Here is a 72,089-nt window from a genome sequence, read left to right on the forward strand (position 1 = left end):
GTTATATAAGACAGAACTGTTAAATTGACCATTTAAATTAAAACTCCTACTTTTTCAAAAGATAGATTAAGAGAAAATACAAAGTAGAAACTGGTAAACGATATTGGCAATAATTTAACTGACAAGGTAATAGGATAAAGGGTACATAAAAAAGGAAAGAAAGTCTTCTAAAAATCAATAAGAAAAACAGACAACATAGAAAAATAGGCAAAACACATGAACATGCATTTCAGAGCAGACAAACACAGATGACCAGGAAGAATATAAAGAAATGCTCAATCTCTTGTTGTTAGGGAAATGCAAATCTACGCCACAATGAAACTATTTCATATACATTTGATTGACAACTATTAGGATCTATAATAATATTTTATGCTACAGTGATTATCTTTGGCATTACCAATCAGAATTTAACTAAAATGACTAGAAAATAATTTGGCAATATTATTTAAAGTTATCATTCTCATATCCTACTAGTCAACATTTTCACTTCTAGATATATATCCAAGAATCTCCCTCATACATGTACACTTGGATGCATATGCATGAATATTACCAGCAAGGCTATTTATGAGAGGGGATACTAGAAATAAACACAATTGAAGAAAAGAATGAAAAATTAAATTATAGTATATCATTTTAATATAATCTTATAACTGTGAAACTGAACAAATACACCTATAACAGTGAAAATGAACAGGTAAAAGGTTATTTGCAGCAATTTGAAATAAAATTCAATACGATGTTGGCATTAGGGAAAAGGAAATGAGCAAATCCTAGAAGTCTGATACCCTTTTTATAAAAGGAAAGTTCTAAGCAGTAAAAGCTATACACACACGTGCACAAACACACACACACTGTATATGGCTGCATATACAGAGAAACATACACATGTGTGTATGTATGTGTATATATGTTTATATGTATGTATTTCATATAAGAATATATAGGTAGATATTGGCTGCTGTCATTGTGTTAGTTCTTGGTTTGGTTGGTGAGTTCAAGAGCATATAATGTATTTGAGATGATAGATATAAATAGATGATAATGATGAATGACAGATGATAGATAACCCCATGAGAGCAATTATAAATAGATATGATGACTGATTATTTCATTTCTGTGATTCTGAAAGCCACTATCTTAATCAGTTTGGGCTGATATAACAGAATACCATTGACTAGGTGACTTATAAACAGAAATTTATTTCTCACAGTTCTGGAGGCTGGGTAGTCTAAGATTAAGGTGCATATCCATTGCTGAAAGCCCATTTCCTAGTTCATAGACTACCATCTTCTCACTGTGTTTTCATATAGTAGAAGGTGCTAGGGAGTTATCTAGTATTTTATAAGGGTACTGAGGCCTTGCCCTCATGATGTGGTCACCTTCCAAAGGTCCCGCCTCCTAATACCATAACATTGGGAATTGGATTTTAATGAGCATATGAATTTTAGGGGGATACAAAATTTTAGTTATAGGAGCCATTAAGTTAAAAAGTGAAAGAATATATACTATTTGGTTACAGAGCAATTCTCAAATTTTTATTGCCAGCATCACGTTTTATAAAAATTCAGGTAATTGGGCTCCTACCTCTAGAGATTTTATGTAGTGGATATGAGCCAAAAAATAGCATTCTCAGTTATTTTTATGTGATACATAGATCACAGTATTAGAAAAACTGCTTTATAGGAAATGCTATTATTGGTTCTATCATAATTTTAAAAATTAATTTTTATTATTTTTATTAATATATAATGTATTATTTGCCCCAGGAATACAGATCTGTGAATTGTCAGGCTTACACATTTAAAAAATTAATATTCTTTATGATGTTATCACTGTGGCTTGAATTTCCTCCTGCCCTTAAATGGCACTCCATTGTTTCAACCATATAGTTTATATTAAGGCAAACCACATACCAAATTTTAAAATTTTTAAATCTGTAGCAAGAATAACTAAAATAATATGTACTTAGAGCTATATACTCAATCTATTTCAACTATGTAATGTCATGGGATGAATTGTGTCCTCTCTGAAATTCATATGTTGAAGTCATAACCCCCAGAATATGACTGTATTTGGGGATGGGCTCTACAGAGATGACTAAGTTAAAGATAATTTTTTAAATGGGCCTTTTCCAGTATGAATGGTATCCTTATAGAAATAGGAAATTTGGGCACAAATCAGAGATAGGAAAGACCGTGTGAGGACACAGAGAGCAGACAGCCATGTATGATCCAAAGAGAAGGTTTCATAAGAAAGTGACCCTGACAATACCTTGATTTCAGAATTCTGGTTTCCAAAACTTTGAGGAAATAAATTTCCATGATTAATGCCACCCAGTCTAATATGTTATTATAGTAGCTGTAGCAAACTAATACACCTGATAAAAGCTGACTTAAATAGAGAGTTCAGAGAGAACTGGCAATACTATATCACAAAAAATCATTTAAGCCTCAACTAAATTCTGGTATTAAATACGGAGGAACAAATTGGATGAAAAACTGGTTTGTCTGTATCGTTCCATGTCCAGCTCAAGCACAGATAGCAAATGTATCTCTCTTATCAACCTTTGCCAGAAACACAGGCTTAATAATGAGAGGAACTGATAGTTTTCATCCAATAATTTCTTAAATTTTGATACAAATGCAGATCTATTTTCAAGATTTTATAATGTTCAACCACTAAATGAAATAGATTTTTGTTGCAATTTTTGACTTGCTTATCATCTGGTTTCCACCTCACTTTTTAAACTGTGCCTTAATTTCAAACTCTGGTGGCACTTGGCCAATCAGATGAGCATGTATGAGGCACTCTTACCAAGAAATAAACCCCCTCCAGTGACAACAAAGTCTCATTGATTGTCATTCGTCTAAGAACCATTGTTTTTATGCTCTTTTTTATTTAAAAAAATTATTCTATTTTATAACTATATAAACATAAATATTACCTGGCTGGAATGTTTTTTGTTTTTGTTTTTGTTTTTAAGATTTTATTTATTTGTTTGACAGAGAGAGACACAGAAAGAAAGAGAACACAAGCAGGGGGAGTGGGAGAGGGAGAGGTAGGCTTCCCATTGAGCAGGGAGCCTGATGCGGGGCTCGATCCCAGGGTTCTGGGATCATGAACTGAGTCAAAGGCAGACACTTGACAACTGAACCACCCAGGCATCCTTTTTTTTTTTTTTTAATTTTAAAATAAACTAAAATATATTTTGTGGGCACCCAATAGCTCTGTGCCTAGTGAAAAAGTCAGTACCAAGAAGAAGTCTAGAGATAGGAGGATTTCCCTCATCACAATGAAGTGCTCAGGGAAATTTCCTTACCTTGACCTTTACCAGAGTTCCCACTATTTAGCCTTACAGAGTTTTTTGTGGGGTTTTTGTTTGTTTGTTTGTTTGTTTCTAATGACTTTTCAACTCAGAATAATATATTAGTTCATTTATTTTGATTTTTAAAGGTGGAATTAAGCCTCGACAGTCTATGTGTCCTGAACAACAAGTTTGTGGCAAAGAAATCTCCTGTATGGCACAAATCAGTATATTAAGCACCAGAGATATTTCAGGCTTTAGGGGAGTCTATATGACTTTCAAAAAACACACCAAGTAAGTGAAATTTCACCTTGCTTTAAAAAACATTTTATCTTTATCAAATGTTTTCTTTAGTTTCCGGAAAGAAAAATCAGGGAAAAACAGATATGCAAATACAAATTTTCTGAAAAATCTATGCTGAACTAATCACATTATAAGTCAAGACATACAGCATCCAAATATCCCAACTTGTGAGAAACTCAAATAAGAACAGTAAAAGGTGAACAATAGCAATTTGGTTTTTTGTGAGTAAGATTTTCTAATGCTAACCATTAATATATTAGCCTCATTTCAAAAGCAAGTGTGCTTTCACATTACGTGGTAGTCTAACAATAGTGCAAATAGAGTCAAAGGACTGAGACCCAGGTGAAGAGAGTAAGTTAAGGACTCCCTTAAAGTTTGTACAATAGGCCCCTCCTATCTTTTTCCCAGACCTCATATGCCAGCATATTAATGTACAGAGCTTTAGAGACTGTCAGAGTTACATCCTAATAAACCCATCCTAAGCTGAAAATATCATAGGTTGAAAATGCCTTTAATATATCTAACTTATTGAACATCATAGATTAGCCTCACCCCACTTAAACAGGCTCAGAACATTTACATTAGCCAACAGTTGGATAAAATCATCTAACACAAAGACTGTTTTATAATAAAGTGTTCAATACCCCCAAGTAATGTATTGAATACCATACTGAAAGTGAAAAACAGAATGTTGTATGAGTACAGAATTGTTGTAAGTGTAATGTGTTTATCCTCAGGATCACGTGGCTGACTGGAAGTTAGCATTGCCCAGTGTCAGGAGAGGGGAACCTATGGTGTATCACCAGCTCAAGAAAAGATTGAAATTCAGGTTGGAAGTAGTGGTTTATAGTGAATGCATAGGTATCACTTTCACACGATTGTAAAGCCTAAAAATCGTTGTCAACCATTGTTAAGTTGGGAATTATCAGTATTCACAAAGGAAAGCCAAAAAGCAGTGCTTGATTTGGTTATGATCAAAGTCTGTTTTAAAATTAATTCCTCATTCTCTAGAACATGAAAATGAAGCAAGGGTAATGACCAATCACTCCTTTGCAAAGTTTCTTCTAATGTAGTACAATAAAGAGGTATTGGTTACATATCCTTACTTATTCATTTCTTTCAAGTCTTCACTACTTTTAGTGTTTTGTTCTGTGCAATCTTTTCAGATGTTGCATTGGTTAAGTGAGTAGTTAATACTGCTAAATTATAGATGAAGAAAATCACTAAATTATAAAAGGTCCAAATGAATATACAACATGTACTGCAGGTATGCCCCTCAGTCCACAAAATCAGAGCTTAAGACATAGCACTTTTCTCATTTTTCTATAATGAAAATTAATTTGAGTCTATGCATCCATTCTTTGTATCTAATGAAAAAAGTATTTTTTTCATGCTTTAATAGCTCTCTTCACCTACCCCAGGATAATTCCATAATTCTAGGATCTTAAATAGTGACACGCATTGGGATAGAGATTGGGAGGCACTCTGAAGAGAGGTCTCAACCAGAGTCCACAGAGTTTATCCAACCTCAACTTTTAAGGACAATTCAATAATTCGTTTGGTTATAATATAAATAAAATACAATAAAATCATGTTTCTTGAAAGGCTTTGGTACAAGGTCACACTTGGGGAAAAAATGTTTGATAAAGAAAATTCATTATAAACCAATAAGGAATGTGAAAAAGGAATTAATAAGGAAGAGCAGGCAACAGCTAACTGAAACACTAAGCAAAGGTCAATCATGGAAAATGACTAATTTTCCTGAGTATTGCTAAAACAAAAGCTCTATTTTCTCTACACCAGGGCAGTGCTAATTAATTTTCATGTTAGGAGGAGAACTTAGGTGACTATGCCTTTTTAATTCATAACTTAGTTCCATTGAATCAGAGTGGTCCTCAGTTCAAAATGGTGGAATAATTTCTCCATTAAGAAACAGCCTGAGTTGGGGCGCCTGGGTGGCTCAGTGGGTTAAGCCACTGCTTTCGGCTCAGGTCATGATCTCAGGGTCCTGGGATCGAGTCCCGCATCGGGCTCTCTGCTCGGCAGGGAGCCTGCTTCCCTCTCTCTCTCTCTCTCTGCCTGCCTCTCCATTTACTTGTGATTTCTCTCTGTCAAATAAATAAATAAAATCTTTTAAAAAAAAGAAACGGCCTGAGGGTTTAATTCAGTTTCCTGCTTTTCAGAGCAAGGGCACTAATGAAAGATTGAAGAAAAAGCAAGTAAAGTTAGGCTCCGTCTCTTGCTGCCAATCCTGTAGTCTAATTTTATATTACCTCTTTCCTCCTCAATTCCCAGCCTTTTTCTAAGTGTAGGGAACTTTGCCTGTTGATTTACAAATACGTTTCCTAAATTTGCTTTTGTTATCACATGGTTCTACCAGTTTGAATGGATGATAGTGAATACTCTTGTTTGTTCATAGTTTGAAGAAGAACTACTTTAGAAATAACTTCATAATCAGTGGGAAAACAGTGAAGAAGGCATCAGGAATAGTTGAGGTGAATCAAACATAATGCAAGCCAAAGACATGAGTATCTTCTGAGTTACTTTTAAGAACACATTTCCATCTCTCTTCACTTATTATAAATCATAGAACTGAAGAATCAGTAAAATGGCAGTTTCATTTAGTTCAAATTAGTCACTACTACAAAGTAGTGAAAAATGACATGTGGTTTTAAAATCATGATGTGATGTGGCTTTAGAAATATTTATAACTGGCATGGTGTGGTTTTAGAAATATTTATAACTGGCTTTGGTGTAAGTGTATGAAATCAGAAAGACACATTTCAAAAGTAATTTAATATAGGCTATAAATAAAATTTTAAACAACAATTAGCAACATCTCAGAAACTCAGAAACACTATTTTTTATTATAATAAGTAATTTATATGGAATTTATATGTATACTTAAATAAATATATACATACAAACATGCACAGGCATATTACTGTAACAGGTGGACTTTTTCTTTTCTTCCACTACAAACAACACATTTTGCGGGTTTTTGTTATTTGCAATATGATCTCATGAATACAACTTTAAAAAAAAACTACTTAAAGTTAAAAATAAAAATACTATTTAGAAAGGAAAAATAATACTTTCTATATACATACTAGTTATTAGTATAAATAAGAGAAGCATTTAGAAAGAATGGTATAGAAAGAATTTACTCATTAAATTATCTGCTCATGTACTTATATTGAAAAAAAATCTAATTATAAGGTGAGGGGGGAAAATAATATATTTTCTTCCATGGACTTACCCAAATCTAATGTCAGTGTACCAGGGTAGGTGTATGACATTGGAGTGGTTTCTTGGGTTTTAGTGTTTGTTTAAAACCATTTATGTCACTCATATGATTAAAAATCCATCTCCACTTCAGAATTATAAAATCATCTTTTGAAGTTTGGCTTAGAAATTTGCATTTTTAACAATGAAATTTGAGTGTTTCTTATGCAAAGTTGAAGAATGATTTATCACTAGGTTATTCTTTCTTTTAATGTAAGCTTTGCATCACTTGACTTAAATACAACTAGGTTCAGAAACACTACTAAAGCAATACCTATGTCAGTGGTGGGCAGAGCAGAGAGAAGTAGTCACAGTTAGAAGTCATGCTTTATCAAAACTATCACTACCAATTTAAGAATATCTAAAATAAATAAGGCATGTTTCAAATTTATGTATTGTTTTGTGACAGCACACTTCAGAGAACGAATTTCTCTGGAGACCATTGGTTTTGTGTGGACACCATTCATTTCCTCTATGCCTCCCGTTGACATTGGGATTAGACATTACTTAACCAAGTGTTAGCTCTTCGAACTTGAAGGTTAACTAAATTCAGATTAAAAAAAAAAAAGAAGCAGCATCATAGAGATAAAATAATATGACAAAGAAATTGATCAAGTCAGTGAAAGACCTAGTGCATTCTGTGTCATTACCTCATGACCATAGGAAAACAACATACTGTGAAAACAATCAGAATTTGTGGAGACGGTATTTTTTTTTTCAATCTCTATATGATCTTCCAACTCTCGAGATTGACACTTTTAATGTTTCCCCAAGGGTATTCTACCATAAAGAATCATTGCCATAGTGAATATACATCATAAATTCTTTTCCTCATTTGTTTATTGTAGTAAAGTATGCATAACACAAACTTTATCATTTTAACCATTTTTAAGTTTACAGTTTAGAGGCAGTAAGTACATTTACATTGTTGTGCACAGACATTATGAAGTTTTAAAAATACAAATGTTTTAGCCCCACATCCATTTTCTTATAGTAGGTCATTATTTAGAAGTAGATATCCACCTTCAAAAAAATTGTTTTAAAGGTGACTCTGATGAATAACCACAGTTTACAACCACTAATTTGATTTAATTCCCTCATTTAATTCAGTTACTCATTCACTTAATCTCTTGATTATTTATTGGAACACCTGGAATTTGTCAAAGCTGAGCTGAGTATTAAGTATACTGAAATTATAATTAGCAGTATCCTTGTCATTTTATCTATCATTTGTTAAGTTTATATAATATGCCAGTTGCTTTTCTGAGGGAAATATATTTATTTCCCAAATTGCTTTTTTAATGTATTTGATTTAATAGTATAACCAGTAGAAAGGATTTTTTAGAATTATTACATTTCTAGAAATTATAGAACATAGAAATTGGTCTAATTATATCATATAACTTTTGAAAGGCATATATTTACCTTTTCACAACAAAGGAAAGTTTTATGCAATGCCAGAAATGGAAATATATAAGCATTGGTAACAAGGGGTAATAGTGCTGATAAAAGCAGAACCTGTAAATTTTTAAATTTTTCTTCTCTGTGACGAATTAATGAGAAGTAAATACCAGTCCAGTGAAAATAATTCTGAATATAAAAGGTAAAAATTAGACCTTAACTAATAAAAGGAGCTGCACGTGTGTACATCAAGAAAAAAAGCCATTCTACTCTCAGTGCAATTCTACTGCAAGGCCATAACATAATTGTAAAAGCAGCAAAAAAGTCTGTAATTGCTTACCTGAAACTGGTGCATGTGCTCGCTAATGACATACATGCATGTTCCTTCCTACTCAGGAATTATTATCCCATTTCTAAGATGGCAAAGCAACTTGACCAAGGTCAAAGAAGCAGTACCAAGGAATATAAGCTTTTTCATTATCATAATGGATGTTCTTTCTATTGTGTTACAAAGACTGTATAATAAGACATGTATAGTGCTCGCAGTCCATTAGTTTATGAGATGTGACAAAATAACCATTATGCGAAATGAAAGGAGCATAAAGAGAGAAAACAAGAATTTGCGTAATTCAGGGAATATTTTTTAAGGAATTTTTAATGTGGGAGCTGTGGGATTCATAAAAAATATCTAAGGACTGATGACATAAAGAGTACTTAAAACAGATGGACAGATCTATGGAAAATGGTGGAGTACTGAAATGATGATTGAGAAACAGTAAGTAGTTGAGAATGACTACAACTAAAGTATAGGAAGACAATCAGGAAGTAGCAATAGATGCAACTAGGTTTTAGAGGTATAGATGATACTTTTGGCAATGAGAAACTGCTGACATTTCTACTCGTAGGGCAAACATGAAAATAGCATGCATTTCAGAAAGATAATTTGGGTACCTGTATGGAGAACTGTTGGTGGAAGAAAGCCTGGAGTGTTGGAAGGTCACATAACAGAGTACTTAAGTGCCATGCTACACAGAGAAGAAAAAAGATTTAAGATGTGTAAAGGGACATGAATGAGGAAAGTAAGGTACATGAAGATTAAATGTTTTGAATAAGGTCACATGCCTAGTTAGTTCCAGATATCAGGGCTTATTCCAACTTCCAAAATAATTTCATTACTAATATATTTATTCTTCAGAATTCAGAATATAGCTTAATTAAAACAACAGAAAAAAAGTATCAAATGTGACTACTGCCTTGAAATTTTTCTCCACAAAACTAATCTTTTTTTTTTCCTGACCTAATGTAGAGAATAATAGAGTTCCACCAGTAGATTAATCCTCTTAACTCAGTATAATAATCCTAAGAATAAAGACACAAAGAATACATTTGTTATACCAGGAGAGAATTGTATAATTGCTGAATGGGCAGTGTGTTTTGCCAGCTACCTAGAGAATTACATCATGCACATAGGAAAAAGTAAGGTTTATTTTTTTAACACCATAAGAAAAATATGGCTATATGGTTTTTGATATCCTGTTTACCAAAACTAAGATCACAAACTTTATAGGAATTTTTCTTTGGTGAGTAAATAAGGAATTTAAAAATGTGTATTTTTCATAGTCTATACATCATATTCTTTTTCTCAAATACATTGTGTTTTCAAATTGTACATAAGGTAAGTGATGGATTTATTTATTTATTTATTACATTTTTTTAAAGATTTTATTTTTTCATTTGATAGAGATTATGAGTAGTCAGAGAGGCAGGGAGGGAGAGAGGAGGAAGCAGGCTCCCCACTGAGCAAAGAGCATGATGTGGGGCTCCATCCCAGGACCCTGAGATCATGACCTGAGCCAAAGACAGAGGCTTTAACCCACTGAGCTACCCAGGTGCCCCTAATGGGTTTATTTATATGAAAATAGATGCAGGGACTCAAGATTCCAAAATGTATTCCACTTAATTCATTGAGGGCTTTCTTTAAAGGACATCCATAATAAGTTTTGGCTTGTTATGTTTGTTTTGGTACCTAAATTTCATCAAAAATAACTAAAAAAAAAAAAAAAGTGAAGGTAATAAAACTCACATAATGAAGGGATCCTTGTACTTTTAGCCACAGACATGGATTTGAGCTTGGAAATTTGGATAGTGTGGCAAGTATATCACTTTGTAAGTGATCATTTTTATTATATCCTCATAATAATACAGAGATAGGGAGAAGGAATCCATCCTGATTAATTTCATCCTGATTACCTTAAAGTAGTAGCCACAAAATGACAGGAACTAAACAGTGATCTAACATGTAAATTGTGTCCAAGTTTAAGCCTGGAGAACTGGAAAGGATAACTCTCACCCACCCTCATCTCATGCATACAGACCCAATTAGCATTAAGAAGGCATTGAACTCACTCTCTAGACCACATACCTATACATACATAATTATGATATAGATAAGTTTCCAGACCAGACCAGTTGGACCTGGTCTAATTAGATTAGTCTAATTGAGTATCTAGTTAGTTTCTAAAAATGTGGGGTACAAATTATAAAAGAAAAGGTATTTTCTAAGCAATATATTTGGACCAAAGAATATAGTATAGGAACTATCTACAAAATATGTCCAGCTATTTAAATTCTAGAATATATCAAATAAATAAAAATTAAAAATCAAAAAATCAAAAGCCTGCCATTAATTTTATCCCATGGTAGCTGAATTTCCCATTATACAACTGGTTTTATTTTGTGTTCACATCTTCCTAATTTTACATATTTTTCTTTGTAAACAAAAACAGATAAGTTTCTTGAATCATGATATATTTTATCAGAATGTATCACAAGAAAAAACAGATATGGGTGAAAATGTGGAAAGAGGGGAACTCTCTTACACTGTTGGTGAGAATGCAAACTGGTGCAGCCACTCTGAAAGTAGTAGGGAGGTTCATCAAAAAGCTAAAAGTAGAACTACCCTATGATCCAGTGATTGTACTACTAGATATTTACACAAAGGATAGAAAAAAACTAATTCGAAGGGATACATGTACCTCCATTTAAAGCAGCCTTGTCTACAATAGCCAAATTATGGAAAGTTCAAATGTCTGATTAACTGATGAATGGATAAAGAAGATGTGGTATATACATACCATGGACTATATTACTCAGTCACAAAAAAGAATGAAAACTTGCCACTTGCAATGACATGGATGGAGATAGAGAGTATTATGCTAAGCAAGATAAGTGAGTCAGAAAAAGACAAATACCTTGTGATTTCACTCATATATGGAATTTAAGAAACAGCCAAAAAAAATGAACATGGAGGAGAGGTAAATGAAGAAACAGACTCTTAACTATAGGAACAAACTGATGGTTATCAGAGGAGACATGGTAGGGAATGGATTAAACAGGTGATGGGGATTAAGGACAGCACTTGTGAGGAGCACCGGGTATTGTATGTCAGTGTTGACTCACGAAATCGTACACCTGAAAGTAATATTACACAGTATGTTAACTAACTGTAATTTAAATAAAAACTTGACAAAATTAAAATGAAAATTGTGCCAAATAATTTAAAGTTGCATTCTAATATTTTTATACTTCTAAGCATAGTGACTATAACTAGCCTACAGAGTTGATTAAGATAAATTTATATTCTTGATGTGTTTCATCTTATGTCAGAGGATAAAATGTGAAAACTACAACTAAAGTGTTGAATAATCATGAAATACCTGTCTCAAGCACAAGAACTTGCAGGGAGCACTTGTGACCCCAACAAACTTGGTTATATAATAATTTGTTCAGTAACTTTTACATGCTTGAGTAATAAAAAGATATACATAAACATTTATCTAAATGAATCTTTCTAGGTCCCTCTGAAAAGCAGATGCAGAGATAAATATAGTAGCTTTGAGATGGGAGGGAGAGGGAATGGCTGTGTATAAAAGGGGTAAAACAGAATTGGGCTAATCCGAAAAACTTTCAACCAACCCAGTAAGGACCTCTGTGCTGCCCTGTGCCACCCAGCTGGGGTCTTCTTGTGCCTTGGCAAGAATGTCAAAAGGATCCCAAACATGGCTGGAAAATGTCAGCCAGTGTCACTGCACATAGTTAAAATGCAAGTGCTTTATTCTCACACCAAATAATAAAACATTTCTGTATTAGTAAAGTGTATTTTGGAGATGTTATAATACTTACGTAGTGTGAATTTTCAGAAAGGATGTTTGCATTACAATTATGAGATCTAGAATACTAATGTGTTCCCCAAAGCATTTATATCACTTGTCCGGTCTAGTTAATCACAGAAACCACTTATATAAATAAAATATCACAAAAAACTCCCATGCTGTTAAAAAAAAAAAAAGAAAGTAAGAATTACTTTATTAGTATAAATTTATTCCATAAAATCAAATTTATATGTATTTACTGTAAATTTAATCAATGAGAACCATGAGACTGTTTTAGTGAAAACAGACATTTAGAATTACAAGTTATGAATGACAGTGATAGTCTTATAACTACTCCAACATCAATTATAATTTTGAGATTTTTCTCATTGTAAAGAATCTAGGAAATCTGATGATCAGTTGAAACTTAAAACTGAATTACTTTCTAAAAATTGAGAACATTGTTCAAAAGGTAAGAACGGAAAGACACAATTTTCCATGCAGATAAAACAATATATCAATAGTTTTTAAATTGTAAATATTTGAGAATACATGTTACTTTTATCATAATTTTTAATAACTACAGTATATATAAAATTAAAACTGGGTTAAAAGTATGCAGAATCTCTGATGTACACAGCTCTAAAGAAAATAGTTTGTAAATTGTTCTTGATGATAGTAGGAGATCCATGGCAATACTTTCCTTTAACTCATAGGTGTTCAAAAGGCTTGTATACCCCTGAATAGCAATTTACATGCCGAGGAAAATGATAAAATTGTGGTCAATAAATTTTCCAGCTTCTGTTAGCTTGACCACCTTTTAAGTATTGCATCCACCTTTGGCTCTAATCATGATCTCAGGGTCCTGAGGCCAAGCTATGTGTATGGCTCCCTGGTCAGTGGGGAGTCTGCTTCTTCCTCTCCCTCTGCCCTGCCAGGATCTCCCTCAAATAAATGAATGAAATCTTTAAAAAAATTAAAAATAAATAAATTTACACAAAAAAATAGCAAATAAGGTACATTTTTTGGTTTGATGCCTCTAGAGATTTAAAAACAGTGCTATACTGCTTTACTTCTCTTTAAAATGTTTCAAGGTCATTTGCTGTAATTAGAAAAATTATTACTTTCTACATTTGGAGAATCCCTACCATACATTTTCTACCAATAAATCTCTGTTCACTAACAGCAAAGGGTCATAAACTCATCTATAACTATACAAGATATGAATCTCAGCAGCTTTTCTTACCTGCAGACTTTATTAACAAATGAATAGAAAAAGAAATATAAGCCTGTTAATGTGTTACCTAAGTAACTAGGGGCTCCTATTTCTTTGCTTTCAACTTCACAGGGTAGATTAGTATACTCTCTACAGATTTGCCCCTGGGGCAGGGGGTGGTCTTAACATTATTATCTACTGAAACTAAATTTAGACAGTAGTGGTAGGTCACAACAGAAATGAATTTCTATGAACCTGAATTCACCCAGTCCCATTGTAAGCCCAAGCATGCCAGGGTCTCTCTCACACACACATGAACAATTTTCTTACCAAATTTACTTTTGTCATTTTATTCTACTTATTTCCTGAACCATGTTTCAAAGAGGAACTTCTCAATAAATTTCAAGTATGTTGAACTATTAATCCCTTGATACACTTGAAATGGTGGCAGGGCCTGGGGCAGCCCTGGCAAATGAAGCTTTACTCAGCCATGCCTTCAGGGTTCTACCCGATGAGTACATCTCCTTCAGTGTACCACAGTGTACCATAGAAACATTCCCATTCTCCAGTTCTGTGTTAACTTGAGAAATCTTGAGAAATGTTGAAGAGCATCAACTTAATTGTGCAACTCACCTGCTTCAGTGTTTATTTCTTCTTTTTACTTCAAACTGTGCACATCACATTAGTAACAGGTAAGTTAATATAAGCAGAAGTCGTTATGTGCATATTTCCTCAGTGTTATTGCATAAGTCATAAAGATCAGACTTAGAATGATTCATTTCTTAAATGCTTTCTGGAAATTAATCTAAATGCTAGTTTATTGGCAAGCAAAAATTAGATGTTAACTATCATTTTTATGATTTCCTTAATATAAGAAAAGTATAACATTATAAAACTTTTTAAAAATAGGAAGTACAGTAAGATCTCCATTAACTCATTATTCTCTTAATTCATCACTATTATTATTTTTCCATAGTACATTTTTATTTTTCTAAACATTAGAATATTAACTTGGAGTATGAATTGACATTCTCAATTCTAAAGAGCATTTCTTTGGTTTTGTGCTTAAACTTGTTCATCCGTGTGTCTTTTCTTTTTATTCAAGTATAATTAACACACAGTGTTATTTTAGTTTTAGGACACAATGAAATGATTCAGCAATTCTATATATTACTCATTATTCATCATGGTAAATACACTTAATCCCCTTCATCTATTCATCAGTGTTATTTTGCTTGCTACTAACATTCCTTTTATTTAAATACCTACATTTTTTCATACAATTTAAACCATTGTATACCTGCTATCTCTATATTGCTTTTGTCAAAGTAGCATTGCTCTCTAAGCATTTTCTGTGTTTCTATTCATTCTGCCTACTCCATCAAATTGATATACCATGTTTTCATTAACCATTGAACAAATATTCCTGACTCAAAGTATATTTACTTAACTTCAATTTTCCCAGTATGTGGCACCAATGTATTTGGATCTGTGTAGACAGCATTTTATACATACCAAAGTACATGAACATACATATGGATGTTGGTAACTCTTGTCAAAACACTTTGCAAAGGGTTGTAGTGAATATTACTCCACTGGTGATATCTGAGCATCATATTTTAGTGGAGCTCATGTCATCAACGAGTCTTTGCTACTAACTTTTGAACCACATTTGGGTTTAAAAAAATTGGAGGTAAACAGAAATCTTATTCTCCTTCTTTTCTCATACCTCATGCTGAGTTTCTTCATCAGCCTTTCTCTCTGACCCTTCATCATAACAAGAGCAGCAAGAGCGACTGGTCCTCTGTGCCAACCCTTTCATTTCCTTATGATAAAATTGGTTTTTTCCCCCTTTTTGACTCATTTGAGAAGCCAAACTACTGTCAACTGGATCCTGGTGCTGCTGAGAAGCAACAAGAAGACACCAGGAAAGCCCAGGAAGTGTGCACCGCAATGCCTGACTCTGCAATGGTAAGTTTCTTCTCCTTCAGGATTTGTCAATTTTGATTTTACAGCTCAGTCAGCAATGCCATGTGCTGTTTGCCTCCTGTCTAAGTTACAAAATAAAGAGTTATTTTCTCTTCCAAGGTGACAAGCTTGAAAAAATAGAAATAAAAACCTCCATCTCTCCCTATCTATTATATTTTCTACCTGGATGACATGAACTTTTGAAACATGTGAACCACAAAAAACTGAAGAAAAGGTAGTAGCTGAGCATGTTATATCACTTTTCCTGCATGAACAAAACTCTCGTCAAATATTATTTAGCCACCATTACTATAGGATAGTAGTAGGTAAGATAACATGTAGAGAAAGAACATATTTTCTTATGATTCATTATTAATATAGAAATCTGCAATTCTAAAAAGTCCTATAGCTAGTTTGTATAGGAAAATATTTATTACTCATCACTAATATAGTGATAATAATTTTAACACCAATCTCTTAGCATTTCCTTCTGGGTTTAGTTGCTCATAATATTGTTTAGGATATAAGGTTTAAGATTCTGTTCCTCTTCATTTTTGTTTTTACAATTGTTATTTTCAACATAGTTTTTAACTGTTAGAATCACAAATCATATAAATGCATTGTTGAAATACCCACAAATTCAGAAAACCCTTAACAAAATAAGAAAAAAATGTCAACTATAATTCCTAGGTTCAGAACTAAATACCATTAGACATGTGGGTATAATCCTTTCATTTTTTTCAACTCAGATAAAAATAATATTTGACAAATTTGGATCAAATGGAACATATTTTTTAGAGTGTTTTTTCTTGAAAATGTATAGTGAACATTTCTCTTGTCAGCATACATTCCTCTACTGTTTCATTATTAATTGCTAAGTCCATTGTTACAGTAGAAAGAGAGAAAGAAAAAAGTGGGAGAGTCAATGAGCATCTACTTTGGAACCAAACAAATCTGGATGGGAATATGGTGTCTGTCACTTGAGAGCTATGTGATCTATACTTCTCTACATCTCAGCTTCAGACAGGGGTTTGATATACCCTCAAGTCCACTTTCTTCAGCCATGTCCAGTCTAATAAGGAGCCTACTAAAGGCATTCTCCATTTTGATTACAGTGTTTTTTTTTTTCCCTTAGCATTCCTTTTTGATCCTTTCTAAGAATGTTCATCTCCATGCTTATATTGCCCATTCTGTTCCTTAATATTGTCTACTTTTTCCCTTAGCACCCTTAGCATACTGATCATAGTTATTTTAAATTCCCAGTCTGATATTTCCAACATCCATGCCATCTCTGAGTCTGGTTCTAATGCTTGTTTTGTCTCTTCAAACTGCTTTTTGCCTCTTAGTATCCACTGTAAATTTTGTGAAAGCCAGATATGGCCTACTGAATAAAAGCTACTGTGATAAATGGGCCCTTATTGATGTGGTGGGATGTTGGGGGAGAGGGAGCATCCTACAGCCTTGTGTTTAGGTAGTCTTTAGTGAGTATGTACCCCTGGACTACGGCCTTCACTAGTGTTTCTCAGTTTTTCCCCCTTAGAAGGGATAGAATGGCAAGAAGGGGTTGGAGTTGGGCACTGTCCCTCTCCCAGATCAGTTAACTTCAATAAAACCCCAACAGGTTAAGCTCTAGTAAAGTAATCCTCCTGATTTCAGGCCTTATAGAGAAGAACAGAATATTTCCCATGTATTTCAAAATGGCTACTTTTCCTCCCTTCCTGCCAGGAGTATGAAGGGATTTTTTTCTCCAGTCTTCACCATGAGAAATTGAGTTCCTGGAGATAAAACTCACAAAAAGATTGAGTCATGCTGGAATTCTCAACTATCAGACTCGTTCACACAGAGCCTTGAGAAATATTTCAATCACGGTTCAGGTATCCTTCCCCTAGCACTGCTTCTCATGGAGGTTTCTGCTCCTGAGCTTCTGCTAAGTTGTAACTCTCTGCATTTGCCTGTCTGTTATTCCAAATTTAGGGGCCCTGTGACCTCAATTTCCTGACAAATCTAAGAAGAGTTATTAATTTTCAATTTGTTCAGCTTTTTACTTGTTGTTGGGATAGAGTGGAAATTTCCCAGCTCCTTACATGCCAAACAGGAAACCAGAAGAGATGAGGGACGTTATAAAGATTGCAGGAAATAATGCAGAAAGGGGGCTAGTCAATATTGGGAAATATATGAATAACAGAAAATGTGAGAAATTATTATATAATTTTATATTTATTGTCTATGTATCAAATATCTATCTTATGATAAAATTCCAGGAAAATTATTGCACAAAAATAAGACTATAAGACTATTTATTAATAAAATACTTTCTTGAAAGTTTCTAAAAATTTAGACTTTTCATAAATTTAGTTTCCATTATTTTTAATACTAGTTAATTTATTAACAAATGAATAGATCTTATTGTTTGAACATGTCTCATTCATTACTAATAAAACTGAACCGGTTTTCATACATTTGTTGGGTATCTGTTCTGTAAATACAGCCCAAACCCTTATTTTAACTAAGGTAATAAAGACTTCACTTTAATCATATTTTATATGATCTCATGAGGGTCATAATCCCTTAATGCTATATAATACAGTAGAATTCAGTAAAGCCATAATTCAGAAAAATGGAGGCATCTTCACATTTGATATAGATAGTAATTAAAAGACAGAACATTGTCTCTTAGTTTGTATAGTAAAAAAAATGTTTTTATGTTTTATAACATAGCAATCATGTAATTACTTATTGAAATGAATTTAGTTTTCATTTGAGAATCAACCAAAAAATATGAGGCAATATAAATAAAAATGATGTTTTAAAGAAGGGAACTGATTTTGATATCAAATATTGATAAGAACTATACTTTTATTAGCTAGCTTAGTCTAGTCACTAAAGAAAGTAGAAACCTCCTGTTTTTAAATATTTCTCTGAAGAAAATGCTACTAATATTTCATTTTCATTTCTTTTTCACCCCAGGATGGATTCTAAGTTAATGGTTTAAGTTTGAAATATGTACTTGTCATAAGTGAATAAGAATGCTCACCCCTGATGTTAGAGAGGAACCCCAAGTAAATTGACTTCAAAATTGAATAAAATCCTGGTTTCTTATGCAAAAGCCTTAAGATGGGAAGGAGAGAGGGTGCCTGGTTGGCTTAGTCAGTTAAGCTTCTGTCTGGTCCCAGGATCAATATCCCTGTCACTCTCCCTGCTCAGTGGGGAGCCTGTTTCTCTCTCTCTCTCTCTCAAATAAATCTTTTAAAAAATGGATAGTGAAGGGAAGGGTAGGGTAAGGCAGGGGAGGAGAGGAGAGAGGAGGGAAGGGGAGGGGAGGGGAAGGAAGAGGAAGGGAGGGGAAGGGAGGGGAGGGGAGGGGAGGGAAGACAGGAAAATACAGGGCAGGGCAGTGAAGAAGGGAAGGAAGGAAGGGGGAGAAAAAGAAGAGCAAAGTGCCAAACTTTGTACAAGCTGCACATTATATGATTTGCAAAAGATAATGAAAGTATTGAGAAATGATAGATTCTTCACAAGCTAAATAATAGTTTCCAATATTTAGCCAGTAAAAGGTAAAATAAATAAATAGCTGACAGATTTATTTTCTTCTCTGTATGAGATCTAAGAACTTCTACTAACTCTCCTTCTCTGCCTGATTCCCTGGTAGAGTCAGCCCCATGCAAATTGGGCTAATTCGGTTCCCTTTGAGATTCCTTGTAAAATTATGCCTTGTAGATTCCAGGGACTTTGATAAAAGCTTTTAGCTGATGCTTTGGTATGTAAAACTTCATCCACAGTGGCACAAACAGATCTGCCCTCTAAAAAGACTGTTGCAAAAGACAGGTCTTATAACACATTTTTCTTTTAGACATAAAGTAGTAGAGCTAGGAGCCCTTTGGATTTATCAGAAAGATTAGGTCAAGGTTATGTGACTATTTAGGACTCTAAACAGAAATTCTGATTCCATGTCCCTTGTTCTTTGTGGAGTTTTTTTGTTTTTTGTTTTTACCCTGATCATGTCACACTAAGTCTTTTGCATGTAAGACAATTGCCCCAGTGTATTATCATATTGCAAAGCGTCAGAAAAAAAAAATCATTTATGGCAAATGGAAATGGCTGTTAATATAAAATATTGATACTTTCCAGTGATATTTTCTCTTTTAACCCAGAGTAATTTAGGACACCATACAGAGCAGTTAGTCAAGTCAAAGGAGTTATTCTACTTAAATATAAGATTGATTATGCCTTTTAATATTGCTATTTCTAATTAGGCTCACTAGGAGATTTCAATCAAAGAGAACAGGTCTCAAATCACTCATTGATTCTGTTGTATAGTATTGCTAATGAGTAAAACAGAGTAAATTTAAGTCTAAAATTAAGTGGACTATCCTGTGAATTTCAACTACACATCTCATCCTTCTTAATGTAATTTCTTCAAAACTCCTTATATTTTATTTCCTATAATCAAGAAATATTTCATTTTTTATTTGAATTTCAGTTGTAAATTAAATGTCACCTGGCCTTACAAGGTTGTGGGGGGAAAAAAATTGGTATTTTTTTTTTCAGTGGATCTGTGCTCACCACTTTCCCCTTTCAGTTTCCTTGTCACTTCAGAAAGTCCTGAGAAACCTCTCTTCTCACTTGCAGTCTCCTCAGGTGTCCCCCAACCAACTTCTTTTCCTGCTCAAACTTTACCCACATCCTCTGCCTTGAAGCTGTTGGAAGGAGCAGCGCTAATGTTACTGTACTTTCTGCCACTGAAAGAATACTAATGTCCATTCCAAAGGCAATATCTCCTCTTGCCGGCAAAGTCACCAGGCCTCTGGGTACCAGACTACTGAATCCCATGCAACGATAGAGAATAACTCTGTCCACTCCATGCAGTACTTTTCACCCAGAGCCCAGAGCAGCTGAGTTTGTGCTCATACTCAGTCTCAAAATCTTATAAAATTAATTAGCCTATGTAGTGAGTTGAATAGTGGACATCAAAAAATACAACTAAATAAATAAAAGTTCAAGTCCTAACCTCTGTATCCTGTGAATGTGATCTTATTTGGAAAAAGGGTCTTCACACATGCGATTAAGTTAAAAAGAGATCTACATGAGGTCATCCTAGATTTAAAGTGCACCCTAAATTCAATGACAGGTATAAGAAAGAGAAAGAGGAAGATCTGAGATACAGAGATACAAGGGAAAAAGCCATTTGAAGAGGGAAATAGAGGTTAGAGTTATGACATACAAACCAAGGAATGCCAGGATCCACCAGAAGCTGGAAGAGACAAAGAAAGTTTCTCCCCTACAGACTTCAGGGTGAGCATTGCTCTGTCAAGACCTGATTTTAATTTTCTGGCCTCCAGAACGGTGATACAATAAATTTGTGTTGTTTTAAGCCACCAAGTTTTTAGCAATTTTTTGTGGTAGCCATAGGAAACTAATACATACCCCTTCCAACACAGCACAAACCTAGGCACAAGAGCAGGGCAGGAGGAAGATGACATATTACCATTGTGTTGTTTATTCATTAAATACACATTTATTGGGCAGTTAGAAAGTAATAGAGCTAAGGCATGAACCAGATAGACATAGTTCTTTCCCTAAAATCATGTTCAATAATGTAATGAAGGTAGACATTAAATGAGTGAAGTGAGATGATTTTTATGACAGAGGTATTTAGCATATTGTGGGAGACTAGAAGAAAAAGAATGACCTCTGAAGAAAAAAATTAATATTGACATTTGGACCTAAAACACAAAAAAAAATCTATTGTTTTGTAGTTCTGGAGCCTGAAAGTTCAAGATCAAGATGTTGGCAGGGCCATACTGCCCCTGGAGGTGCTTGGGAAACTGCAATCCCATGCCTCTCTCCCAGCTTCTGGTAGCTATAAGTATTCCTTGTCTTATGGATACATGATTCCAATCCTCTGTCTTCATGTAGCATCCCCCAGATAGGTCTTCACTTGGTCTTCCCTATGCATGTCTCTATGTCTAAAGTTCCCCTTATTGTAAGAACACCAGTCATATTAGATTGGGGCCCACCTTATTGGTTTCAATTTTACTTGATTAGTTCTGTAAAGACCCTATTTCCAAATAAAGTCACATTCTGAGGTACTCAGCATAGCATTGCAACATATGTTCTTTTGGGGGAAAAGATACAATTAGAAAAACAAGAACAGAAACAGTTAGAGAATTCTTTAAGAATGAGAGAAATGACCAGATTATTACAAAATGATGACTGTAGGGTATTCTGACATTAGAAAAGAGTATGAGTGAAAGAAAGGGGATTATTAAAGTTTCCTAATCTTAGTTCTTGTATAATAGGATGGAGCCCCCAGATGATACCTAAATTTTCCTCCTTACTCAAAGCCCTAGCTATAAAGAAAATGCCTATCCTCTCCTAATTATGAAATAAAAGCTTCATGAACTCCAGTGATTGCTAAGAAATAGGCTTGTATGAAGGGAAGAGAGAGAAAAGAGAATGTTATCTCTGCTATTGATATCACCATAGTCCTTAGTTTCCTTTTCTAACAGTATGAGAGGTCTATTCCCTTGTAGTTTATCAACAAAAGTTCTTTGGTTTGGTATTCTAAATATATTCTAAACTCATAGAATATATTAGCTATTTTAACCAATGTATTAGCATATTAAACCAAATTTAAAATGTGATTATAGCTCAGTAAAATTAATTTCTCCCACATGATTTTCTTAAAGGATTGGACAATTTCGAGATTATCTTCTAGAAGGTAGAATGTATTTTGGATTCATGTCAGGTCACTTGCCATTCAATTCGACACAATAAAATGGTCATTTTCTGTTTGTATTAGTGTGTGTATGTGAACTAGAGGATATTACAATATTCAGGGAGTAGGCACAAATGCACAACCATGTTAGGGAAGTGTCCAATTTATAGGGAGATAATGAAATGTATGTTTTATGAAGGGCAAGTGAATTTTCTCAAGGCTTATTCTTAAGGGAATCGTGTCTGCTTGAAAGAGTACACTCAGAAAGTAAAATCTATACTGTTCTACAGCAGACACTATAAAAATGCAAATTAAGGTTGAAGCATGCCTTATTCATGAATTTCTTAAAGTATTGAATTTGAATCTCTTAAAAATACAAAGCTAAAGATGGTTTTCATTTAAAAAGCCAAAAAATAAAATATGTATTTAAAGGGATAAATTATACATAAGCATGATTTATAATTTATTGCCCATAAAACTTTTATCAAAGAAACAAGGAGAGTGGTATGTATGCAAATACAGGGAGGCAAAATAAACATATTTCTATAAGCTGTGCACCAGAAAAGAAAGGGCACTTGACTTATATTAGTTTTCTCTTTTAAATGTGGCTACAATCCAAATATGTTTTTAATAGTAAAGCTTAAGGTATTGCTAACACTAGAGATGTGCTTTTTTTGTGCTTTGGTATTAAAGCCAAATATTTTGCTCTAGTAGGGGTACCTTCTGTTCTGTTTCATACAATCCAGTTAGTGACAGTGACATGTGCATTTATTAAGTCTTTAAAGACCATTTATTTTCTGTTGTTTGTACTGTTGTTGAGCCCTGGTTCCTTCCTGACTTATTTCCATAAGTGTCTCACGCTTGAAAGTCCTACATATTTAATAGTCAAAGAGGATATCAGAACCATAAAGCGGGTTTAGATTTTCTAATCCACTACTTCTGGCCTTTTAACAAGAACCTTTGTGAGAATCAGGCAACCTCTATAACTTTCCACTTTCAGTCTGCTCTTCGGGTTTATGATAATGAAAAAATATATCGTGTATCTAGTTCTGTTAAAGAAAATTATAACCATAGTTTGAAACTTAATGGACTATAGCATCGGTCCAGATTCACTCAGGATTAGTTATTACCTTCAAGAAATTGGTTACATTTATTACACTACCTCACATACATTTTGACACTATACAGTAAATAGAAAGAATAAAAATAAAACTAGTACCTAGTTTTTAAACTTCTATTTCCTCCTATCACAACATGAATGAGTTTTCAGGATCTTAAACACATCACAATGAGAATATAGCATGCATTAACAAAAATCTCTCTTGAAGTGTACTTATCAAACACTTCTGTCTTCAAAGGGTATATTACCCATGAAAAGTATTTATTCCATGCCAAACCAAAATTCATCTACTTCTGCTAACTTTGTACATGAAAATAGATGGTACTTACAAACTATCAAAAAGAATTACATGAATTACAGAATAACAATAACAGTGAAAATTTATCTCCCATATATCAAGTGCCAAAGGGGTGGGGGGAGAGAACAAACTTAAAGAACATTTTCTTCTTCTCTCTCTCTCTCTTTTTTTTAATTTATTTGAAAGAAAGAGCATCAATAGGGTGAAGGGCCGAGGCAGAGAATCTTCAAGCAGACTCCTCGCTGAGTTCAGAGCCCAATGCAGGGCTCACCCAGGATCCTGAAGTCATGACCTGAGCCAAAACCAAGAGCCAGATGCTCAACCAACTGAGCCATGCAGGTACTCCTTAAAGAACCTTTTCTAACTGTAGTGCCTAATCTTTGCCCCTTTTAAGGATTGATCTGATTGCTGAAATCAAATATACAGGTAATTCTCTAAATTACACTAATTTTATAATTTGACCAAATGATATTTGAAAGACTTACCTGGTCTCAGATACTATATATATTAACTATTCTTAATAACTCATTTCACTTTATCATACTGTCTGAAATTTTATCTTACATTCAACCAGAAATGGTCTATTTCACATTGCCATAACCCCTAGTTACCAGTTACTTATTAGTGGGTTACTTGACTATTTCCTTGAAATAAATATTGAGGGAATGAGGCATGTGATGAAGACAAGGCAATTTCACTGCTTATCTATGAGTCTGTGAGTATGAAAATATAGATTAAAGCTAAGAAAAAGATGAGTGTAGCTTGCAAATATATACCAGGATAGAAGAATTAAGGTATATGGCACCTAAAGATTGTGAAATGACAATTCTAGGAAGTTGGATATCAGTACACAATGAAGCGGACAGTATAAGAAGTACATAGACACAATGTGTGTTGTTTAGCATCAGTTTTCTTCATATGCATATCTTTGAATTACTTCTAGTAACTTTTGGTTAGTACCAAAATGCTTCTGTACAATATGTACTTCCAATCTTCCCTTCCAAATTTCCTTGAAGTTTCATTTTTCTACTTTCAATGTTGTCATCAGTTTGTGTTATTGGTTTAGTTCACTCTGATCCTTCAATTTTTAATCAAGTCATTAATGGGAACAGTGACCCTGAGTATACATAAATGAGTACCAAACATGCATTAAGTCTTTTATGTTATCAAATAGTGAATTATAAGGAATAGCATTTTAAAGAGGTCCTCTGCCTAGTTTCAATGACAAATTTACTTCTTCCTTAAGGAAATCTTACACATAGGAAAAAAATGCTGCTACCTAAGTACTATAGACAGATTCTGGTAAGTATCTCCTCTCTAATGAAAAAAAGTTTCCCTTTTTATTTACACATTAAGTAATCATTTATTTCTATTTATCAGTTTAATTGGAATAAAACCTTTTTATAAAGAGTTTACCTATTGAGGGATGATGATAATGATGAAGATTAAGATAATAATAACTATCTACATTTGCATATCCCTAAATTATTTACAAAAGCCTTTATCTATATCATCTGTTTCATCACTATGAAGTAGGCAGGGGAAGTATTATTACACCTAGTTAATATAAATAAGCAAAGATTAGAGGGATTAAAAGGCCTGTCCTGGAGTGTAGGTATATATGTAAAGCAGAAACAAGCTTAGGTCAATTATTTGATATTCTACCACAAGGTCCCCATTACCTTGATGATGTGTTTAAATGTTATTTAAGGTAGAGAAAGATGCACTGGGAAAAAAAACCCTGGTGATTAATTTTCCTAGTAACTGAAAACAGGAAAAGGACACTAAGAAGAGATACATCAAAAATCAATTTAACCATCTTTCCATTTTATTTAGACCAGTTTTGGGGGCCTTTCCCCCCAAAATAAACAAACAAACAAACAAACAAATAAATAAATAAATAAAAATTAAAAAAAAAAAAACAAGAGAGAGTGTTAGTTATTTGTTGTATTATACTGTGAAATTGAATTGAATCACTTAGCCCAGTGCATCCCAGAAAAGCAATCACTCTATCTTCACATGGCCTCCATAATGAGAAGCATCCCTTAGATACTCTGAAAATTTTCTAATTACTAATTTCTTAATCAGTTGAGAGTGGGTCTTTTATATTTTGTTCTACCTCTCCTTTCTGGAGAGAACTAAATACTTATAATCCCTTTTTGGCTGGTGTAGGTAGTTATCTGTCTCCCCCACACCTTCTTTTAATAAGACTCTAGCGTGGAAAGCGTCTTAACTAGCCAGGTAGTTTTATGTGGCTTTTCCAAGAGCCTAATCTCCATACCCTATCAAGATACTTTCCATGGGATCTGTACTTTCTCATCAGTCATATTTTTCCAGGGAAGTTTTCAATAACAATCTCCAAATTTTAGTGGCCTAACACAACAAAGGTTTATTTATTCCTCACTTTGTACTTTAGCTGGGCATGTGTAACAAATCTTCAGTTATATTCTATTTCTTGAAGACCAAGCTTGTGTACAGTTCCTATTTTGTTCTCATGGAAAAAGGAAAAATGAAGTGGCTGAACCTAATAGCCCTTAAAACTTCTTTCCAGGTTTTCATGTCACTTCTCATATTCTATTGATGAAAGCAAGTCACATGGCCAAGCCCAAGTAAAGGACACTCTTCTCACAGGGAAACACTACAAATTGTGTAGCTCTCCCTGAAGGAAGATTATATATCTCAACTGGTTGCCATGTGACTGCAGTGCCTCCCTGGGAGAGATGTACCTTAAATGTCAGAGATGATTTTTCTGATAATTGGGAACAATATGTAATCTACCACAGTTGGAAATTGTCAGAAAAATTATTTCTGACATTTAAGGTATGTTATTGATAATTCCTGGCTTCCCTGAAGCAACTCACCTATTGTCACTTTAATTATGTTGTTCCCTCTGGGCAGTCTAGTCTCAACTGATAACATCTATGACTAAAAGACATTTCTTGAGCAAAGTTGTCATTTGATGGGCATGGATTTTAAATATACCATGTTTCCTCCTGGCATGATCTTATACTTAGGCCCCAGTGAGTCTTTCACTGTGTCCTACTCACTAATCCCTCAAACCTGATACTTGCCACTTCTCCCACACAAAACAATTAACATGTGCTTCAATATCTATTTCATAGGGGTATTCCATATAGTACCTTTTTTTTTTTCCATCATCCTAAGTAATCTTTACTATTTTTGCAATTCCCTTGAAGTGTGATTCAAGTAACTGGACACAAAGTAAAAGAGAGTAAGTTCATTTTGATTCTATGCACCCTGTTTCCTAGAATGCACTACAAATTTATTAATGGTGATCATAGTAATGCCTAGCTTTCTTCTGTACACTATGTCTCCATCAGTGCATCCTAAATTTATTTGTGGTAGTCATAGGTCATATTAATTTGTAACAATCTTGGAGTTAACCAGGTCCTCAAAATCATAAAATGTCATTAGTTCATTATAACTGAGACTTGTGTTTCTGTTTTTCTTTTTAATGTGTATCAGACTAAGTACGGAGTTCTGTATTATCAAGTTGCTTCTTGTTTGATTCAGGGTGTTCTTCACACTTGTCAAGATCTTTAGAATCTGAATTTAGCATATAATGTATTAACTACCAATCTAGATTTGTGTCATCTACAAATGACTTCTGTGTGTTCAGAAAAATCACTGATAGAACTGTTGAATGGGACATTTTTTTTTTTTATATTTAGAATGGGACATTTTTAAAGTAACAGAGCTCTGAAACATATTGTTAAAGACCTTATCTTAGTAGGCAATGATGCATTAATCAGCAATCACCTGTCCTTCAATCTACAGTCCTTTACCAGCATCTGGTGTGTTTCTGCATCTTATCCACAAAGATATCATGACAATGCTGTGAGGGCTGTCACACTGTAACTGTCCTATCTTTTGCCAAAATCAGTTCAGTTACTCTAATAGACACTAGATATTCCCTCTCCCCTCCTTGCTCCCTGTGTGTTCTTTCCAAAGCTCTGTATATACTTAGCGGAAAGAGACAATCTTTCAAATGTTCATCAATTACCATGTTAAAAAAAAGGAGGCCTTTTAAGTGTGGGGAAAAAAAGACCAAAAGCAACAAAGATGAGAAAGGAACAGAGACAATCTACAGGAACAGCAACTTTCCAGGAAATATAATGGCATTAAATTCATATCTACCAATAATTACTCTGAGTGTAAATGGAATAAATGCACCAATCAAAAGACATAGGGTATCAGAATGAATAAAAGAAAAAAGACCCATCAATATGCTGCTTATAAGAGATTCATTTTATACCCAAAGACACCATCAGATTGAAAGTGAGGAGGTGGAAAATCATCTATCATGCTATTATACATCAAAGGAAAACTGGAGTAGTCATACTTATATTAGATAAACTAGATTTTAAACCAAAGACTGTAATAAGGGATGAAGAAGCACACTATATCGTAATAAACAGGTCTATCTGATAAGAAGATCTAACAGCTGTAAATATTTATACCCTCAACTTGGGAGCACCAGAATACATAAATCAATTAATAACAAACTTAAAAAGTGCCTGGATGGCTCAGTCAGTCAAGCGACTGACTTCAGCTCAGGTCATGATCCCAGGGTCCTGGGATCAAACCCACATTGGGCTCCTTGCTCAGTGGAAAGGATGCTTTCCCTCTCCCTCTGCCTGCTGCTCTGCCTAGTTGTGCTCTCTATCTATATCCCTGCCAAATAAACAAAAACCTTTAAAAAATAACAAACTTAAAGAAACTCATTGATAATAATGCAATAATAGTAGGAGACTTTTATACCCCACTCACAACAATGGACAGATCATCTAAGCAGAAGATCAACATTGGCTTTGAAAGACATGTTGGTCCAGGTGAACTTAACAGATATATTAAAAAAAAATTCATCCTAAAGTAGTAGCATACACATTCTTTTTGAGTGTACATGGAATATTCTCCAGAATAAATCACATACTGGGTCACAAATCAGGCTTAAACCAGTACAAAAAGATTGGGATCATACATGCTTATTTTCATACCACAACACTATGAAATGAAGTCAACCACAAGAAAAAAAATTGGAAAGACTACAAATACATAGAGGTTAAAGAACATCCTACTAAAGAATGAATGGGTTAACCAGGAAATTAAAAAGAAATAATAAAATACATGGAAGCAAAAAAAATGAGAACATGATGGTCTGAAACCTTTGGGACACAAAATATGTGGTCCAAAGAGGGAAGTATATAGCAATACAGGCCTTCCTAAGGAACTAAGAGAACCTCAAATATAAAACCTAACATTACATCTAAAGGAGTTGGAAAAGAACAAGTAAAGCCCAAAACCAGCAGAAGAGAAATAATTAAGGTGAAAACAGAAATAAATGATATGGAAAATAATAAGAAAAAAAAAGTTGAACAGATCAACAAAACAAGGAGCTGGTTCTTTGAAAGAATTAACAAAATTGATAAATCCTTAGCCACACTTATTTAAAAAAATAAAGACAAAGGACCCAAATAAATCACAAATTAAAGGGAGATATCACAACCAACACCACAGAAATATAAACAATTATGAGAATTATGAGAACATTAAGAGCAATTATGTGCTAATAAATTGGGCAATCTGAAAGAAATGTATAAATTTCTAGAAACATACAAGCTACCAAAACTGAAACAAGAAGAAATACAAAATCTGAACAGACCCATAACCAGTAAAGAAATTGAATTAGTAATGAAAAATCTCCCAACAAGAGCCTAGAGCCAAATAGCTTCCCAGGGGAATTCTACCAAACATTTAAAGGAGAGTTAATACCTATACTTCTGAAGCTGTTCCAAAAATATTTAAATGAAAGGGATGCTTCTAAACTCATTCTATGAGGCCAGCATTACCTTGATTCCAAAACCAGACTAAGACCCACTAAAAAGGAGAATTACAGACCAATATCTCTGAAGAATATGGATGTAAAAATTCTCAACAAGATACTAGTGAATCAAATCCAACAGTACATTAAAAGAATTATTCTCCATGGTTGAGTGGGATTTACTCCTGGGTTGCAAGGGTAGTTCAATAAATGCAAATCAATCAATGTGATACACCACATTAATAAAAGAAAATTTAAGAAACATATGATCTTCCCAATAGATGCAGAAAAAAACATTTGACAAAATATAGCATCCTTTCTTAATAAAAACCCTCAAGAAAGTAGGCATAGAAGGAACATACCTCAACATCATAAAGGCCATATATGAAAGACCCATAGCTAATATTATCCCTAATAGGGGGAAATTTAGAGCTTTTCCTCTAAGGTCAGGAACAAGACAGGGATGTCCACTCTCACCAGTCCTGGAAGTGCTAACCTCAGAAATCAACAACAAAAAGAAATAAAACGCATCCAAATTTTCAAGGAAGAAGTTAAACTTTCACTCTTTGTAGATGACATGATACTCTATGTAGAAATCCAAAAGTCTTTGCCAAATAATTATTAGAACTGATACATGAATTCAGCAAAGTTGCAGGATATATGTACATAAATCTGTTTCATATCTTTAAACCAATAATGAAGCAACAGAAAGAGAAATGAAGGAATCAACCTCATTTACAGTTGCACCAAAAACCATATATACCTAGGGGAAAAAACCTAACCAAAGTAGTAAAAGCTCTGTACTCTGAAAACTATAGAACACTGATGAAAGAAATTGAAGATGACAGAAAGAAATGGAAAAACAGTCCATGCTCATGGATTACAAGAACAAATATTGTTAAAATGTCTATTTTACCCAAAGCAATCTACATATTCAATGCAATCCCAATCAAAATAACACCAATACTTTTCATAGAACTCTAGAACAAACAATCCTAAAATTTGTATGGAGCCAGAAAAGATCCTGAATAACAAAAGTAATGTTGAAAAAGAAAAGCAAAGTGTGAGGCCTCACTATCCCAGACTTCAAACTATATTACATCTTTGTAATCATTAAGACATTATGGTGCTGGCACAAAAACAGACACATAGATTGATGGAACAGAATAGAAAACCCAGAAAGGGACACATGCATCCTGCTGTTTATAGCAACACTATCAACAATAACCAAGCTATGGAAAGAGCCTAAATGTCCACTGACTGACAAATATATATATATATATCTCCACAGATATATATGGTATATATCAATATTTGCAACAATTTGGATAGAACTAGAGAGTATTATGTTAAGCCAAATCAGTCAGAGAAATACAAATATTATTTGACTTCACACATATGTGGAATTTAAGAAATCAAGTGGATGAACACAGGGGAAGAAAAGGAAAAATGAAATAAGATAAAAACAGTGAGGAAAACCGTAAGAGACTCTTAACTACAGAGAACAAACTGAGGGTTGCTGGAGGCAAGGTTGGGGGGATGAGCTAAATGGGTGATGAGCACTAAGGAGGGTACTTGTTGTGATGAGCAATGAGGTTGTATGTAAGTGATGAATCACTAAATTCTTCTGAAGACAAAATAACACTATATGTTAACTAACTTGAATCCATCCTTGAAAAATATGTGATTATACTGATATGTAAAATTTGCCTGAAATTTTTATTTTAAATGTGATAACCCATTTCTCATAAAATACCAAAATGATTTGATCATTTTCATAACTGAACCCGTATATTCTACCACTGAAAATAAATGATATAGTCATATTAAAGTCACTGATTTTTTTTTCTTCCCCTAATTTAAGATTGATTGTTTGCTGCTTTAATAGCTTCTGTCCAGAACTGATTGGCAGGTGGTAATGAGGTGCAAATGATATGCAAATTGGATCATTTAATTAATAGTTCATGTAAATATCGATTTTTACTCAACTCACTTCCTATATATAGTCTTGCATATTTATGAGAAATAAGTTGTATACATTCCTCAAAATAGAGAAATATATGTTTTCTCTTAATATTATTGTTCACATCAATGTTCAGGCAAGGAGCACTGCCTGCCTCCCTTTCAATTCCTCTAAGACCTTTCCTTTCTTATATGTCAAATTCTTACGTATTTCACAAAACTTTTGTAGACCTTCTCCAGCCCACTTAATTGGAACTTAATATTGATTATATCATCTCCTTTCTTAAGTGTTGATGATGATACTATTAACTATGGATTCATTTTTGTGAAGAAATTACTGATTACATATGAAGGTGATCTCTCAAATCCTTTTGAGAGACTGAAGAGCATTGGCTATCACTACTTGCCATTCTTCTTCTTCCAACATTGCTACTTATATAAAATTTTCCCTTGATTCCCATCTTTATATTACATTGCAAGTCAGCAAAATCAGTGGACATAATTAACATTAAAATAAATGTAAGAAAAGATGGATATTCTTTTCAGTCATGCTAATTTCATCTTTATAATTAGTTAATATGACAAAACCTAATAAGGAGAATTCTACGAATCTCAATCATTTTAAGTCTACGTAGCTCCCATGGCAAGAATTGCAATTTTAGTAATATTCTTCACTTATGTGAACTGTCTTATTTATGCATATTGTTCATATTTTTGGATTCTTTGAAAGTTTAACTATTGATACAAAATTTTAAAATACTTATTTTATTTTAATTTTGGATAATATAAAACTATAGAATTTTTTTTTCCTCCACTGAAAAACATTTAACATATGCCAGAAAGATTTCTATCAAATATGGTTAACACTTTAAAATTTGGTGTTCACTGGGTTATGGACTTTGGGGACAGTATGTGCTATGGTGAGTGCTGTGAAATGTGTAAGCCTGATGATTCACAGACCTGTACCCCTGGAGCAAATAATACATTATATGTTAATAAAAAAAATTTGGGGTGTTTAAAGTGGTAAGAATCAGGATTTTAAAATTACCATTACTTTAGTCCTGAGGGCATCAAGTCAGTGAGACAATAATTTTATATTCATACATGTGACTTAATATTCTTTAGAAATACTGAACAATCTAATAACTTAGATAGCAGCAGAATTCCCTATACCTTTTAAAATCCTGTCTAGTTATTTTCATTTCTGGAAAAAGCACATTTTTTAATAATTACAGAATTATATTTAGCAAAAAGTAAATTACATTTACTTTATCCTTGTGTCACATAAGGTCAAATGCCATCTGTTCATGTTCTCTACTCTCCAAAATGAATAGTGTTTAGGTTTCCAAAAGATATACAGATGTTGACAGCCTGTGGGAAACCTAACCTTTTGTTTTTCCAACAATTTTTAGACATCTATTCAATGGATTTTGGCATGAACATGGGAGAGTATGAGTTCAATTTATGGTCAGTATTGGCACCTTAGTACTGGATGTAATAAATGGCATACAAATGTTTTATTCATTATGATGTGCTCATTGTTTTAATGAACAGAAATAAGAGAGCAAGTAAAAACCATGTTCCATAACAAAATGCTACTTCAAATAATGTAGTTGATTATGAGATCACTAGCCATACTATGTTACAAATCTGTGTATGGAATTGACAATCCTTTTTTGTTGTTGTTTTCAATTTGGAACAATAGTATTTTAACAGAGGCCATGAATACAATGGGGGGGAAATTAAATGGAAGTATGAGGCTTTTATCTAGATAAATAGATAACAGTTAGTTTGTTTTTTAGATTAATGTTCCTGAATTCATTCCCTTTGCTAGTGAAACCTGGTACATTTTGGTAATTCATGAAAATTATCAGAAGTTAATTTTATATCCCATGTCTCTCCATTATGAATTTCCATCTGTGTGGAAAATATGTGTATAAAAGTAGATGAAAAATACCATCAGAAATTCCAAACACTAATAAGAATAAGCCTATTAATAAGCCCATAATAATTCTCTCTCCATTTGTATATAGTCATACCTATCACCATGTCACCTGTCCCAGATTTCATTACATAGTGATATCTAGTAATCTTATACACCATATAAGTTGTTACTCAATCATTACATTACTTGCAAAAAAAAAAAAAAATCTCAAACAGATTCTTTCAAAATATATTGCATTTTAAAGATGAGCAATATCACAAGAAATAACAATAGAAGACATGGTCCTGCCTTGCATAAATTTCTATATTGATGGAGAAAACAGATAAATGCAAATGAACTCTATATGAAATACAATCAAAGGTCATTTATTCATATCACTGTTAAATTTCTAGAGAATTTAGATAAATTCACTTAGGAACCCAAATGAAATTAGCAGGAAAGTTTCATCTTCTTGTTTGGTTGTAGAGGAAAAATACACTGTATTTTACTGCTTTAAAATCCTCAGGTAACAAACGTTACTTATTTTTTAATAAGACCAAATTTATTATGCATTAACTGTGGAAAGTATCTTTTTTGATATAGGTTAAGCAAAATCTGTCAGGAGGACTTCTGGCTCCTGGTCCAACATGTAAGAAGTTTGGAAATCCAGTCAGTACTACTAACAAGCGAAAAGCCAATCAAACTATAAAACAACTTTTTTTAGATCCACAGGAAAAATAAGGTCACGAGGTAAAATATGCCCTCAGATTGGAGAGTGCTGGTGAATACAAACAATCACAACTTAGTAGAGCAGAAACACACTAGGAAAAATCTCCACAGGAACCAGTGTCAGGCACATTATGTCTTGCTGGACCGGATTTAAGAGATTCTAAAAGCAAAAAGAATTTGAAGACACAGAACAGGCATTGGAACCAGATTCAGACATGAAAAAGATGTTGGAATTATTGGGCTGGAAATTTAAAACAATTCTGATTAATATACATAAGATTCTAATGGATAAAATAGACAGCATGTACTAACAGATGGGCAAAGTAAGCAGAAAAAAAATGAAGATTCTAAGAAAGAAAAGAAATGTTAGAGATCAAAAACAAAAATGAAGAACAATGTCAATGGATTTATTTGTAGACTGCACATGGCTAAAAAAAAATCTCTGAGCTTGAGGACAACTTAATTAAGTCCAAAACTGTAAACAAAAAAGACAAAAGATGGAAAAAACAGAATATACAAAAATTGTGGGATGCTAATAACAAAAGGTGTAACATATGCATAATGAAAATATCAGGAGAAGAAGAAACAGAGAATCCTTGAAATAATGACTCAGAATGTCCCCAAATTAATGCTGGACATCACACTGCAAGTCCAAGAAGCTCAGAGTATAGCAAGCAGAATAAATGAGTCCCTCTTCCCACTAAAAAAAACAAAAACAAAAAAACAAAAAAAACTAGGCATTCATTTTTTTAAATATCTTCCAGTTTTTTTAAAGATTTTATTTATTTGAGAGAGAAAGAGCATGAGAAGGGGAAGAGTCAGAGGGAGAAGCAGACTCCCTACCAAGCAGGGAGCCTGACATGGGACTCAATCCTGGAACCTCAGGATCATGACCTGAGCTGAAGGCAGTCGCTTAACCAACTGAACCACCTAGGTTCCCCAATATCTTATAGTTTTATTTATCAATTATACTTCACGAAAGGTGGATTTTTTAAAATTAGGCTCTAGGATCAACAGGAAATGGTCATTTGTCATACATGCACACACATAAGCAAATCTACACATGTATATACACATATACATACATACATGTTATATGCAGTGTTGTGCAGTAGAAAAATCAGGGTTTTTTCTTCAATTTAAGTTATAACTGACATATAATGCTGGTTTCAGATGTAAAACATAATGATTCTGTATTTGTACACAATGTGAAATAATCACCATAACAACTCTAGTTAACATCTGTCATCGTGCACAGTTACAGAATTTTTATTTTTCTTGTGATGAGAGCCCTCAAGATCTACTCTGTTAGAAATTTTTAAATATACAATACATATTGTTAATTATAGTCGACATGCTGTAAATTATACCCCTATGATTTATTTATTTTACAACAACAACAGAAGAAAGTTTGTACTTTTTAACTCCTTTCACCCATGATAGATATTTTATTTTGAAACCACATAAAGTCAAAGTTAAGGAAAAATCCAGAGGTAAAAAACACTTTACCTAGAAAGAAGAAAATACAAGAATTATATATGAACCTCAGAAACCATGCAAGTGAAGAGAGTGAGAAAATATTTAGTGTTGAAAGGGAAAAAAAATACTAACTACATCCTGTACCCTTTTAAAATGATGAAATCATCCTTTAAAAATGATGAAAAAAATAAAGTCTTCCTCAGACAAACGAAAATTGAGGATATCTGTTGCCAGCAGGTCTGGCTTGCAAAAGAAAGAAAGAAAGAAAGAGAGAGAGAGAGAGTTAGAGGTGGGGAGGGCAGAGGGAGGGAAAAAATCAAGGGGCTCAATTCACAACCTGAGATCATGACCTGAGTTGAAATCAAGAGTCAATCTAATTGAGTCAGCCTAATTGACTGAGTCACCCAGGCACCCTTGCCTTGTAAAACATTAAAAAAAAAAAAAGTTATTTAGAAAGAAGATAAATAAAATAGGTCAGAAACTCATATCTACATAAAATAAAGAAAAACATTGAAGGGGCACCGGCATGGCTCCTTTGTGGTGTCTGCCTTCAGCTCAGGTCATGATCCCAGGGTCCTGCGATCAAGCCCCACTTTAGAGTCCCTGCTCAGTCAAGACCCCGCTTTTCCCCCATCCTGCTCCCCCTGCATGTTCTCTCTCTTTCTCTTTCTCTGTAAAATAAATAAATAAATACAATCTTGAAAAAAATTTAAAATTAAAAGAGCATTGGAGAAGAAATAAGTGAAGATAAATCAAAAACTTATTTTTTTAATTAACCTGACAATAATTTATCCAAAATAAAAATAGTAACAATGTATTCAGTTATGTATGATTATGAATGTAGATATCTTTATGTGTGTTTATGTAAAAGGAACATGAGTGACAGTAAGTATACAAGGGAAAAGTTAGGTTATTTTGTTACAATATACTCACACTACCCATGCAGTAATATAGTACATTTGAAAGTAGACTTGGATTATTCATAAATGTAAATTGAAAATTCTAGGGCAACAACTTAAAACAGTAAATAGAGAATTACAAATGAAATACAAGAGAAGAGAGAAAGTGCAATCATATAAAATGCTCAATTAAAATCACAAAAGGCAGAAAAGAAAGTGGAAGATAAAAATAGAAACAAAGAAGATCATACAGGAAAAAGTAACAAATATGATATCAATAATTACTCAGAACATCAATGGTCTGAATGCACTAAGTAAAAGGGATTGCTAGAGTATATATATATAAAAAAAAAAAAAAGACCCATATATGGACATATATAGACTAACAGCAAATGGATGGATGGAGCTAGAGTGTATTATGCTAAGTGAATTAAGCCAGTCAAAGATAAATACCATGTGATCTCATCCATATGTGGAATTTAAGAAAGAAAAGAGATGAACATAGGGGAAGTGGGAAAAGAGAAAAAGGAGAGGGAAAGAATCCATAATTGACTCTTAATGACAGAGAACAAATAGAGAGTTAATGGAGGGAGGTGGGTAAGAGATGGGCTAGGTTGATGATGGGTATTAAAGAAGGCACTTGTGATGAGCACTGGGGATTATGTGTAAGTGATGAATTACTTAATTCTACTCCAGAAAACAATATTGCAATATGTGGTAACTTAAATAAAAATAAGAAAATTTTAAAAAGTGGATGGAGAAAGAAAAACTGTGTTAAACATTAATCAAAAGAAAGTGGGAGGGGCTATATTAATTATAGGCAGAGTGGACTTCAAAGCAAGGAGAGTTATGGAGAAATAAAGAAGGGAATTACACAGTTGTAAAAGAATCGATTCCCCAAAAATCTATAAAAAAATCTTTAGATGTGTATGCCCAACAATAAAGCATCAAATTATTTGAGGCAAAAACTAATAAAATTGCAAAGAGAAATAGATGAATCTACTATTATGACTGGAGACTTCAACACCCCTCTCTCAGAAATGCACATATCCAGTGGTCAAAAAAATCAGTCAAGATACATTGAACTCAATAACACCACCAACCAGCTGAATATAATGGACATCTATAGACTCTTTCAGCAAAGACCAGCAGAACACAAATTCTTCTGAAGCTCATAGAATATCCACAAAGATACACCACATTCTGAGCCATAAAATACATTTTAACAAATTTAAAAGAATAGCAATTATACAGTGTCTGCTAACAGACCACAATGGAATTGAGCCAGAAATCAATAACAGAATGACAGTTGGAAAATAATCAAATAAGTGGAGATTAAACAACACATTTTAAAGCAAGAGGTTAAAAAAAAATCCAAGAAAAAATTTAAAGTACTTTAAATGAGAGTAGAAACACAACTTCTAATTTGTGGGATGCAGCAAAAGTACTGTATAGAGGGGTATTTTTAGCACTAAATGTATATGTTAGTAAAGAAGAAAGATCTAAAATCAATAAGCTAATCATCCACTTTAAAAACTAGAAAAAGAAGAGCATATTAAATCCAAAGTAAGCAGAAGGAAAGAACTGAGAAGAAATTAGGAGGTTTTTGATCACTGCTTCAATCTCGTTACTAGATATTGGTCTATTCAGGTTGTCAGTTTCTTCCTAACTCAATTTTGGAAATGAGTTTGGAAATTTTCCTTCCATTTTTTGGAACAGTTTCAGGAGAATAGGAATTAGTTCTTCTTTAAATGTTTGGTAGAATTCCCCCGGGAAGCCGTCTGGCCCTGGGCTTTTGTTTTTTTGGAGATTTTTAATGACTGTTTCAATCTCCTTACTGGTTATGGGTCTGTTCAGGCTTTCTATTTCTTCTTGGTTCAGTTGTGGTAGTTTATATGTTTCTAGAAATGCATCCATTTCTTCCAGATTGTCAAATTTATTGGCATAGAGTTGCTCATAGTATGTTCTTATAATAGTTTGTATTTATTTGGTGTTAGTTGTGATCTCTCCTCTTTCATTCATGATTTTATTTATTTGGGTCCTTTCTCTTTTCTTTTTGATAAGTCGGGCCAGGGGTTTATCAATTTTATTAATTCTTTCAAAGAACCAGCTCCTAGTTTCGTTGATTTGTTCTATTGTTTTTTTAATTTCTATTTCATTGATTTCTGCTCTGATCTTTATGATTTCTCTTCTCCTGCTGGGCTTAGGGTTTCTTTCTTGTTCTTTCTCCAGCTCCTTTAGGTGTAGGGTTAGGTTGTGTACCTGAGACCTTTCTTGTTTCTTGAGAAAGGCTTGTACTGCTATATATTTTCCTCTCAGGACTGCCTTTGTTGTGTCCCACAGATTTTGAACCGTTGTATTTTCATTATCATTTGTTTCCATGATTTTTTTCAATCCTTCTTTAATTTCCCGGTTGACCCATTCATTCTTTAGAAGGATGCTGTTTAGTCTCCATGTATTTGGGTTCTTTCCAAACTTCCTTTTGTGGTTGAGTTCTAGCTTTAGAGCATTGCACCCAAAACCATATGATACCTAGGAATAAACCTAACCAAAGAGGCACAGAATCTATACTCAGAAAACTATAAAATACTCATGAAAGAAATTTAGGAATACAAAGAAATGGATAAAATGTTCCATGCTCCTGGATTGGAAGAATAAATATTGTGAAAATGTCTATGCTACCTAAAGCAATCTACACATTTAATGCAATTCCTATCAAAGTACCATCCATCTTTTTCAAAGAAATGGAACAAATAATTCTAAAATTTATATGGAACCAGAAAAGACCTCAAATAGCCAAAGGGATATTGAAAAAGGAAGCCAAAGTTGGTGGCATCACAATTCCAGACTTCAAGCTCTATTACAAAGCTGTCATCATCAAGACAGCATGGTACTGTCACAAAAACAGACACATAGATCAATGGAACAGAATAGAGAGCCCAGAAATAGACCCTCAACTAATCTTCACTACTGCTTTTCAATGTCATACTCTGAGTATGAGACAATGCAATAAGAAAAGGAAATAAAATGTGAGCAGACTGGAAAGGAAAAAATAAAACTGTCTTTATTTGCAGGTGATATTATTATCTATGTAGAAAATCCAAAATAGATGATATTTAAAACTCTAGAATTAAAAAGATGATTTTAACAATGTTGCAAGATATAGGGTTAATATAGAAAAAATCCATTTCTTGGCTTATATATCAGCAATGAACAGGTTAATTCAAAATGAAAACCATAATGCCATTTACATTAGCACTGCAACAAAAAGATACATTCTTAGATTTAAATCTAACAAAGTATCTGTATGGCCTATATGAAGAAAACTGCAAAACTTTAGTAAAAGAAAACAAAGAATTAAATAAAAAAGGAGATATTTTATGTTAATGGAAAGGAAGACTCAATATTGTTAATATGGAAGTTCTACTCAACTTTATTTATAAATTCAAAACAATCCCATTCAAAATCCCAGTAAGTTATTTTGTGAACAACAAACTGATTCTAAAGTTTATAGGGAGAGACATAAGCTCCAGACTGGCCAATGCAATATTAAAAGAAAAGAACAAAATTAAAAGACTGACACCCTCCAAACTCTAGGCTTATTATGAAGGCATAGTAATGAAGACAATATTGATAAAAGAATAAATAAACAGATTCATGGAACAAACTAAGGAACATGAAATAGATCCATATGAATATAGTTAATTGACCTATTACATAGGAGCAAAGACAACACAATAAAACAAATACGGTCTTGATATTGTGCATTCTTTGGTTTTGGACAAATGTATAATGACATGTGCCACCATTATAGAATCACATAGAATAGTTAGTTGATAATAGTTAACATTGATTAATCAGTTTTCTTAATTCTTAATTGATTCTGTTAACAAATAGTACTGTGTTCAGCATACAATGATAAAAAAGAAATAGTCTCTTACCTTATAGAAACTTGAGTTCTTTTGCATGAAAGGACTTGTACATCTGTGAAATGTACAGATGACATCAATGAGCTTTGTTTAATCCCTTTGCATTCTCTCATTAAGGATGTTTTGATATCTCTAAATGAATTTAAAAACATGGAAAATATTCTAGGAGGATTAGTGGACAGTTAATTTCCTCATTTGTTAGAACAAACTAATTGTATGTTTTAAATTATATTATTTTTGGAAATGTTACAGTTATTAACATGGATCGTTAATGTTATTTTCAAATATCGCCAATATTATTCTGAATTGTCATAATTTCATTTTTATAGTTATATCTTGGTAATAGTTTTGAAATAAATGTTTCCTATGTGTTAGGGTTTTAATTATAATTATCTCTAGATAGCTATATATATTACATCATGTTAGGTCAGATTATGTAGGAAAGTAATTAAAATATGTTTCACTTGTACCTAATTAATCTAATTAAAACTTGTTGAGAAGTTTTTAAAAAATGAATCTAGACACAAACCTTACACCCTTTACAAAAATTAATTTCAAAATACATCACAAATGTAAATGTAAAAAAGAAAACTATAAAACTCCTACAAGATAACATAGGAGAAAATCAAATGACGTTGGGTATGGTGATGACTCTTTAGAAACATCAATAAAGACATGATACATAAAGAAAATCATTTCATAAGCTGAATTTCTTTAAAATTAGACATTTCTGCTTTGTGGGAAACATTATTAAGAGAATGAAAAGATAAATTCAGGAGAAAATACTTGCAAAAGATGTATATGATAATACGATGTTATCCAAAATATACAACAAATTCTTAAAACTCAACAATAAAAAAAAGCAGCCTGATTAAAAAATTAGTCAAAGATTTTAACAAACACCCCACCAAAGAAGATGGACAAATTGGCAAACAGGCATATGAAAAGATTCTCCACATCATATGTCATCAGGAAAATACAAATTAAAACAACAAGATAGTACTATACACCTATTAGAATGGCCAAAATCAATAAACGCTGACAGCACCAAACGCTGATGGAGCAACAGAAACTGTCATTTATTGTTGGCCGAAATGCCATATGTATAGTCAGTTTGGAATGCAATTTGGCAATTTCCTATGAAACTAAACTTACTTTTATAGAAGCCAGCAATCACACTATTTAGCATTTACCCAAGACTAGCAAAATCTTATGTCCACACAAAAACCTGCGCATGGATGTTTACAGCAATTTTATTCATAACTGCCAAAACTTAGAAGCAACAAAATATACTTCAGTAGGTAACTGAATAAAGTGTGGTATATGCAGACAATGGAATATTATTGAGCAATAAAAAAAAATGAGCTAACATTGATTTCTGTATGTTGTTTTTCATCCCACAACTGTACTAATCTGTGAAATAATTCCTTTTTTACAGATTTTTATGTATTTATTTAACAGAGAGAGAGAGACAGCAAGAGAGGGGACACAAGCAGGAGTGGCAGAGGGAGAAGCAGGCCTCAGGCTGAGCAGGGAGCCTGATGGGGGGCTTGATCCCATAGAAGAAACTTAAATGCACATTACTAAATAAAAGAAGCCAATTCTGAAAAATCTACATCCTGTCATTACAATCACATGACAGTCTGTAAAAGGCAAAACTATGGAGACAATTAAAAGATCAGTGATCACAAGGAGTTAGAGGGAAAGAAAAGATGAATAAGTGGTGCACAGATTTTTAAAGCAATAAAATTTTTCTGTATGATACTCTAATAGTAAAGATGCATCACTATAAATTCATGCAAACTGATAGAATATAACATGAAGAGTGAACCCCAATGTAAACTGTGGAATTTGAATCATGATGATGTGTCATTGTAAAGTTATTGATTCTAACAAATATGCCATTCTGGTGGGGGATGTTGATAATTGGGGAGACCATGCATGTTGAAGGGCAGGTGGTTTATGGGAAATCTCTATGCCTTCTGCTCAATTTTACAATGAACCTAAAAGGGCTCTAAACAATAAAGTTCACAAATAATCTTGGTGAAGGATGATACTTGTATTTTTTAAATTTTTTTATTAACACATAATATGTTATTTGTTTCAGGGGTATGGGTCTGTGAATCAGCAGTCTTATACAATACACAGCACTCACCATAGCACTAAACGTGATAATATTATATAATCCACAATAAAATGAAACTTATTCACATATTAGAGTAAATCAAAAGTACTGTCACTGATTTGAATATATAGTTCATATTAATTCAGATTAATTATATTTGTATTATATAATTCTTTACATTTTGTAATTATTTTTCCCATGATCATATTCAGAACAGATTCTTTTTTGGTTATTATTATCATCTCCATTTTATAGGTTAATAAAAGTGAAACTTATAATATTTAAAGGAAACTAGAAAGTGAAGAAACTGAATTTAAGTTTTTTGATTCCTGATTTTGTTGTACTTCTGCATATATTGCTGGCCATTAGAAGAGTTGAGAAATACCTCTAATTTGATCCTACAATTAAATGGACTCTTAAAAACCAGAGGACCCAATGGAAAATCTATTAGTGCATGTAATTAGTCAAGGAGTTAAATAGTTTTCATTTCCCTTGGGGGGGTCCATTATTCTGTCTGATTTTTTTCAAATTCTGCTGATATGTTATTGTATGCCATTTCATACGGTCCCTTGTTTCTCATTTTTTTTTTTTTTTGGATGATTGAACATCTAGACAAATTAGTCATAACCAAGAGGGTTTTGCTCTTAGTTTTTATCTTAAAAAGTATTCTTTTTCTCTTAATGAAAAATAGTTTTGGGAATGTATTCTTGCTGAAATATAGGATTGATTTAATATGCACATGAATTTTTATGTAACATCTTGATTGATACTCTGGTAAGAAAATAATTCCAAGACTACTGACTATAAATATAAATATCTCAGTGTTACTGCAATGGTGTGTAATTCTTTTTTTTTTTTTTTTTTTTCCTACCAGCACTCATAGTCAGAAGGAGTTAACTGACTGAGGCCCACAGTGTCAAAGTGAATTTTGTTTTAGCATCAGCAAGAACCTCGTATTAAGCCCTTGAAGACAGTGTTTTATGTTTGGGAGGAGTCAGGAACGAATAATGAGTTATTGTTGATCATGTTTTCTATTCTCTGTTGCTTCACATGCAAGTAGATAAAACTTGGCAGAAGTTGCCTGAAAGTCTACCAAACCTATTCTGTCTTATTTTATTTATTTATAAGTCATACCTCATTACAAAATTAACATTTCAGGAAAGTACAATACAAATGAATACAACAAGTGTTCACAGGATTGTCCCAGGCAAAGCAGGATATTTAGTTTATTCTATGATAGTGCCTTGGCAACAAGCAAGACTCAAAGAAATAGTTGCATGGTGTACTAAGAATGCTGGCTACTAGGCTTGCTTGTCTTGTCATATAATCCTGGAGATTATGCTGGGCAGGAAGCCTATTTATTTATTTAATTTGATCATTGTCTCACTTTAAAAATGATCTGTGGCAGCTTGAAGAAAAAACACATTTATATATAAGTAGAAAATTTTACAATATAAATAATGAATCCATTTTTTTAACATAATACAAAGTTCTCTGGTCAAGTGAGAAAACTGTATGGGTTTTTTTTTTCTCCCAAACTCTTTATAAAGTTTGCTTCGTGATGATTTAGAATATTTTTGCACGGGCAACTTCTTAATTTGGTTGCTTTGCTGCATGTGTTCATTTCCATAAAATAGAATCCATGGTCAATTTTAAGTGTCACATCTTAGCCTAGTTTTCTCTAATAGGAATCTATCATATCTTTTGCATTGCTTAAATTAAGAAAGATGACTATTCAACATGAACATGACTTTTACTATTTATCCACTCATATCTTGCCTTGTTCCATAAACTATTTGAGGTAATCATATGCATGTATATAATTTTTATAGGATTAGCATATTTTCAGGTTCATGGAACAAGCTGAACAACATTAAACCATGCCTATTTTTTAATTCCTTAAGTAAGTAGAAGAGAAGAGATGATAGTTACTTATTTTGAATTGGAATTGAGATTAAAATATAAAATATACAATCTGACCCATTTGTTAGCATCTTCATTCTTTTATTGAATATAAATACTATTCCCTCTTAACACAGACTTTAAAATATATTCAACTTTATCAGTTCTCTAAAACCATATCCAAGCTTGTTAAAAACAAATGTAATAATCAGAAAATTGAATGGTAAACCAGTGTAAACATACATTTAATAATTTAGAGTAATTCTTGATCCATTAAAGAATGAGATTTTTTTTAATGATCATTTCTTTAAGCCTTAAAAGGGAACCAGACTTTTTATATGATAGGACTTTTACATGTTGAACTCTGGCCCACCTAAAAAAGTACCCCAAGGTCCTGGAATCAAGCCCCTCATTGGCTTCCTGCACAGTGGGGAGTCTGCTTCCCTCTCTCTCCTCCCTGTGCCCCTCCCCCCTTGCTTTTACACATGTTCACTCTCTCACTCTCAAAATAAATAAATAAATAAGATCTTTTAAAAAAATAGATTGAGCTGCACTTAATGATTATCTCTGTCATTTACTTGAGTGGACATGCAGTCTTCTGTTGGGGGTAGGGGATGGTGGGAATATGTTCACATTGAGAATCCTGGCTCCAATTAAAGACACTAAAGGCAGAATTGTTAAAATGCACCTGAACCACATGTGTGGGCTTGGACAGCAAACTTTTTTTTTTAAACAATTACACTATTAATTCCTAACCAAATAATAGACATCTGGCCACTATGAACAAGAGTTTCAAAGAAATGAAGGCATTATCCAGTTTTGAACCTTTTAACTAGCTAGCTAGACTCCTCTTGATTTTATGTAAGCAATTAGTACTTGATGCATGCAAAAAAATAATTGATATTTTCATTTGTGATTAATTGCTCTGAAAATTTATTCTAAATTCAGATTTTTTTTTAATTTCTTCAAGTAATGAAAGAAGAATATGCTTTAGATCATTTAAGAACATGGCATAACCTTTTTTTTAAGATTTTATTTTTTTAAAGTAATCTCTACACCTAAAGTAGCACTCAAGCTCACCACCCCAAGATCAAGAGTCACATGTTCCACCAACTGAGCCAGCCAGGTACCTCAAGAGCACAGTATATTCTTTGCTGAAAGTATCACTTGGTATGGTAAGTAGACTAATGCAACCTGAGACAATGAACATCTTAATACCAGTAACCTGTGAATATTGGTACCTATATGAGAAAAGGACTTTGCAGTTGTGATTAGATTGAGATGTAGACATAGGGTGACTATCCTGAATTATCCAGATGTGTCCTTAGAATGGTTCCATAAAATCAGAAAAAAAAATATTTAAAAGGTAGAGACTGAGAAAGAAAGAGAGATGTGACTGTAGAACTCTGGTCAGAAAGATACAACACTGCTGGCTCTGAGCCTGGAGGAAGAGACCATGGGCCTAGAAATGCAGGTGGCCTCTAGAAGCTTCAAAAACCAAGGTAACAGTTTTTCCTAGAAGCCTGCAGAAAATACTGCAGCCCTGCTAATACCTTGATTTTTAGCCCATTGAGACCTATGTCAAACCTTCTGATTTATAGAGCTATGAAATAATAATTTAATATTGTTTTCTTCTACTACATTTATAATAATTTATTATAAGAGCCATAGGAAACTAATACACCTTGGTTAATACCTTATTTCTAAATACCCGACTATTCTTTAGATGTGCTATATAAACTTAAATTAACTAGTGTGTACTTTATGAAAATATTATTTTGAGTCCATCCTCCCTGGTTAGTAGGATATAAAAACATTTGGCTACAGAACATAGCATTTATAAATTATATACATAACTATAATTGTGGTGCAAATACTGCTTGTACCTAATCACTCAAAAGCTGAGTTTCAGCCCTCTAATAAATTCAGTTCAATGAGACTACAAAATATTTTCTCAACTGGGGTAATTTATAAGAAATTGATACTGTAGTCTGCTTCACTTCCTGCTTAAACTGGTATTTGTAACACAGGACTCTAATATACCAAGTGTCCAGTAGGATCAGCAATATGGAATTATTTCTTCCCTACCACGCATACCTACCTGAAGTTAGCTAAATCTAAAGCTGCTCACATGTGAGTACATTGATTTTATTATCAAAGAGCACTCAGCATGCCATCCTTGAAAGAGAAGTATAAATTATGTATGTGGGGGGGAGGGTTCATGAAGAGAACATTGGGTGTTTCTGGTCATCTTTTTTTTATTTAATCACATATCCAAAGAGAATACTGATTGCAGCATATGTGCTTTACACACTATTAGGCAAAATCAAGGTAGAAGCTGCAAGTAAAAGTTGAAGTTCTCTCCTGGGTGGCTCAGTAGGTTAAGCCTCTGCCTTTGGCTCAGGTCATGATCTCAGGGTCCTGGGATCAAGACCTGCATCAGGCTTTCTGCTCAGTGGGGAATATGCTTCCCTCTCTCTTTCTGCCTGCTTGTGATCTCTCTCTCTCTCTCTCTATCAAATCAATAAATAAAGTCTTTAAAAAAAATTGAAGTTCTACCAAACCCATCCTAATTTTAATGCAACCATTGATTTTATTTGTAATTTGTATTTTATTTCAAGGTGACTTTTTCAGGTTTAAGTGCTCAACAGCACAGGATACTGGCATAGTGGGTATTTACTAGGATCGTCCTGGCCAAATCGGCATGAGTTGTTCACCCTGATGGTGAATGACTCTAATGAAGAATCCTTTTCAAGTGGAGACTTTTTAGCAAGGAAGCACATGCTGTGCTCAGAAAGGATTCACGTTAGGGTTTCTTGCACTCATGTGCTGATGAACATTTTACAACCAGCTCTACTGATGGGGTGCATGGGTGGGGAAATCGGAATTGTACTATTTGCCATTTCTGTGGTGTAAATAGTCCCACCAAGGACAAATTCAAGCTATCAAATTGAAATCAGTGAATGCGGAGTTAGGAAGAGATATACACATCTGTCTCAGCAAGTAGGTAAGAGCTGACTGCAGCACACCCCTAGCTGTCTCTGGAACCACACCCACAAGGAATGGAGGAAGAGTCACATATGAGTAGATTCTAAGGATACCATCAATGAGTACTATAGACTAGATATTAGAAGTTCATCATTTTTCTGTTGGCCCACTTAAACTTCACAGATTCTAACATGACTCGTGGATGGAGAGAGTAAAGGAGTACTTGGATAGCTTTTGAAAGTTCACGCAAAGATTAAAATACTATATTATTTTAATGTTATAAACACATTTAAAAACCTCAAATTGAATATGCATTTATTACTTTTGTGGTTATTATGTGAATTCAAATTTAAGATGACCATAGCTCATTGGGGGAAAATATTCTTGCTAAATAAGTAAACCTATAGAGCAGAAATGAACTTAAAAGGAATTGTGTGCTCTCTCTGTTGCCCAGTATCAATCAGATTTTAGAATGTTTAAACATTTTGACAATGACTTTATAATTCACTCTAATTTTCCTACAATGGCAATGGATTTTAGTTGTACTTTCTTTAAGGTTAGCCGTCAATTCTTACTCCTAATTATGTAATAAATGTTAGGGTTTGACTGTGTGTGTCCCCTCAAAATCCATATGTTTAAATATTAAGCCCCAATGTGATAATATTTTGAGGCAAAAATTGGGGGCGGTAATTAGATCATGAGGATGGAACCTTCATGAATGGAATTAGTGCCCTTGTAAAGGAGCTCTCTTACCCTTTCTGCCATGTGAGGATACACTGAGAAGACAGCCATCAATGAAATATAAAGCAGGTTCTCACCAGGCACTAATTTGTTGTTGTCTTAATTGTGGACTTCCCAGCCTCCAGAACTGTGAGAAATAAATATTTGTTGTTTAAGGTCTACACTGTTTTTGTTATAGGAGCTCAAATGGACTTAGACAATACATAACTAAATATCTCCAATTTTAAATCTTTTTTCAAACTAAAATTACTGAACAAAAGCTTGCAGGCAGAATGACGTTAAAATTTATCCCCACAAAAACAAAGGAGGTACCAAACACATTAAATAGTGAGAATACAAAAAGTATATATAATTTAATTTTTAAAATTGTTTTTGTGCTTCAGAATATATCAATTCATAAAAATGACTTTCTGATGGAACTTCATTTTTTCATTTGAAAATTTATATGCTCAAACTAAGTGAAATAAAATTGAGAGATACCTAAAATATATTTTGAAGAAAGGGCTTTTGATTGGTGGTAAAAAGACACTACCTTTGAAAATATTTAGTCTGAAATAATCACTAATTTCAGTGTGAGAAGGCTTAGAATTTGAGAATAGCCTCCATTTAGCAGAATGTTCATCAAACTTATGTGTACCTCAGTGCTCACAGAAAGAATATTTCTTCAATTAAGCATATCATAGTTCAGAAAGAAGTCACTTGAAGGTATGACAACTGGGAATTTTAATTAAGTAATAATAATTAAACCTGTATCAGAAAAATGCCAATAATTTAGGATTTGAGAATAAAATGAATTAAAGTATATAATTATGTTCTAAGAATATTCTGCTTAGGGCACCTGCATGGCTCAGTTGGTTGAGCGACTGTCTTCAGCTCAGGTCATGATCCCAGACTTCCAGGATCGAGTCCCGCATTGGGCTCCCAGCTCCTTGGGGAGTCTGCTTCTCCCTCTGACCTTATCCTCTCTCATGGTCTCTCTCACTCATTCTCTCTCAAATAAATAAATAAAATATTTTTTTTTAAAAAAAAGAATATTCTGCTTATTTTTAATACATATATAATCAATATAAAGATTTTTAACTTGGATTTAATATATCCAGTATATATTATTTTTATCTTTTAGAAAGGTATAGGCAATTTTTTAAAAAAATTATTTGAGCCAACCAATATTATGAACCAATTGATCAATCTCTAAATAAATGTGTCTAAACTTGAATTTATTATTATTGTTACACCAGCTTTCACTGTCAAAATTGTCTCAGTCTGGATGACCTGTAAAGGTTTTTTCCTACTCTAGGGTACAATGACTTCTGTTACACTTTAGTACAGGATAATCCTCCCTCTATTCCTTCTCTTATCTCAAAAGTACTCCCCAGTTTGCTACACTGTTTCCTTCCTCACATACTCAGCCCCATCAACTACCATCCTGTCAGGTCCCCTAGCATTACCTCTCCAAAAAGTTTTGAATTCATAAAATGGTAGAATTGTTGACTTCAGGCAGCTTCTATTTTTTAAGTTAACAGAGAGACCACATTGTGCACTGATTTAGAGTAAGAGGAAGAAAATGTCCAACAGAGGTGATGTAAATAGCTACAAAATTGTTGTAGCAATTGTTACTTGCCATAGCAATTGTTACTTGTTGTAGGGAGGAGGTGCCTTGCCGATTTATGAATTTATGGTAGGGTAATCAGGTTTGCCTTCATTATAATCCAGAGGTACTCAAACTGATTGACAGTCAACCTTTATAGAAGGAATGTATCTTGGCCACATAAAATTACAAAATTCATCAGCTGTATTGTTTATACTCTATTATAGCAGATCTTTCATACCATAATATTTCTATATATGTCAGTTCTCCCACTAGAGTCTGAGCTGTTCAAGAATTGGGTTATTATTTTATTAATCTCTATATCCCCAGGGCCTAGTATACTCAGGCCACAAAATAGGCATTCAGTGAATAGTTGCTGAAGGAATCACGAATTCAATCATATCTATAAATTCTCACATCACAAATACTACAGATGCTTGAAGAATATAATAAATTATTTGCATTATTGTTACATGGCCTGTAGCAAGTCATCTGCCACAGAGAAATCTTTCTTTTGTCTCATTAACATTAGTGAACATTGCTCATACAAATTGCACCTATTTTTAGGATGACCAAACCTGTACCCTATAGGATTCAAACATTTCTTTAGTATTTTCCCTTTGTACTCAGTAACTCTGTAATCTAAACTGTAATGACATTTAAAGTATAAAAACATAGTGAAAAGGAGAATAGTTAGCTTGAAAAGTTCCAAGATGCTTTAAACATCAATCACCTAGTATAATCCTCTCAGCTAATAAGTGAATCAACTCTTACCAAGGGAAACTTAATTCATCCAAGTTCACATGACTGGTTAGTGATGAGGCCAAGGGAAAAACAAAAAACCAAAACAACCTTCTAAATTTTACTTTTTTCCAAGATCTTTGAAGTTAATTGAATTGGCAAAAGGAAAATAGAAGCAGGAAAAATAACACAGAAAAAGCCAGAGTAAAAACTACATCAGAAGAGAAGTTTACTTTATACAATCAATTTACTTTTCAACATTTATGCGTGAAACTTCTTTTTAAATTATTTTACATTAAATGAATCCTGCAATTTGAAGAAATCCTATCTTAACTTAACTTCCCTAGAGAATGGACTTTGAACATCAGAGATTTGCAGGTAGGAAGTCTATTGGGGTGTGGTCTCAGAGCAATATCTGGGAATATTTGAAAAGCATCAGATTGGGCAGAGGGAAAAATTAAGCTGTCACACAGTTGCAACAGATTCATTTAATTGGATTGGATGGTATGGAGCTTGGATGTCCCTTCAGAACTGTTCCCATTTAAGGCAAGGGGACTAGGCTTTGTACTCCCACTCCCACTTAGTCCAATCAATGGATTAAGCTGAGGGAAATTTTGAGATATTCATTTGCCTTCAGCAGCAGTTCTTCCTGGCAACAGATATAGTATGTCTCATTCCTGAAAAGGAATCTGAATAATGCCCCATACTATCCACTACTGTCCTCTCCTTATGCCCCTCAAAGTTACTTAAGTCATGTACCCCACCTGGGTAAATGTACCCCACCTGGGTAAAGCTACTCCAAGATTCAAGTTTGTCTCTTTTTTGTCTCTTCTAGGAAACTTTGTGATAAGAAAGCTAGTGGAAATAACTCCAGTTCCTGCTGCTATAGGGAACTATAACTGATATTCATTATTTCCCTCTTCTATTACCCATTTTAGATTAATTTCTGCCAATAAGAGTAGCTTATTTGGTGATCTAGACCCTCAGCCCTTATGAGAAAGAGTCCCTAGCCTTATGTGTGCTCAGGCAGTTGCCCATTTACTCTCAAAATTGAGCAAAGGAGTACTAAGCGATGGCCTACTATATCACCAGAATATGAAACATATCCTCCCCAACACTACTCACTGTATGTCACCAACTTGATCTTCCCCTGGTGATGAGTATCACTTTCCCCCGTTCCCTAGGGCCTCTTTCTATGCTTGCTGGTCTTTTAGTAAAAGAACCTCAAAGCAATGAGGTAACAGCCATAGGTTAAAGTGTAATGGGACACTTACTGTTTCCCTAGTAGAGGCATTCCCCTTTGGAAATCAGGACCTCTAGTCCTTCAGAGTCCAAAGTTATGAGGATGAGAGGATGGAAAATACAAATTCCTCATGTGAGTTATTGGGAATAAGTTATACGGAGCCATTCCTTCTCCTTTATTCTCAAATGCATGAATTATTATTGGATACATAGCATCATATAATGGCAACTGATTTAAATTCTTTGCTGCATTTTGAAGGATGGAATACCAGTATTAGATGACCTCATCTCTAAGCTGGTACCTCAGATACACTTTCAAATGTCTATTCCACTGCTCAGTCCTGCTGAAAAAATTGAATGGTATAGTATATGATAAGACAAATGACCCAGTGGCCATATGCCCACAGTCACATTCTGCATGCTGTACAGTGGGTTCATTGATCCAAAACAATATTAAGAAGAATTTTATGCTGGTGAAACAAATAATCTATAAACCTTTGGAACGTGGAGCTGGATGCAGGCTTGTTGATAAGGCAACCCCGATATCTGGAGCATGTTTTCCTGTAATTAAGTTGAATTGGTGCCCTATGGAACTAGGGGTCCAGTGAAATCACTCAGCTACCAAATAGCTTGTTGGCCTCCTGAGAGAAGGTGCCTTGTTAATGGTTCAGCATCATTCTTTGTTGCTGGAAAGTTGTATATTCTGTAGCAGCAGTCACTGTATCAGCCTCAGTGAATGGAAGCCCATTCAGTTGAACCCAGGCTTGATCAAAATCGCTGCCACTCATGACTATTCCATTTATGCTCCTCCTTTGCCAAATTAGGTGACTGATGTCCACTGGCCAAGATACCCTGTAAATTTGATTATGTTTTGTAGTGTTTCTTCTATGATGGATCATTTATGGCAGGAATTTTCATGTATTACATGTCTTTTTTTTTCCCTATACTTTGTGCCTCCCATAGGCTCATTTATATACCTCATCCCACCAAAAAATCATTTCTCTGAATCCTCATTTTTTTCTCCTTCCAAGCCCCTAATCAGTCCTCATTCATTCATCATTGCCCATGAACCCACATATATTTTAATCTCAAGCAACTTTTCTTCTACTTATATGGATACTGCTCAAACTGATACCCATTGGGAGGATTTCTCCTCAACTTTATCTTTCAGGCCCACCCTTATGTTAGTTTGTAGAACAGCAAATGGATTTTTAGCTAACATACAAAACCAACCCATCTATGATTTAAGCTCAGCCTTTACCTCTTTTATGAGCCATTCATAATGAATTCCCCATACACCACAGATCCATGCTAAATGAAACATCCCAATGCAAACGTGGTAGATGATAGGGAGTCTGAGCCACCTGCTTATGTTGCTTACTTGTACCCTCTGGCTCTGCTCATGAATAATTCCGTCATGATGTATTGCCATTGGGCTTAATCAACCTATGACTAGATGAGTTTGGCAGAACCCAGCTCCACATGGTTACTTGATTTCTATTTACATTCTCTGTCTCTTCAAGATCCCTAGCATGTCACAACTGTTAATCTAACAGAAGTTAATTTTCTTTTGCAGATGGCAAAGACTTGCTCCAGAACACTAAAGGGTCTACATTAGAACTCTCCACTTAAGTCATGCCATAACTCTACATGGTGATTCATGCCTACTATAGACAACTTTAATATCATAGAGACTTATGCATGATCTTCAAAGAAGGAATTCATGTAGCAGGGCTACTGGTACTCTAGCCAGAAGCTCCAGCAGAATGTTTTCCTGTTTCCATGTTCAACTCAAAGCTGTTAGCCTTACATGTTATTTGTTTATCAGGACTGTATCTTCATCCTTAGTGGTGTAAGATAAAAGACACAATAAATTGTCTTTTACTGTGGAAATGATCTGGCATATATATGAGGTCACTGAATACAAACTTCATTGATATAAGAAGTCCCTGAATCTCCACTGGGTTTATTTTGCACACTCTGGAATACATGAGTCTCAGCAAGGCCACCAACATAAACATTTCTGCTTCTTGCAGTCTGCTTAATATAATGACATTGAAAGAGAGGACAATGTGATATCATATGGATTGTCAAAATTATCCAATTGACTCAGGCTCTATTTATGATGTAGGAAAAGAAAATTAATATAGCTCTGGGAGAGAAATATAAATGTTTATTTTTGCCTATCACACGTGAATGTTAACTTCTAGTTCTCCTTCCCATTAGAACTGAGAAATAATGCACTCATCAGAACAATGGCTGCTTACCAAGTTCCTGAAACCTTGTTATACAAAAATAAAACAGAGTGAGGTGAATAAGACACTTGCATCAGTAGCAAAATTTAAGGGAACATTAAAAATTCAATAATCAAGATAAATAATATTTCAATGCAATTAAAAAATCATCAATCAAAAAGTCCATGAATAAAGTATCATTTTTTTTAGTAAAGACAGAATCAATATTACTTATATCCTTTTGCCTTGTCATCATCCTGTTTCTGATTTTATTCTAATTTAAAATTTCATTATATCTGGTAAAGAACCTGCAACTGGGGCTATTGCTTTTGTGGTAGTTTATGGTCATCTACCATTACCTTACTTTTGACCATCTTGAAGAGCTTCAGGAATAGTTTCAGAAGTTTCTACTCGGTATTCTTCATTCTACTAGTTCTTATTCCACAAGACAATGAAGTTAAATGTAGTCTTTGCATTTTGATTATACATTTGAAGACCAGAGAAATGTCTAGTAGGTGGGCTGATGTACTTAGTATCCTCGAGATTCTGTTTATTACCTGACCTCTATATGCTCTACTCTAAGAAGGAGATCAGGCACTTGTGTATTAACATCAACTCAAACCTTATGGCTTACTGTTCTCTAAACGTCTGGTTATTTCCCTTTCCTCAATGTATGGTTATCCAAGTAAATGGATGTAGGTCCCTTTGAATAAGGACTCTGAATCAGTATAGCACAGTACATTTGCTTCAGTCTTGCACATCCCTTCCTTCTGGGCAACTGGACTTCCTTTCAGTCAGTGCAATGTGGAACTTAAAATTGGCTCATATAAAACTGGGCAGGAGATTATGACATGTTATGATATGTTACCCTCAACCTCCTGATCATTCGTTTTTTAATTCCTTTGTTTTTTATAAGTTGAGCAATATCCTTGCCATTTACTCCTTCATGGCTTAAGCCTACCCATGTTCAATCAAATATCTCTATATTTCCATGTGACTCAAATTCCCAGGCTGCCACTCTGACATTGTAGCACTGCCATCTAACCTGTATTATTTCAAAATTCTGTATTTCTTATTTTATCCGAGTGTTTCAAATCCCCAGCTATCAATAGCAACTCTGCTCTCTTTCCAGTGTTATGTATCAACATCTTCTGCCATCAGTCTTGGACTTCAGAAGATAGCCACCAGTGATCTCCACAACAATTGGAAAGTACCTCTCCTCTTACCACTGTGGAAAACACTATGTCCTCCAGACTCTTGCGGAACATAGTTGGTGAGTTTGTCAACCTTATGCAGTTTATCCAATCTAAGGAGCCAACTTCTTTGACTCCTTTTATCCTTTATTCTACCATTTGCCATCTTAGTTTTGGACTTTGCATCTCACTGAGAGCTATCAATTTCCTTCAACCTTCAAGAGCCCACCTAGCATGTTAGCTATATCTTCTCTTATCCTTCTCAAAATGCATTACCTGTATCATGGGAGAGTGCTTGCTATTCATCTAGCTCTTTTAAGATCCAATCCCATATATTCCTGCCAGTATTATTAAATTAGCTAACTTAAGCTAGTTAGCTAAATCCTACAGTTCCTTTGATATGTCATCCCTTCACATATCTAGTTACATTATATTGTATTTAGCCCTAATTTTTAGTATTTGGCCAGAACTGGAGATAGAGTACATCCTGAGGCAATGGGATATGCATTTTCTTATAAGACAGAGCCTTTGCACTGTCTTTAAGTGAAGGGGAAAGACTGACATTTAATATGGAAGAGTAACTACTTTTGACGACTCAGGCAATACAGATGAATTTATGGATGTGAAAATTTTCCAAGTGCATTCACCTAGATTGCTTCATCTTAAGATTTTGGGAGGAGGTGGAACAGAGATAGCTAATGGATGGCAAAATAGGCCATTCCCAATTTGGGCTCTCCTCATAAGAACAACAACTAGCAACTATCCACAGATAAAACACGATTGTGAAAATCCCCAAACCCAGGGGTGAGGCTGAAACACCTGGACCACAGAGACTGAGAAGGGCTACTTTAGTAGGATAAAATGAGAGTCTGCACTTTTAACTACATTATCTCTCCTCAGTCGAATACAGTACCACACTGAGAGAATCTCCTTGGACATGCAGTTTCTCTGGTAGGAAAAAGAAAGACCAAAGTGGATGCTCAGTTTCCCTAGCTTTGCAGGATGCTTTCTGGGAGCTCACTTGGGTCTCACATCCCAGGGATCACTGGGGGAATGGGCAGGACTCAATCACTAATGATCAGATACAGATGAAGATGGAGACAAGGTTTTCAGCAACCAGCTTTCAGATATTCATGGGTCACATTACTGCTTGCAGTTGCACCCAACCAGACATCCCAGCCATCAGCTCTTCTTATTTTCAGAGCCAAGTCAGTGGCCCCATCTGCCTAGGGTGCTTGAGCTATAGTTCTGCCTGATTTGGTGCCCAGACAATAGGTCATAAGCAGCTGTAGAGCCCAGTCTGTGGCCCCATCTGGGCAAGGAAGCAAGTTCAAAGCATTGTCCAACTGCTAATCATTGACTCCAGTCTTCCCCCACTGGAAAACCTGGCCATAGACACCCAGCACCCAAAGAGTACATCTTTTTTTTTTTTTTAATTATTATTTATTTGACAGACAGAGATCACAAGCAGGCAGAGAGGCAGGCAGAGAGAGAGGAGGAAGCAGGCTCCCCGCTGAGCAGAGAGCCCGACGTGGGACTCGATCCCAGGACCCTGAGATCACGACCTGAGCCGAAGGCAGCGGCTTAACCCACTGAGCCACCCAGGTGCCCCCAAAGAGTACATCTTATAGCCTGCCTGATCAGTGGGGTAAGTCAACAGCCTCACCCAATTGCTGAGCATAGCCTCCAGTCCCACCTGACTAGGAATACTGGCCAGAGAGCCCACATAGTGAAGTTTCATCCTACAGTTCTGCTCAGGTAAGGCACAAAATCAGTAGCCCTAACCAAAGGCTGAGCATAGTTCTGGTTTTACATGATGTAGGAGCCAGAACAGTGACCTCAGGCAGCCTTAGAGCACCATTTACATCCAGTTACAGAGCCCCACTGAAAGTTTCACCCAACAGCAGAGCCCAGCTATGGCCATAATATATTGCAGAACATAACCTGCAGCCTAATCTAAGCAAGAAAGCCCAGTTGGTGACCACATCCAATTACAGAGCTTAGCCTGCAGACCTGCTCAATCAAAAAGCCTGGACAGTAATCCCAGTCAATCAGGAGCAGTCTCCAGCTCCATCTAACTGCAGGATATAGGAAGGGCTAAACAGAGAGCCAGGTCAGCAAGCTCACTAACAGCAGAATACATTCATCAGACAGTCTGATTATGAAGCACCTCCACTGGCCCCACCAAAACACTGGGAATGGCCTGCAATCCCTGAGCCAACAGATGAAATATTACGGCATACTTTGCTGTGAAAGAGAGAACGCAAGTGCATTAACCCTCAGGCATGGGAGCCTTTATTGGTCCCACTTTTATTGGTCCTTCAGGATAATCACAAATCCTTATCACTGTTTCTCAAACACAGGATGTGTGACAATGGGTCTTATCGAAACTAGAAGGATCCATTTATGGGAAAAATATGGTATGTTAATCTGTGTGTTCTACAGCTCTGCTAAACATAGCCTAAGAGACAAAGCATACATCTCTTAGATCACAGGGTAGCTATTTGGGCTGAGAAAGCTTGGATGAAAGCAATTCCCCAAGGCATTGTAACGGCAGAGTGGTGTGTAGGCCTTGGTATTCCAAAGGTTTACACCCTTCTCCAAAATGTTTCCTGCCCTCAGTGGCCTCTGTGTTACATTTTACCAAGCCAGATATTATGACTGGATTTCATGCTCTATATTAACTCAAATACTCAAACTGATAGCACAGCTTGCAGCCCCCAATCACAAAATTCAACCTCAGTCCTTGTCTGACCATGAAGCCCCTCCATGGAGTCCAGCCAGTGGCAATTTCCAGTCAGAAAACACAGCCTGGAGCCCTGACCAGGAGCAATTTTTGAGCCCAGCCCATAGGCCTGCCTGATTACAAAATTCAACAAGTTGACACTGCCCAAACAGACTTGATTGCTGAGGCCAGTTCAAGGGTCCACATAACAACAGAACACAGCCTGCAGTCTCTCCCATCCAGTGGCACCCTCTACTAACCTCAGAGCCAGGTGGTACACTTGTCCAACTAAAGACCCTGTTAGAAAACATCAACCAGATGCTACCAGCTGAACTGTCCAGAACACCAAGCTGATCTGAGTGGTGAAGGTCTTTCCCCACCAAAGCAAACCTATAAAGTCTGGAAGAAAGAACTACTTCTTCAAATGCACAGATATCGGTACAAGAATCGAGAATCATGAAGAATCATCTAAACATGAAATCAAGAAAAGAAACTAATAAAATGCCAATACTGACCCTACAGAAATGAAGAACAGTGAACTGTCTGACAAAGAATTCAGATTAATATTTTAAAGTTCAATAAACTACAATAACACACAGCTAAACAAAATATTAAAACAATGAATGGAAAATGTGATAAATTCAAACAAGAAAAAGAAACTGTCATTTAAAAAAAAAATCTAGGGACACCTGGGTGGCTCAGTTGGTTAAGCCGCTGCCTTCAGCTCAGGTCATGATCCCAGAGTCCTGGGATCGAGTCCTGCATCAGGCTCCTTGCTCAGTGAGGAGTCTGCTTCTCTCTCTGCCTCTGTCTGCCGCTCTGCCTGTTTGTGTTCTCCCGCACTCTCTCTGTCTCTCTGACAAATAAATAAATAAATAAATCTAAGGGCTGGAAAATACAATGACTAAACTGAAGAATTCAATAGAGATATTCAATACCAGATCCAATAAGTAGAAGAATCAGTGAACTCAAAGATAGATCATTTGAAATTACCCAGTCAGAGAAGCAAAAGGAAAGAAGAATGGAAAGGAAAGTAGAGTGCCTATGGATGCCATAAAAGGAAATAAAATACACATTATGGGAATTGCATAGGAAGAGAAAGAAGGAAGGACAGAAATTCTATTTAAAGAAATAATGGCTAAATATATCAAAAACTTGGGGAAAAGATATATACCCAGATTCATGAGGTCCAAAAGACCCCAGATAGTTTGAACCTGAAAAGGGCCACAAGACCCATAATTAAATTGTCAAAAGCCAAAGAGAAAGAATTTTGAAAGCAGCAAGAAAAAATCAACTCATCACATACAAGGGAACCTTCATAAGATTATCAGGAGACATCCCAGCAAAAATTATGCAGGTCAAAAGAGAATGTGATAGTACAGTCAAAATGTTGAGAGAATAAAACTGTAAACCAAAATACTCCATATGGCAAAACTGTCCATCAGAAATGAAGGAGAGATAAAGAATTTCCCAAACAGAAAAGCTGAGAGTTCATCACTGTTAAACTCGCTAACAGGTGTTCTTCAACCTGAAATGAAAGGATCATTAACATCCCAAAACTATATGAACATGTGAAAGTAAATGTAAATATACAGCCAGATTTTCTGGTATTATATTGGTGCTGCATTAATCACTTGTACCTCTAGTTTAAAAGTTAACAAACTTAATAAAAGCAGTTATAAAAATCACTTGCACCTCTAGTTTAAAAGTTAACAAACTTAATAAAAGCAGTTATAAATAATTTTTATAATATAAAAAATTATAACAATAACATAAAATGTAAAGCCCAGAATAGTAAAAGTATAGTTTCTACATTCTATCAAAGTTAAGTTGTTACCAGTATAAAATAGGATGTCATAACTCTATTTCACAAGAAGGAAACATTTATAGTAGAGACACAAAGGATTACAAAAAAGGAGTCAAACCACACCACCATGAAAAACAAAAACAAAAACGAAAACATTGAATCATAAAGGAAGACAAAAGAGGGAGAAGAAGACAGGAACTACAAAACAATCAGAAAACAAATAACAAAATGGCAATAATAAGTTCTTATCTATCAATAATTACTTTAAACATAAATGAATAAAACTCCTCAATAAAAAGATATATACTGTCTAATTGGATTAAAAATAAAACAAAACCAAGAGCCAAAGAAATGCTACCTCAGACAGACTCATTTTAGCTTTAATGCAGATAGACTGAGACGAAGAGATGGAAAAAGATACTCCAAGCAAATGGTAACCAAAATAAAGCAAGGATAGCTATCCTCATATAAGACAAAATAAACTTTAAGCTAAACATGGTCAAAAGAAATAAAAAGTTAATTACATAATGATAAAGAGGTCCATGAGAAGATAAAACAATTATACATATTTATGCACCCAACATCAGACCACATAATTATATAATGAAAAGACTAACAAAACTTAAAGAAGAAATAAACATAATATATGAGGCCCACTTTCAACAATGAATGTATCCTCCAGATATAAAATCAATAAGAAAACAATTTATTTGGAAAACACTGTAAGCCAAATGGACTCAAGAGACATAAATCGACCATTCCATTCACAGCAACAGGATATTCTTTTCAGGTATACGTGAAACATTCTATAGGATAGATCATCTGTTAGGACATGAAACAGGTCTCAATAAATTCAAAAATATAGAAATTATATCAAGTACTTTTTCCAGTCACAATGGTGTGAAATTAGAAATCAATTGCTAGAAGAAAACTGGAAATTTTTCTTTAAAAATGGAAATTAGAAAGACTCCCAAAACCCACAGGATGAAAGAAAAAATATCATAAGGAAAATAAACAAAATATCTTGAAACAAACAGAAATGAAAACACAGCATACCAAACTTGTAGAATGCAACAAAAGCAATTCTTAGAGGAAATTTTATAGTTATAAATACATACAATAAGAAAAAAAATCCCAAACAACCTAACATTACATCTAAAACTAGAATGAATGAAAATGAACTAGAAAATGAAAAACAAATTAAGTTCAAAATCAGTAGAAGGGGGAAATGATGATTAGATTATAAATAAATGAAATAGAGAATAAGAAAAAATAAAAAATATTTTAAAAACTTTGACAGTTTTTTTAAATAAACAAAATTGACAAACCTTTAACTAGACTAACCAAGGAAATAAGAGAAGACTTAAAACAAAATTATAAGTTAAAGAGGAAACATTACAACTGACACCACAGAATTACGAATGATCATGAGACTACTATGAACAATTATACACTAACAAATTGGACAACCTACTAGAAATTGAATACCTAGAAATGTAACAACCTACCAAGACTAAGTAATGAAAAAATAGAAAACATGAACATATAAATAATGACTAAGAAAATAGAAGAGTGATCAAAACCTTCCTAACAACAGCAACAAAAAAGCCCAAGACAAGATGACTTCATTTAAATGTTTTACCAAACATTTAAAGAAAAATTAATACAATTTTTCTCAAACTATTAAACACACACACACACACACACACACACACAAACCAGAAGAGAACACACCCAAACTCATTTTATGAGGCCAGCATTACCCTGATTCCAAATACACAAGAACACTATAAGAAAGAAAATTATATGTCCATATCTCTGATAAACATAAATGCAAAAAGTTCTAAATATACTGGTAAACCAAATTTAATAGCATATTAAAAAATACACCATTATCAAGTGGGATTTATCCCTGGGATATAAGGAGGCTCACAAATCAATGTGATATATCACACTGATAGAGTAAAAGTTAAAAATCATGAGACTATTTTAATAGATGTAGGAAAAGCATGACAAAATTCAACACCCTTTCATGATATAAACCCTCAACAAGTTTTGCACAGAATGTAACTCAAAATAATAAAATCCACATATAACAAGCCCATAGCTAACATCATACTGAACTTTTTGAAAACCTTTCCTCTAAGATCAAGAACAAGGCAAAGATGCTCTTTACCACCCCTCTTCAACACAGTGTTGGAAGTCCTAGTCAGAGCAATCAGGCTAGAAAAAGAAATAAAAGACATCCAAATTATTTACATATATAAAAAATTGTCTCTGTTTGCAGATGAGATAAACTTATATGTAGAAAAACCTAAAATCCCTACCAAAAAAACCTGTTATAATAAATTAATTCAGTAATGTTGCAGGATACAAAATCAAATCAACAACTAGTTGTGTTTATATACACTAACAAAGAACTATCTGAAAAAGAAATAAAGAAAACAATCCCACTTATAATTGCATAAAAACAATATAATACTTAGAAACTAATTTAACCAAGGAGGTGAAACCTCTGTAACTGAAAACTGTAAGACATTAATGAAAGAAATTTAAAAAGATACAAATAAATGAAAAGTTATTCTGTGTTCATATATCAGAAGAGTTAATATTGATAAAATGTCCATAATACCCAAAGTGATCTATGGATTCAGGGCAATCCTTATCAAAATTCCAGTGGCATTTTCCACAAAAATAGAAAAGCAATCCTAAAATATATATGGAACCACAAAAGAACTCAAATGTCCAAAACAATCCTAAGGAAAAAGAACAAAATTGGAGGGTTCAAAATTCCTGATTTCAAATTACACTACAAAACTGTACTAATCAAAATATAATACTGGCATAAAAACAGATCCACATACCAATGGAAAGCATAGGAAGCCCCAAAATAAACCCATGCACATATAATCAATTAATTTCTGACAAAAAGCCCAAGAACATGCAGGGGGGGGGAATGATAATCTCCTCATAAAATGGTGTTGGAAAAAACTGGACAGCTACATGCAAAAGGACAAAACTGGACCAATATTTTAGACTATAACCAAAGTTAATTCAAAACAGATTAAAGACGTGAATGTAAAACCTGAAATAAAACTCTGAGAAGAAAGAACAGGGAATAAGCTTCTTGACATTGTATGGGCAATGAAATTTTGGGTAGGACACCACAATCACAGGAAACCAAAAAATCTGTGGATTACATCAAGCAAATAATATCTACAGAAAAAAAGAAAGGATCAATAAATTGAAAATTCAACCTATAGAATATAAGAAATAATTGCAAATTATATATCTCATAAGAGGTTCATATAAAAAATATATAGAGATACACACACATACACACACACTTCTGGATATATCAGAATGAAAAAGAATTACTTTCTGGAACAGTTATCTGCACCCTCATGTTCATTGTAGCATTGTTTCCAATATCCAAAAATTAGATACAACATAAGTGTCTGTGGATGAATGGGTAACAAAAATATAGTGTATATATATCAATGGAATATTACTCAGCCATAAAACAAAGGAAATCCTGACATTTGCAACTACATAGTTGAACCTGAAGGGTAGTATGCTAAGTGAAATAAATCATACAAAGAATGATAAATACTCTATAATCTCACTTACATGTAGACTCCTAAAGAAATCATAAAAACTGAGAAATTGGTGATTATCTAGGGCTGGTGGGGATAAGGGCAATGAGGAGAGGTTGGCCAAAGTGTACTAACTTTTAACTATAAAAGGAACAAGTTCAGAGGTTCTAATATAAGCACAATGACTAGCGTTAACAATATTATTTACTGGAAGTTGCTAAGAAGTAGATCTTAAAAGTTTTAATCACAAAAAGAAAAAAATAACTATATGAGGTGATGAGTGCATTAACTAACTTTATTGTGGTAATAATCTTGTAATACATATGTATAACAAATCATCATCATGTTGTACATTTTAAATCTAACTATGTTATATGCAATTTTAGCTCAATAAACCTGGAAGGGGTGGGGAGACAGTTTCCACTCTTTCCTAATTGGGACCCCAAGCTTGCAATAGATTATTTGCTGAGACGGAAAATTCAGTTTTCTCTAGAGCTCTCCTACCCTTAAAATTGAATCTGATCCTCTTTTTTGTTGTTGTTGTTGTTGTTGTTTTGTTTTGTTTTGTTTTAGCCTTAAGAAATGAGAGTTTCTTCACATTTTGCCAAGAAAGACCCTCTGGTAATCATGTTTCACTTTAAATTGGTGACTAGTAACCTAAGCCTTTGTGTTTCCCAGTAAATTGTTGCCAGTTGGCAGTAGACTTCCAATTGTATTGTCCTGTATTTACTGCTTGTCCTAAGACTCTCACATATTGAAGTTACTGTGCCCACTTGTGCATTTCCTTCTACTGGTATGTTATCTCAGTTTACCACTAGTAAAACCTTTTAACAATTGTGCTGCTTGAGTATACCTGGAATATCTGCACTCCATTCATCATCTATAATGAAGTGTGCATTGCCCTCTGACTGGTAGGTGACCAAACTTCAATATCTCTTTCAGAATCAGTTGCCTTGAACCACCCCAATTCTGGTACCAACTCTCTTACATCAGTCTTCATTTACTGGAGAGCAGAATCTGGAACAAAGATCTGAATGCAAAAAGTTTAATTTGCTTAGGATTAACACCTGTGGAGGAATGAGGGCAGCAAGAATGGACAGAGGAATAAACTGAGCAACAGTGTTATTCTAACAGAAACTCAGCCAGTTCCATGGAGACTTCTGAATTTGCAGTGGCCCATAATTGTCTCCCCCACCACCACCAAAAAAAAAAAAGGGTGGGTGGCCAGCACATATTTATTCCCAAAATGAATCAGTCAATACATATAAACCACCCAAGGGAAAAGAGTATAAACACGGGTGACACAACTCTCTTCAACTGAGAGCAAACCCTAAGTGTGGAATTAACTATGAACAGTGTGCAAGTAACTTAAAACAGCAGAGGAATTGACTCTGAAGGATTTCTAGTTGACACACCATAGCATTTTCTATAAATCACTGGGCAGAAAATTTTCACTGAAGTGATAATCTCCTCATTTCTTACATCTATATATCTGTCTCCAGGTGCTGAATTTGTTTAAAGGATAACCTATCCATCCTAAACTACTTTTTAAAAGTGTGTAATATCTGACCAAGAGTAAACTTTAGTTTACAAATAACCCCTCTAATCTATAGAAAAAAAGACCTTCTACCCTACAGTAAAATGTTTTTTTTTTGTCTTTGCTTTTATGAGTGAAAAACCAAAGAACAGAGCTATACCTATAAAGACAATATGAATTCTGCAAGAAATGTGAGTGAATCTGTTTCATTTTTTTATTAATTAGTATGTTTTCACTCATATTCCCAAACATTTAAGTATTTAAAATTAGAAAATCCCACTCCACTCATTATTGGGACTTAAAATATATCTGTATGGAATATAACAAAGTTTTAAGTAGAATAATAGATTGATTTTTTTTATAAACGTCTCCTTTTTCTATGAAAAATGTTTTCTAAGATTAGCTTCTATAGCTCTTAGGCCTTATGAGAGGACTCTATGGGTTAAGAAAAGCTAAATAGGAAGGTGGGAAACTTAAGGTTTCTGAATTCTAAGTTAAATGTCTGAGTATATATGGGTTCAGGATCCATATCCTGTGATAGATGATGCATTCTTTACACCATTCTAAAACCATTCTCACATGACCCCCCTAATTTCATGAAGTCAGATAAATTACCTGAATATATCTTTATGTTTTGCTATCTTCTAAAGAGTCTAGAAGCTGCAAGAGTTTGACAATGACTGTACTTGAAAGACTTAAAGTTTCCCATAAAAAAAAAAAAAAGATCCATCCAATTCTAGTCCTCAAATCCATTACAAAGGGTCAGACAAAAATAGACATAATATCATCCTGTCTAAATTTTTAAAATCCATTCCAGTTAATTCCCTCCATCCCCATACAAATTTCTTCCTTCTCTCCTATTTTAAAATAATTAATTTTTAAATTAAAATTTAACAAATTTTTTGTTTTAAAACAAAAATTCCCATAAATACCAATAAATGCAAAATGGTAATGGATGATAAAGAATATATAAGAAAAAATGGGGAAAGCTGAGAAAGGCAGAGCCCACTCTCTGTTTTGTTTTGTTTTCCCCAGGAGGTTTCTATGTAAAAGAACTCACAATGACTATATTTATATCTATCTATCTATCTATCTATCTATCTATAAAACCATCCCTCAATAGAACCTGATAAACTGCTCTTCTGCCAAGAGCTTTAGAAAACTTAGTCCCAGTCAGCTAAGCTCAATTGAAACTGTCTGTAAAACATTTTATTGGTTGTCTAAATTGCATGAGCAAAGCCCATCAGGTCTGCTAAGCTTTGCTTAACATCAATCAGTTTTGGATAACAACCCCTGACTTCCCAAGGTCACATAGATGCTCAAAGGTGTGTGGTTGCTTCCTGAACACCTACCTGTTAAAGAAGATAGTTCCCTGCACCCACGATGTTAATTACACTGAAAAGACCCTTGAGATAAGTTAGTGCTTAATGGCATTTACATTATATAAAGAAACAGGTTCTCCAGACAGACTTCAATGGATGTACAAGAACAGCATAAAACAAAAAAAAGAGTACACATAATTATTACAGTTAGTGGCATCACTAATAATGAACTATTTTACTATATGAATGAGTGCTATAGACTGAATTTTTATATCATCCGCACCAAATTCATATGTACAACCTAAACCCTAATGTGATGGTATTTGGAGATGTGGCCTTTGGTGGGTGATTAGATCATAAGAGTGAGTGGAGCCCTCATGAATGTATCTAGTGCCCTTATAAAAGAGACTATAGAAACCTCCCTAATCACATCAACCCTGTAAGGGCAAGATGATGGTCATCTATAAAACAGAAAGCAAGTTCTCACCAGACACTGATTATGTGCCTTGATCTTCAACTCCCCAGCCTCCAAAACTCTGAGAAAAAAACTTTTTTGTTTGTTTGTTTATTGTTAAAGTCACCTAGTTTATGGTATTTGTGTTCTAGATTTCCAAACAGACCAAGACAGTAGGAACCCTAGTTTTTAACATTTATCAATATTCATTGTGTGATTACTTACATCAAGGTTAATTATGTAGGTGATGTAAGTATGTGAAAATATTCTGAATATTTAACACTTGGTCCTGAGAGATGGAGCAATGCACAAGGCATCTCTGCTATGGTGCTAGTATAGCCTAACGGCACTAAAAGAAGCAAGATAGAGACAATTATCTTCACTAAAGATACTGCCCTTTTTCTAAAGCAGCAACAATAATAACAGAGGAGTGCTAGTTCAGGTTATAATAGAGATAAAATGAGAAAGCAATATAATTATACCAAAGATTGTGTAAAATGAGGTAGGGGAGGATAAAAGAGATGTGCTCTAAAAATTATAAAGAAGCTGAAAAAAAAGGAAGATAAACAACTATGGGATCACAAAGGGAGAACTCAAAAGATAAGTGATACCATAAAGTAAAGCAATATTAGAATAACTGGGATCCCAGAAGAAGAAGAGAGAGAGAGAGGAGCAGAAGGCATATTGGAGCAAATTATAGCTGAAAACTTACCTAATCTGGGGAAGGAAATAGGCATCAACAATCCAGGAGGCCAAGAGAACCCATTTAAAATCAATAAAAATATGTCAACACCTTGACATAAAATAGTGAAACTTAAAAATCTCAGAGACAAAGGGAAAATCCTGAAACCAGCTCAAGACAAGAGGTCTGTAACCTTCAAGGGTAGAACCATTAGACTGGCTGCAGACCCATCCACAGAAACCTAACCCATCCAGAAAGGATTGGCAAGATATACTCAGGGTGCTAAATGAGAAAAATATGCAGCCAAGAATATTTTATCCAGCTAGGATGACATTCAAAATAGAAGGATTGATTAAAAAGCTTCCAGGACAAATAGAAACAAAAAGAATTTGTGTTCATCAAACCAGCCCTAAAAGAAATATTAAAAGGGATGCTCTAAGCAAAGAAACAGCCCAAAAGTAAGACAGACCATAAAGAAACAGAGACAATATACAATAACAGTCATTTTACAAATATTACAATGGAACTAAATTCTTATCTTTCAATAGTTACTCTGAACTCAATGAAATGGAAATCAAAAGAATAGTAGAACAAATCAGCAAAACCAGGAGTTGGTTCTTGAAAGAATTAGTAATATTGATAAACCCATGGACAGACTTGTCAGAAAGAAAAGAGAAAGGACCTACAAAAATAAAATCATGAATGAAAGAGGAGAGATCATGATCAACACTGAAAAAATACAATTATAAGCACATATTAAGAGCAACTATATGCCAACAAGTTAGGCAATCTAGAAAAAATGGAGGCATTCCTAGAGATGTATAAATTACCAAAACTAAATCAGGAAGAAATAAAAAATTGAAGAGACCCATCAACAGCAAGGAAATTAAAGCACTCATCAAAAATATCCCAACAAATAAGAGCCCAAGGCCAGATGGCTTTCCAGGGGAATTCGACCAAACATTTAAAGAAGAATTAATACCTAATCTTCTGAATCTGTTTCAAAAAGTATAAATGGAAGGAAGACTTCCAAACTCTTTCTGTGAGGCCAGCTATGCTATGATCCCAAAACCAGACAAAGACCCCCACCAAAAAGGAGAATTACAGACCAAGGTCCCTGATGAACATGGATGCAACAACTCTCTCCAAAATGCTAGCTAATAGGATCCAACAATATTATTCACCATGATCAAGTAGGATTTATTCTTGGGCTGCAAGGGCAGTTCAACAACCACAAATCAATTAATGTGATATACTACATAAATAAAGGAAAGTACAAGAATCTTGTGATCCTCTTAATAAATGTAGAAAAAGCATTTGAGAAAGTGCAGCATCTGCTTTTGATTAAAACTCTTCCCAGTGTAGCCCAGTGTCGGGATAGAGGGAACATACCTCAACATCATAAAAACCATCTATGAAAAACCCACAGTGAATATCATTCTCAATGGGGAAAAACTGAGAGCTTTTCCCCTAAGGTCAGGAATGAAACAAGGATATCCATTATCACCATTGTTGTTCCACATAGTACTAGGAGTCCTAGCCTCAGCAATCAGACGACAACAACAACAAAAATAAATAAATAAATAAATAAATGGAACCCAAATCGGCAAAGAAGAAGTCAAACTTTCACTCTTTGCAGATGATATGATACTTTATGTAGAAAACCCAAAAGACTTCACCCCAAAATTGCTATAACTCATAGAGAAATTCAATTAAGTGTCAGAATATAAAATCAATGCACAGAAATCTGTTGCATTTCTATATACCAACAACAAGACAGAAGAAGGAGCTGATACCCTTTACAATTGTTTCCAAAACCATAAGATACCTAGGAATAAATCTAACCAAAGGGGCAAAGAATTTGTACTCAGAAAACTATAGAACATTCACGAAAGAAATTGAGGAAGACAAAAAGAAATGAAAAAACATTCCATGCTCTTGGGTTGTAGGAAAAATATTGTTTAAAAAGTCTAATCTGTCTAGAGCTATCTACACATTCAATGTAATCCCTATCAAAATACCATAAACTTTTTTCACAGAACTGGAACTAATAATCCTAAAATTTGTATGGAATCAGAAAAGATCCTGAATAGCCAAAGAAATGTTGAAAAAGAAAACCAAAACTGATGGCATCATAATTCCGGACTTTAACCTCTCTTACAAAGTGGTAATCATCATGACAGCATGGTACTAGCACAAAAACAAACACATGCATCAGTGGAACAGAATAGAGAACCCAAAAATGGACTCTCAACTCTATGGTCAACTAATCTTTGACAAAGCAGGAAAGAATATCCAAAGGAAAAAAGACAGTCTCTTCAACAAATGGTGTCAGGAAAATTAGACAGCCGCATGCAGAATAAAATTGGACCATTTCCTGATGGAAAATAGAATCAAAATGGATGGAAGACCTAACTGTAAGACAGGAATCCATCCAAATCCTAGAGGAGAACATAGGCAACAACTTCTTCAACCTTGGCTGCAGCAACTTCTTGAAAGACATGTCTCCAAAGACAAGGGAAACAAAGGCAAAAACAAACTATTCATCAAGATAAAAAGCTTTGGCACAACAAAGGGTATGATCAAGAAAACCAAAAGACATCCAACAGAATGGGAGAAGATATTTGTAAATGATATATCAGATAAAGGGCTAGGATCTAACATTTATAAAGAACTTATCAAACTCAATGCCCCAAGAAAAATAATTCAGTCAAGAAATGGGCAGAAGACATGAACAGACATTTCTCCAAAGAAGACTCCCAAATGGTCAACAGACACATGAAAAAATGCTCAGCATCACTTCGCATCAGAGAAATATAAATCAATACCATAAGAATGGCTAAAATTAACAAATCAGGAAACAACAAATTTTAGCAAGATTGTATAGAAAGGGAACATCTTCTACACTCTTGGTGGGAATGAAAGCTGGTGCAGCCACTCTGGAAAACAGCATAGAGGTTCCTCAAAATATTAAAAGTAGAGCTACTCTACAACCCAGCAATTGCACTACTGGTATTTACCCCAAAGATACAAAGGCAGTGATCAAAAGGGGTACCTGCACTCGTGTTTATAGCAGCAATGTCCACAGTAACCAAACTATAGAAAAAGCCCATATTTCCATAAACAGATGAATGGATAAAAAAGATGTGATGTATATATACAATGGAATATTACACAGCCATAAATTATTAAATATTGTTATTTGTAATGACATGGATGCAATTAGAGGGTATTATGCTAAGCAACATAAGTCAATCAGAGAAAGACAATTATCATATGATCTCACTGATATGTGGAATTTAAGAAACAAAATAGAGGATCAATAGAGGAAGGGAGGAAAAAATAAACCAGGCAAAACCAGAGAGGGATATAAACCATTAGAAACTCTCAATCAGAGGAAACAAACAAGGTTGCTGGAAGGAAAAGTGGTGGAGATATGGGATAACTGGTTGATGGATGTTAAGGAGGACATGTGATGCAATGAGCACTGGGTATTCTATAAGACTGGTGAATCGCAGACTGTATCTCTGAAACCAATAATGCATTACATATTAATTAATTGAATTTAAATTAAAAGGTTAAAAAATAAAGGTAAAAATTATAATAGCATCCAATAATCAGAAGTCTTAAGTCTCATGATTAAAAGTTTGCGATTTTTCTATGAGTGATGAGAAGCTTTAAAATTAAATGATCTCATAGCTGTGAATGTTTAACTTTACACAAAAATATTTCTAGTTTCTGAAATAGAATAACAGTGATGGTAATGTAAAATTTAGGACTACTATTTGCAAAAGACAAAAAAAAATCATAAATTGGTTTTAAAAGTAGAACTTATTGCATCAAGAAACTGAAAATCAAACAACTGCTTTATGTAGAGGCTCAAAAGATATCACGTGGATACAATTTCTCTCCATATCTCTATACTTGTCAATGTTCACTTGATTCTCAACTTCTATATGATTACAAGGGTCCAGGTATACATCATCTCAGATTCATGACCTATAGATGGTTGAATAAAACAGAAAAATTTTTTTCAGAAAATTGAAAAGCCTATTCCATATTTGAATAAAAAAGGAAAAGGATTTTTTTTTAATGTTGAAAAGAAGAACAGAGTTGAATAACTTAGCTACATAATAGTAATCAAGAAAAAGTGATATGGGATAAAGGATAGACCTGGAGGTATAATAAAATAGAAAGTCTAAAACTAAATCTATGTTTATGAAGTCAAGTTACCAAAGTAATTCAAGGAAGAAGGAATAGTCTTTTTAATGAGTGGAGTTGGAACAACTGAATATCTATATGGAGAAAAAACGAACCTCAAATTTTACCTCACCATATATACAAAAATTACCCTGAAGTGTATCTTATTCTAAATACAAAAACTGAAACAATATAATGTCTGAAAAAAAATTTTAAAATCTCTATGACATTAGAGTAGGCAAGAATTTTATGAATAAGACATAAGGAACATAAATCATAAAAAGAAGGAAATGATAAATTGGATTTCATCAAAATTAAAAAAAAAACTTTACTTTTTGAAAGATGCAGTTAAGAATATAAAACACAATCTCTAGCCTGGGAGACATGTTTTCAACACATACCTGGAAAGGTGTGTGTGTCCAGAATACATTAAGAACTCCTATGATTCAATAATAAGACAACCCAATTAGTAAGTAGC

Source organism: Mustela nigripes, chromosome 2 (assembly GCF_022355385.1).
Source record: "Mustela nigripes isolate SB6536 chromosome 2, MUSNIG.SB6536, whole genome shotgun sequence".
NCBI classification, from domain to species: Eukaryota; Metazoa; Chordata; class Mammalia; order Carnivora; family Mustelidae; genus Mustela; species Mustela nigripes.